This window comes from Phyllostomus discolor, chromosome 2 (genome assembly GCF_004126475.2).
Source record: "Phyllostomus discolor isolate MPI-MPIP mPhyDis1 chromosome 2, mPhyDis1.pri.v3, whole genome shotgun sequence".
Lineage (NCBI taxonomy): Eukaryota > Metazoa > Chordata > Mammalia > Chiroptera > Phyllostomidae > Phyllostomus > Phyllostomus discolor.
Genome location: NC_040904.2, coordinates 158701150 through 158773238, shown reverse-complemented (window position 1 = coordinate 158773238; position 72089 = coordinate 158701150). Strand labels below are relative to the sequence as shown.

At 36.7% G+C, this 72089-nt stretch overlaps 3 pseudogenes; 2 read left to right on the top strand and 1 right to left on the bottom strand.

Annotated features, from left to right (window-relative positions):
* Positions 1–31282: 31282 nt before the first annotated feature.
* Positions 31283–32439, top strand: LOC114512662 (annotated as a pseudogene).
* Positions 32440–36628: 4189 nt separating this feature from the next.
* On the bottom strand, positions 36629–37591 carry LOC114512967 (annotated as a pseudogene).
* Positions 37592–56998: 19407 nt separating this feature from the next.
* On the top strand, positions 56999–64744 carry LOC114512965 (annotated as a pseudogene).
* Positions 64745–72089: the final 7345 nt, after the last annotated feature.

Here is a 72089-nt window from a genome sequence, read left to right as displayed (position 1 = left end):
TCCCTCTCTTAGCTTGCTTTTCATTCTTCATTTTTATTATTTCTTCTCTTTCTACCCTCTCAAAATCACCTTTCTTTCCTTTAGACACCTCATGAGCTTTTTTCCTTTATTTATTCCTTCTTATTTCCATTCCATCTGTATTAATCTTTGCTAATTTGTCATTGATACTGCTGTGGTGGATCTTTTTCTCCAATTTGATTCCTATTTTTTCACTGTTTACAAAATTTTTTTAAACCCCATACTATTCTCTTTTCTGACTCCATTTTGCCTTTTCCCCTACCTTTTCTATTTATAATATAAATTCTATTTTACTTCTTTCTTCACCTTGTTACTTTTCCATACTCTTATTATTTTTCTTCCCTCTACCTTCTCAAGATCATTTTTCTTTCAGTTAGTCATCTCATATTCATTGTTCCTTTCTTATAATAGTCTTAAGCTCCTTACCCATTTTTTAATATTTGCTCATTTGTTCTTGATAATGTGGTTATGGGAGGCAGTTATTTTTGTGGGTGTGGTTTTTTCCTGTTTTGTTTTGTTTTGTTTTTAGCAGAACCTGTACAATAGCATACAAGACATGGTGGGTGGTATGACTCTCAGTCAACCATTCAGAGGGAAGAACCCACCAAAGAAGAACCCTACAACAACCGAAGCCAATTATAGCTAGAGACCTCACATAAATGGCATAAAGGGCATCTCAAGAGAATCCAGCTCAGGAGATCAAGGAGATTGCACCACTGAGTCCCACAGGTCTCCTACCACAGAAGGATATCTCATGAAGACAGGAAGTCAAAGAAGATCAATCTAACATGCCAAAAAAAAAAAAAAAGCAAAAAGAGTCACCTAAAATAAGGAGACAAAGAAACAACCTTTAATCAAAAAGAAAGGAGGCATCACCAGAAAGATTGCTGAATGAAATTGAGGCAAGCAATCTATCAGACACAGAGTTCAAACTAATGCTTATAAGGATGCTCAAAGAGCTCAGTGAGAACTATAAGGAACTCTATAGAAGCTTCAAGGAACATACTGGGAACTACATCAGCAGGAAAAGGACATGGAAACTATCAATAAGAAGCAGGAGAAAATGAAGAATACAATATTTGAAATGAAGAATACACTAGAAGGAATTAAAAGCAGGCTAGATAGGGCAGAAAAACAAATCAGTGAGTTGGAGGACAAATTAGAAAAATACTCCTAGACAGAGTGACAAAATAAAAAAAGACTCAGAAAGAACAAAGATAGCTTAAGGTAATTGTAGGACATGAAATGTAATAATATTCATATCATAAGGATATCAGAAAGAGAAGCAAAGAAGCAAGGGATGGAAAACCTATTTGAAAAAGTAATGACAGAAAACTTCTGTAACTTAGTGAGGGAAAAAGTCATACAAGTCCAGCAAGCACAGAGGGTACTAATCAAGATGAATCCAAAGAAGCTTGCTCCAAGACACATCATAATTAAAATGGCAAAATATAAGGACAAAGAGAGAATCTTAAAGGCAGCAAGAGAGAAACAGTAACATGCAAGGAAGCACTGATAAGCCTATCAGCTGATTTCTTAACAGAAATACTAAAAGCCAGAAGGGAATGGCAAGAAATAATGCAAGTAATGAAAAGCAAAAGCCTGCACCAAGACTACTTTACCCAGCAAGGCTCTCATTTGAAATGGAAGGCTAGAAGGTGAAATTGGGAGTTTCCCAGACCAAAGAAAAAAAAAAGGCTAAAAGAATATATCTCTACCAGACCAGCATTGTAAGAATGCTAAATGGACTGCTTCAAGAAGATGAAGAAAAAGAGTGAGAGAGGAACACATATATACAGGGGAAAAATGGAATGGATTATTATCAATGATAACTCTAAATGTAAATGGATTAAATGCTCCAATTGAAAGACATAGGGTAGCTGAATGGATAAGAAAACATGACCCATGTATATGCTGTTTACAAGAGAACTATTTCAGAACAAAAGATCTACATAGAGTGAAAAGAAGAAAAAATATCCCAAGCAAATGGACACGAAAAAAAGTTGGGTAGCAATACTTATATCAGACAAACTACACTTCAAAACAAAGGCCATAAATGGAGACAGAGAATGACACTTCATAATACTAAAGGGTAAAATCTATTAAGAAGACATAAACATTGTAAACATATATGCACCCAGCGTAGGAGCACCCAAATCTATAAGGAAAATCTTGGAAGACTTCAAGAAAAATATAGACAGCAACACACTTATAGTAGGGTATTTTAACACCCCACTGGAACTTAAATGTTTGGAATTTAACCACCAAACATTTAAAGAAGAACTCACTCCTATCCTTCTCCAACTATTTCAAAAAATTCAGGAAGAAGGACCTCTTTTTACGAGGCCATTATTACCCTAATTCCAAAACCAGGTAGAAACACAACAAAGGAAATGGAAGGCCAATATCTTTGATGAACATAGATGCTAAAATCCTCAACAAAATATTGACAGTCCAGATCCAGCAATACATTAAAAAGATATACACCATGATCAAGTGGGATTCATCCCAGCGATGCAAGAATGGTACAATATTCACAAATAAATAAATATAATATACCACATAAACAAAATGAAAGACAAAAATCACATGACCATATTGATAGATGCTGAAGAAGCATTTGATAAAATTCAGCACCCATTTATGATAAAAATCCTCATCAGTGTGGGAATAGAGGGAGCATTTCTCAACATAATAAAGGTCATATACAAGAAACCTCTAGCCAACATCATGCTCAACAGCCCAAAACTGAAAGCTTTCTCCTTAAGATAAGGAAGAAGAAAAGTATGTCCACTTTAACCACTTCTATTCGACATAGTACTGAAAGTTCTGGCCACAGCAATCAGACAAGAAAAATAAATAAAAGGCATCCAAATTGGAAAGGAGGAAGTGAAACTGTCATTAAGTTTTAAGTACCTAGGAATAAATTTAGCCAAGGAGGTAAGAGACCTGTACTCAGAAAACTACAGAACATTGAAAAAATTTAGGAAGACACAAATAAATGGAAAAATATACTATGTTCATGGATTGGAGGAATTAACATTATTAAAATGTCCATACTACCCAAACCACTCTATAGATTCCATACAATACTTATTAAAATACCAATGGCGTATTTGACAGATCTAGAACAAATATAAACAAAAACTTATATGGAACCAAAAAAAAAGTCTGAAGAGCCTCAGGAATCTTGAGAAAGAGAACAAAATAGGAGAGATCACAATACCTGATATCAAACTATATTACAAGGCCACTGTAATCAAAATAGTCTGGTACTTGCATGATAATAGACACATAGATCAATGAAACAGAATAGACAACCCAGAAATAAAACCAAGTCTCCTGGTTAATTAATATTTGACAAAGAGGGCATTGAGCATACAATGGAGTAAAGATACCTTCTTTAATAAATAGTGTTGGTAGAACTGGATGGATACACACAAAAAATGAAACAAAACCACCAAATTATACCATACAGCAAAATAAAATAAAAATGGGTAAAAGACTTAATTATAAGTATGGCACTATAAAAATCCTAGAGGAAAACTTAGGCAGTAAAATTTCAGGTATTCTACCTAGCAATATTTTTGCTGATACTTCTCCTAGGGAAAGGGTAATGAAAGAAAAAATAAACAAATGGGGCTACATCAAATTAAAAATCTTCTACACAACTACATAAACCATCATCAAAATGAAAAAAGAACTGGCCATATGGGAAAGCATATTTGCCAATGATATTTCAGACAAAGATTTGGTGTTCAAAATATATAAAGAACTCATATGACTCAACACCAGGAAGTCAAACAATCCAATTAAAAAATGGGCAGAGGTGGCCCACAGACATAGGAAAGGATGTTCAACATCACTGGCCATTAGAGAGATGCAAATCAAAACCACAATGAGATATCACCTCACATCTGTCAGAATGCCCACCATTAATAAATCAACAAACAAGTGCTGATGAGAATGTGGAGAAAAGTGAACGCTAGTGAACTGTTGGTGGGAATGCAGACTGGTGCAGCCACTGTGGAAACAATATGGGATTTCCTTAAAAACCTAAAAATGGAATTGCCTTTTGACCCAGAGAGTCCACTGCGGAGAATATACTCTAAGAATTCTGAAACACCAATTCAAAAGAACTCATGCACACCTATGTTCATAGCAGTGCTATTTATAATAGTCAAGTGCTAGAAATAGCCTAAGTGCTCATTAGCAAATGAATGGGCCAAAAACCTGTGGTGTGACAGCATGGATGTAACTGGAGAGTATTATGCTAAGTTTAAAAATCCAGTCAGTGAAAGACAGATAACATATGATCTCACCTATAAAAGGAACCTAATGAACAAAATAAAGTAATGCACAAAATAGAACCTGAGTCATGGATACAAGGAACAGACTGACAGTGGCCAGAGAGAACAGGGGAAGGAGGGTAAGGGCAGAAAGAAGGGGAAGGTACTAGTCAAAGAACATGTACAAATGATTCGTAGACATGGACAGCATGGTAGAGATTGACTGTGTAAGCCGAGGGTGGGCTGGGTGGAGGAGGGCAAAGAGGGAAAAATTGGGACAACTGTAATAGAACAGTAAAATATTTATTAAAAAAACCTATGGAGCCCTGGCTGGCGTAGCTCAGTGGATTGAGCACGGTCTGCGAACCAAAGTGTCTCAGGTTCGATTCCCAGTCAGGGCACATGCCTGGGTTGCAGGCCACGGCCCCCAGCAACCGCACATTGATGTTTCTCTCTTTCTCTTTCTCCCTCCCTTCCCTCTCTAAAAATAAAAAAAAATAAAAAAAATAAAAAAATAAAATCTTTAAAAAAAAATAACCTATGGAACCTGACTAAAATATGGACTTTAGTCAACAATAATGTGTTAATATTGGTTCATTAATTGTGAAAAATGTCATATTAATGTGAAAAGTTAATATTAGGGGAACTAGGGGTGGGATATATGGAAATTATCTATACTACTTTGCATTTTTTCTATAAAAACCTCAAACTTTTCTAAAATTAAAAAATTGTTAAAACAAAATTTATTGGAAAATAAAGTATTGCTCATTTAAACATCTGTTGATTATGGAAACTTGCAGCCATGTATTTCTTTAATTTCTTTTCCAAATGTGATTACTTCATTAAACAGTGTGAAGAAAAATACTTGCTTATTCATTCACTCTTTTAAAAAGGCATATATTGAAAATATTATTAATAATACACTTTTGTTAAAAATTTATTATCTCTCAATGTGCTCAAAAGTTGGCTTATATCATCTAATTCAGTTTGTACATCAACATTTTGAAATAGCTGTTATTATTGTCATTTTACAGATGAGGAAACTGAGGCTTAGAGGAGCTAAATATCTCATCAGAGTTTATTTGGCTAAGTTGTAGAGCCAGGATGTGACTATAAGTGGCCTGTCATGCTCTTTGTGCTATATTAGACACTTTGTCAGGTAGGGGTACATTCAGATGTGGGTAACAAAAACCCAAGTATAATTGGTAGGATTTCTTTTTCTGATGTAAAAAATACTGAGGCTTGTGTGGCTAATCCAGGAAATAATCAAGGACTCCAACTCCTGTATTTCTCCTCCTTTATCTTGTGTACAAGTCTTGTTCTCGTATAATTCAGTCTCATGTATGTTTCCTAGGATGAAAGAAGTTAATCATAGAGCAGAAAGGGTGTCATGAATATCAGGAAAACCGAACTACCCCCAAATTTCCAGCAGTCTTTTGCTAATATGTTATTGTGAGAATGACACCATGTAGCTGTCAAAGGGACTGGGAATTTACTTTGTATGATTGTAGGCCATATAGTTGGTGAATGAATTAAAGAATGGATATTGGGTGGCAACTGGAATGTCTGCCATAGTCTTAAACTCTGCCAGTCTGCTGGGGTACAAATCCACTCAGGGCACAGTTTCTACTCTTAGATCACTTATAGTTAACCAGAAGAGATGATCTTATAGGTCCTGCAGAATTACAGAGATAGTCACAGAGAGGAAGTAATGGCACTAAAACAGCCTGAGGAGTAGTAGAGAGGTCTTCCTGGAGGAAAGGGCCTCTGAACTTCGAATAAAAACATAAATAAAAAGTATGCAAAAATGAGGGAAAAATTATTTCAGGCATTGAGTTGAAACACATGGTGCATGTCAGGGACCATAAGCAACTTGGTATTGAGGAAGTTCTGTGTTGTTTTCCCGATGCACATCTCCAGACCACACTGGTCATTTTCATCCTCTTTCCTCTTCCCTTGTTGCTCCTCCTCATCGGTGAGGTGTTGGCATAAATGCCTTCTCAGGGAGACTTCCACCATGGGCCCACTTAAAACACTCCCCTGCACAATTGTTAATCTCTAATTTAGCTGTTGTTTTATCTCTTTCTTCTTACTACTATATACCAAATATTTGGAAAGCAATCACCAAATACCCATAAATGGCAGGAATGATAGTTAGTTAATATGTTTAATATTAGGGGTGTGAACCTCAAATTATTTTCTTTTGGGTATAATTCCAGACATGTCCCACACATTTAATCCTTGATTATCCTTAACATTAATCTTATCATTCTTTTTCTTTTTTCACTCTTGGGAATTTCTTTTATGGTTTGATTGGTTAAGGACTAAGAGTATTGAAGTGGGGATCATGTCTGATACAATATATCCCTAAATTCTTCAAGGGATTTAATAAAATATTTACCCACAGATGAATAATATTACTATTGAATGTGCATGTAATATAAAACTAGGGACTTGTGAAAATGTATTCAATATAACCCTTTACATTGTGAAAGTTCATTTCTACCATCATTTAAAACTGTTCTAATCTGACTTATTAGTAGGTCAGTTGATGTTTTTGTAAGTTCAAACAAAATACAGCTATTGTTGATTGCTATGACACAGTAGAACAGAATGTATGACAAACCATTTTATGATTCAGATTTCTGCATGACTGCAGAGAAATGTTTATGTATACAGTTCTGCCTGCTGAGGGCCCATCAACTGCCAGAAATACAATAATAAGAAAAACAAATTCATTTCTTAGAAATTCTGAGACAATTGTATGTGATCTGTGGAAAATTTTCTCATTGCATACTCTTCATTTATACTGGCATAGCAAGTTTCCCTGTAGTTTTATTCTTTATTTATGATGCATTTTCTGCCTTTACCTCACGCTGTGTCACAGCAAGTAATCTTGTTTTGAAATGCAGTATGACAAGAAAGCAAGAGACCAGATCTCTGAAGCAGTCCTTTCTGCAGAGGAGTCCAGGACTCCCATGGGGGACCCAGAACCTCATGTAACTTTGTCAAAGCTGAAAATGTTGTCTGGGGAAAAAGGGTTAAAAAGAGACTGGGGAGATAATCCAGGAGGAACTAAGAGTGGTGCAGAGGGCAGAACAAGGCTATAAATTATTTGCTGGGGGAAAAAAACATGCAAAGACCCAGAGGAAGGCCTAGATGTAAATAAGACTAACCACGACAAATGTGCAGTGTTACTTAATGGAATCTTAGTATGAAATTAGACAGGTACAGAAGTAACCTCTCCAGATTAAAGTAGTTAGGCATTTCTATGGGTCTATGGTTGGGAGAGAGGAGAAGAGGTTGCAGACTGAGATTCTGTCAGTAGAAATACATCCAGGTCAGAAATAAATCCAGGCTAATAACCTGATGCTGTCTCGAGAGGTTCTCCCTGATTGTCTCCAGTGTCTGGCGACTAAGGGTCCTCTAGCAAGAACTGGACGTGGTACCTCTGCCCAGGGCTATTACAAAGAACTGTTAAAAGTAATGAGACCTGTCATATCTTCTGCTTCAAGCATTGCCCTTTCCTCACATGTGTTCTCACTGTCTCCATTTTCTCTGTGGTACTCAGTTGTAGGTTTGAAAAGGAATGTTGAGTTACCGTATTTGAATAAAGAGGGCACACAGATAGCTTTGAATGTGAAGGATATCCCAGGGATCCAAAGCCTTTTATGCAGCACATATTGTGGACATCTTTTCCCCACAACAACTCAGAAAGAATCATTTGTCTTTTCCCTAATTTCTAATGCATAATGCTTCCTATAGAATTGCCTCACAAGCTTCAATATTCTTGAACTGTAGGCTCCAAAAATAGGAGATAAACTGCCATTCATGGTTGGAAGTCAGGTTACTTAGACTTCTGTGGAGATATTTTACCTAGTGTATGGCAGAAGTTGACACAATGGTTGAAGCATGCTAGCTTTTACAGATGTTAACTACCACTAGAAGTTAATCTTGCTCATAGGATAAGGACAAGTTTAAGATTAAATTCAGGAGCATTTAAGGTACAAGATAGTTTTAGGAATACTCAGAATATAGGCATTGCAGATGTTTCATCTGGGGAAGCAGGATCTGAAGCATAGATACTTAAACTGAAATCTGAAGAACAAAAAGGAGTTAACCAGATTGAAGGTATAGTGGGAAATTTGAGATGACTAAAGAAGAACCTTCCAGACTGAGGTGAGGGGTCTGTGGCATATTTGGCAGAGCTGCAAATTATTGGTAGGGCTGGGTTAGAGCACACAATTAAGGGAAGACATGCAGAGGTGAGGATAGAGACATGAGCAATGTGGTATCGCGGAAATAACCTGTGAAAAAAGTTGGAGAGCCCTGTAAAGAGATTTAGAGTTCACTTTGAAAGCAGTGGGGATCCCCTCATGGCTGTTAACCTAAAAAAGTATCATAATCAGAGAGATGTTTGGAAAGATTTCCTCTGCCATTTAGAAAATAGTGTGGAAACCTACAAGGACAAAGGCAGGTAGGGCGGTTAGGAAAACCTTAGAAAAACCTATGCAAAAAGAATGGTGACCTGAATTGAATCCGTGTCTTGGTTATCTATGGTTGCATAACACTGCCCACACAAATAACATAAAATAACTTAGTGGATAAAACCTCAGCCATTCTAACCTAGTTTTGGTGAGTAAGGAGTTTGCACAGGTGATGCAGACGCCCGCTCATGGGGTCCACCACATCGTAGATGAGATGTGAGAAATTCACATGGACAACTGAGTCCTGTGGAGAAAAAAGGGACAGCATGGCTTTTCTCTCAAGAGGAAACAGGTCTTAATTTCTTTTCTGGGCACATTACATGATGGTCCTTATTTACTATGCACAGGTTCACTTTAGGTAGTTACCTTTTAGAGAAAACGAATCCTTTGTTTTAGTGGAGAGGATGCCACTAATCACATCACAGAAGAAGGATATTTGCAAATGCAAAGGGAAAAGTGGTTGAACTGGTCTCACTCCATACTTGGGAGGTTTAGCACAGACTTTAGGAAGTTACAGTTAGCACTTGCTGCCTCAATTCAGAATGAGGGAGTTTTAGCAAAAGCAAGTCTCCAAGCGGCCTAGGTACAATGCAGGCCTGATTCCCCACAGGAGAACCTATCCATGGATGTGGGTCCTGTGCATCTCTGAGTGGGAGCTGGGCCCACGCCATGCAGTATGGTTTCCTAGACACAGGGCCCAGGGGGATGAACTTGTCTCTGCTGTTTGATGACAAGTTTCAGAGATGCTTACATGGCTTGACTGGGCCCTTTGTGTGGGGCGCTGCTTTTTCTGCTGGGGCAGGGATGTCCAAAATGTCTCCTTATTTGCCTTCCTTACACTTCTGTGAACAATATAGAATAAATAGATATCTTTAATCCATGTCCCCCAAATATTTATACATCCTTTTATTATAGAACTCATTTTATTGATTGCATATGTAAATCAAATATTACCATGAAATTTCTCTCTCATTTTCAATCACAAACCTAAAAGTTATTCAATATATAGTTTGCTTCAATTGAATCTGATAATTATAAAATAGATACAATATCTTTATGTAAATATTTCAATACCCAACAATTAAATTGTCATCAGTTAAAGTGGCATTAGTTTAATTAGGATATTAGTCTAGTAAATTACAGAGGTAAAATGTCTCAATCATTTCTCATACAAAAGTTAATGTTCTTTTGATAACTAGTGATAAGAAGATTGTCAAACATCAATGTGCAATTCTAGGACAGTCAAATTTTACAATTAATTATCAAAGCAACTAAATTAGCCCCAATTAATATTCATTGCTTCTTTGTTTGATACCATGATTCTACTTTTTAATTAATTTTAATGAGCTATACGGTCAATATATCATAACTCAGTCACTTTTGGAAAGAGGTGGGATATAAGAAGTAAATACATGAGTACACTCAGATGAATATTTTTATAATCAGGTAGAAGAATATTTATCATGCCTTTTAACATCAAAAGTGTAATTTTTAGTTGATTAATTAATGCAACACAATTTGTAGTTCCCTCCCATACATTATCTGCATTTAATGAGCTAGAATACAAGGTCTGTCCAGCAAGTATCCAGCCATGTAATAGAAAAATAGAGACATTTACTGAAGAAAATACAAGATACTAAAACATGATGCCTAAGAAACTAAGAAACTAAGACAATGATGCCTCAGTCCCCTTCAAAGTAGGCACCTTGGGACCTCACACAGTTCTTCCAGTGTTCCTTCCACTGTTCAAAACTCTCTGAAAAATCCTTTGTTGGAATCATCATCAGCTTCCCTGTGGTATTTTCCTGAATTTCATCGATGGTCTGAAATCTCTTCCCTTTCAAAGGTGATTTTAGTTTTGGGAAAAACCAGTAGTCACGGGGTGTCAAATCTGGGCTGCAAGGGTGCTGAGTCACCTGAGTGATTTGATGTTTCACCAAAACCTCTGCACAAGAAGTGCTGCGTGAGTGGCTGCATTGTCGAGGTAAAGCTGCCAATCACCAGTTGCCCATAACTGCAGCCATTTTTGTTGTATTGCATCTCTCAACTAATGAAGAGCATTGAGGCAGCACTCCTTACTAATTTTTTGGCTTGGAGGGGTGTACTCATGATGGACAACACCTTCCCAATCAAGAAATACAGTTAACATGGTCTTAATCTTGCTTCGACTTTGCCTTGCCTTCTTTGGGTTTGGAGAACCAGGTGACTTCCATTAGAGCAACTTGGCCTTTGTTTCCAGATCGTAGCCACAGAGCCATGTTTCATCTCTGGTTATGACCTTCTTGAGGAAATCTTGTTCATTGGTAGCAGTTTAAATCAAGTCATTAGCAACTGCAGCACAATGTTCCTTCTGCTCTGGTAGCAGAAGCTGAGTAACGAATTTTGCCATGACATATTTCACACCAAGATCCTGCATCAAAATCTTGGACACAGCAGTTTTTGGAATCCCCAGATCAGCCTCTACTTCTCACACTGTCAGTCACCACTCTTTGTTGATTACAACTCATGCATGTTCAACACTCTCAAGTGTTTTGCCTGTTGCAGGCCTTCCAGAACATGGATCACTTTCAGCAGATTCTCAACCATCTTTGTGCCACACTTTTATTTATGCTGCACTCATTGCATTGTCTCTGAAAGCCTTCTGAATCATCCGAATAGTTTCCATGGAGTGATGTTCAAGCTTAATGCAAAGTTTGATGCAGATTTGTTGCTATACTAACTCAGTCATTTTGAATGTGATGGCCACACAGTACACATACTCAACAGTATCTACGGCTCCCACTGACTAGTACAGTGAGGTCATAATTGTTCATGCATGTGCATTCCAGTCCACTCTCCTTAGCTGCTAGATTACATTGATGTTGTGCAAACCATCCTTGTTATATTAACAATGGTTGGACTTTTTCCAGACAGACCTTGTAGGTAGTAATACAGCACTGAAAATTTTAATGACATTAAATGTGGTGGCTTGACAAGCAACCATAGGATAAAGAAACTACATGAATGAGCATACAGAATTTAGGAATCTGAGCAAAAAAGAAAACTAGATTCAATCAGTAATTAAATTAAGATTAAGACATCTGGAGAGAGGTATTAGATGCAGACATTCAGGAGGCAGGTAAAATCATAAAGGTTGTGAGAAAGTAATGCTGAGGTAATAGCACACCAGCTATTTCATTGTGCAGTGGCAGCATAATGACTAAATCACTTTTTGTCTCCAATTTTGAGTCCCTCTATAGAAAACTGATAGATTATGTTTCTCTTGAAAGAACTTTAGTATTCCAGAAGCTTCAGTAGAAGTGTCATATAATTATCAGAATGAGGGAACTGTCCAGTATTGTATTACAAGATATCCACCTTGCCTCTCCCATCTATTTCACACTAAAAAAGAAAGCATACCATGGACCCTATCAAGGGAGCCACTAATGTGATGAATAATAAAAGCATTCATATACAGAATGGCCCAGAACCTCAACATCTTTCATTAACTTTGGAATTCTAATGCCCTATGTATTACAAATGGCTTTATGCAAATAACCACATTGCAAAGAAAGTACTGGCACCCAGGGTATGTCCCACACTTGACTCTAAAAGGGAGGACTGACAGTCTCATATTCATTTTATTGAATTTATTATTGAGGAAAATACATATATATATGTATGTTTTATGTATATATATATATATATATATATATAGAGAGAGAGAGAGAGAGAGAGAGAGAGACACACACACACACACACACTCCCAGGTACCTATTATGCTGCTTATCAACTCATGTCCAAACCATCTGTATATACTCATACCCATTCAGTCCCCTCATATTCTGGGTAAAGTGAAGCACACCTCCTACATCTAGATAATATGTATGTCTAAAAAATAAAGATATAAACATATAGTTATATTTTATATTCATATATATTTGATACTACACATTACACTACCTAATAGCATTATAGCTATATCATTACCATTCCTAAAATATTATCAAAACTTTCTTAATAACATTATATTCATTTTTATATATTCAGTGCCCAGCCTGGTCCTCACATAATAGTGTTCAGTAAATGTCAATATGAATGAATGAGTAAAACTTCTGACCATTTCTTCAACTTACTAATTTGAGAACAAAATATCACTACTTCCAGGTTATTGCTGCTCCTCTTTATCTCTCAAAAGCAAACCCAAGAGTCTTTTATGTGTGAAAACTTCTACAATATTCCTAAGTAAAGACTATTACTTCTAACTTTATTCCACTGCTGTAAATTCTGAATGTTTTGGTCACTGACAATGTGCCGGGAACTGTGCTAAACACTCAACAAAGATACATACACACATATATTTTAGACTCAGTTTGATTCTAGAGTCTATGCCTTTCATCATTTTCATTTATCTGTGCACTAAACTTATTAATGAAGTACCTAACGTATAGCAGAAACTCAGAAAAGTCTTGAAGGGGGAAGAATAAAAGAAGGGAGTAATGGAGAGAGAGAAAGATGGAGGAACAAGGAAGAGGGAAGGAGGGAGGCAGGGAGGAAGAAAAAGGGAAAGAAGACAAATGAAAGAGAGTAGGGAAGGAAGGAGGGAAGGGATGGAGGATGAGAGGAAGGGAGGGTGGGAGGGGGAAGGAAGGAATGTGTATGTTACTGAGAGTATAAGAGAGGGAAAAATAAGACAAACAATTATACAGTACTATATAGTTTCAAAGTGTATTTTCATTCATCTTGCTTTTCTTAATAACCTATAATATAAATATCATACTTATCTTTAATATCTAGAGATGTTGAAACTTGTAGAAATGGCTTTGGATCCTCAGTCTTCTGAATCCACACCCTATTCTTTTCAGAAACTGAAAAGTCAGAATATCTCTCTATTGATGTCACCAGGATCCTAATAGAAAGAGCTATGTGGCTCTTGTCAAGAATACTATAATTTAGATCAGGGGCCTGCAATGCCTTTTTGAAGAGAAGCAAATGGTTGAGCAATTGAAGCCTCAGAATGACTAAGACTGATGATTTGTTGGGGTGGTGGGAGGGTGTCTACAGGCAGGGGAGACCTATGTGTAAAGTGTAGGAGAGTGAGGATGGGGTTGCCACTGGGCAGCATCCAGCTGCATCTCTCTCCTCTGTATTTTGTAAGCTGCCTAAAACTAGGGCCTTGGAATCAGTCATTCCTGATAAAAACACCATCAGCAAAAAGTGACCTCTTACATGGTGGTCTCAATTGCAAGGTGATTCCATGTGGTAATTTATTATGGCTAAGCTACGGCCAATCTAAAGTAGCACCTCAGCCTCACCCTGTAAATCTCTCCAAGAACACTCTTTGATTCTTTATAGCTCTTGTCACACTTTGTACTTTAATATTTAAATACTTTCCATTAATTTTCACCACAATTAGATGATAAACTCCACATGACAGAAACCACATCTGTTTTGTTTATCACCATACATATCACTTACAATAGCTCTTGAAACATAATAATTAGTTATTCAATAAATGCATAATAGATAAATGGATGGATGAAGGTATGAAAGAATAAAGCATATGCCTTTTTTGTAACTTAGAGAGCATTAATACCATTTTCAAAAAGTGTGAAAATGTGACTATACAAACATGGTGCACTTACAATGGTCTGTTTTTAGTTAAAGGACTACTGCATATTGAATTGGTGTACTATTGCATATTTTATGTTTGTAATTTAGGTATAAATTAATACTGAGTATTGATTTAAGGAGGAAGAATGGGAATATAAAGGTAGCCCAAGAAGCCATTGCACATGAGCAATGTAGATATGTTTTCAGTTGTAAAACTTCTGAAGAAATCTTAGAATCTATGTAATCCAATTCTTTTTTCTCCATCATTTTAGAGATTAGGCTAAAAGTTTTACACAAGATCACAGTTAATTAATAGTGAAACTGGGACCAGATCAAAGGCTCTTCCCTTTTAACCTAGTAATTTTCCTTTAATTCATCCTACCTCATGTGGTCACAATCAATTCAGCTTTAAAATTTCTTGGTTTATGGTGGATGAAATCTGAAAATTTAACAATGTATTTCCAAGTGTAAAATTTAACCTACCCTTCCTTTTCCAAACAAGCATTCAATGCAAGTTCCAAATGGGGGAAAGAGGTAAAATGTGAGCATTTCTTCTAAGCGCCACTTAAACCCACCATTTGAAGTCACGCACAATAAACCATTTATTCATGGGCACAATCCTCCTGGTGTCCAATTTCTCACATATGTGATTCCATTTCAAAAACACAACTTGACCTATTTTCATGGTAATGTAACATTACAATATTGCAAAGGTTTCACCGACAAAGGAAAAGTGCCATGTTGGCCCATTTGAGGATTCACACATAAATCTAAGTTGCAGATCTAATTTCTGAAATATTTCTTTATTGTGACAGAAATTGCAAATTAGCAAACATTTTTCTTTGGGAGGAAATCAAGGCCAAACCAATTAGCACTAATTTGAAGTGAACTCAGTATAGATTGACAATTAAATAATTCAAATGTTATGTAAAAGCCAAGTCTATTTAAACACCAATTTTTACCAATAACTCGCTATAATTTTCACTTTATAAAACACCCTAGGAATGATTTAATGGGACTTTGCTCCTATGCTTAATACTCAGGAAGCAAATATTGTGCACAAGCAAGGCATAAAAAAGGACTATGTCATTTAATCTGAGGACTTTAAGTTAATGATCAAAATAAATGTCTTAGATTTTTCTTTGCAGATCCATTCTTTGTTACTGATTTATGTCCCTTAGGAAAACATATATAAACCCTTTACATTTACTAGTGAATTAGTACCCCAAGTCATGGGTACAGTCAGCTTTCACTTACCTAACCATCCCTATGAAGGTTTGAGTTTTTATTGCAACAAGGTTCATCGAAGGACATGAAGATGAGCTCATGGAAACATTCTGTGTCAGTAGCCCTAGATCTTGGCTGGATCTCTTGGAACTCTGGTAGGAGAAGAGCAAAACAAAAAAAAAGATGAATAAAGAGTTTTATGTGATGTAGGTTTCCTATATTCCCCAATTGGAGGTGAGCTTAGAGATCTATTCTTCCTGAATCTCCTTGACAAAATTGGGCAGTGTTTGTCTCTACTTAAATTCCTTTTGTGAAAGCAATTTACCTCCTCACAACTTCTTCTGCCAGTGTCTGTTAGCTTTCATTGTTAGGGTATTTTTTTCCTGTGCTTCTCAAATATCAGTCATCATTCTGTCCTTTGGGTCTTCATAGAAGAAGCCCATCCCCCTTTTTTTATGACAGCTTGTCATATACATGAGGATTGTTATCACAACTCTGCACATGTTTTTACATGTGACTTCACAAGTGATTCTTTAAAGCCACTGCCGTTGTAGGTAGGGGAGGAGAGGTGAAGGGATTTTCTCTGGGTTTGGTGGTGTTTGGGGACCTGACTGCTGTCGGCGCAGAGGCGGTGAGACAGAAGAGAACTGGCGCTGTCAGGCGCCGGGCCGAGGTAGGTTGTCGCATCCCTCTGGGATCTTTCCTGTTACAGTCACAGGCAGAGTGGGTGCATCCAAACCCTTGAGAACAAAGCAGCAAATGCTCTTAGAGCCTCAGAAACGGGTGATAAAGGGCTGGCAAAAAGGAGGAAGGAGAACAATGAGAGAAGTAAATGGAATTTAGGGAGGGCACCCATCCTATAACAGAATTGAATGAGCATAGATACCCTCTCGTTAAATAACTGGAATCTGGATTAATATAAGTGCACCAGAAACTGGTATCTTTGGAGATCTGATAGTTTTCAATACATGAATATTTCTACAAAGCAAACTTATTAACTTTGCTGTAAACTACAGTTTTGAACATGTTATTATGTCAAGTCATTTATTTGAGAAACATTTGTATGTTTTTCAAATTTGTATGACACTCAGAAGAAACATTTTTGCATTGTAGGTGAAGGTGAGCAGACATTTTAAAAACATGAATTACCTTCACCTTTACTCTGGGGGAGTTCATGCTCTACTTTAAGCGGTCAAAGGAAATAGGTAAATTGTAATATCATGGTGTAATAATACTACAGAGATATGAACAAAGCCCTGTGGGAGCAGAGGGACCAGTGTGAAGTGTCTTCCCAACAGTGACAAAGAATTTTGCTGAGGACCTAGCATCATAATACTGACCTGAGTATTGAGCAATGGACTGTAATTTACTAAATAAGAAAAATGGGGTGGGAGGGCGTGTTTTAGAAATGGGGGAAATTTTTGCACAGGCAACACTATGAAAGGATCAGTGTGTCCAAAGCCCAAGAAAAATTCAGTAAGGCAGAGAGGGAGGAGGTGGAGATGATTTGAAAGGTGTGAGTAGAGTGGGCTGGATTGTAAAGAGCTTTATTTACCAAATCAGGATGTTGGGATCTTCATTCAATAACCAATGAGAAATAAGAGGGTTAGGTTTTTAAATTTGGAAGTGAGATGATTAGCTTTGTCTTCTAAATTAAAAAGAATGTTTTAATGAAACTATCTCTGGAATCCATGTGGGAAATTTAAGTGGAAAAAATAAGGAGACTATTGCAACAGTTTTTGTGTGATGTAGATTTGAATTGAAAAGCAGTGGCAGCAAATATGGAATAGCAGTATATTTTTAGGAGTTATTTCTGAGACATAACTTTGATTGGTATCCATCTGGAGATGATGGTGATGAGGAAGAAAGGTGAATAGGCCTGTTTAAGCTTTTCAGTAGGAGACTGCGTGGAGGGTTTTAGTCTTATCATGGTTATAATTATTGAAAAAATTACATTTGAGGCATTTGTGTACATCCAGATGTGTGGGAGGGTGTGCTTCCCTCTGGGCCCATGGGAGGGCTCCACCCCTGGGCAGACCCTTGAGTTGGCAAGACTGACCCCAGACTGAAGCTAAGCTGAGCCACAGGGCTTCTTCAGAATCTGCAGCTGGGCAGAGATTGGTAGGCTTTCCTTCAGAGGCACAGATGGGTTTGTCCCCCACCAGATTTCTGGGCAGAAGGGACTGCTCCTGGTCTGGAGCTGAGAAGGGCTGGAATGTCACAGAGTCCCTTTGGGATCTGCAGTTGCACCAGTGTTGGTGGGCCTGCCTCTGGAGCACTGCGATAAACATATCTCCTTCAGGTGTCTAGGAGGGCAGGGCTGCTCTGGACCATGGCTTGGAGGGGTGGAGTCAGGTTATGGGGTTGCTTCAAGATCTGCAGCTGGACCTGTGTTGGTAAACTTGCCTCAGGGGCATGGATGGGCATGTCTCCCTCCAGGTGCCTATGGTGTGAGGACTGGCATTTATAAGGGGCTGCAGCCAGGTTACATGCATGTCAGGGTCCACAGCCTGTACTGAGATCAGTGGGTACAGGTGGTTGTGACTCCTCCCAGGTCCCTTGGTGAATGGTGCTGGTGGCAGGAACTAGGTGAGTCAGGGCTAGGGCTGTAGTTGAGGCCAGAGTGGGACAGGGTTGTTGCTGGGTTATAGCCAGGACCTACCTGGGCACAGACCTGTCTTTTTAAAATGGTCCTCCTTGGGTTCCACCAGGGGTTCACAGTCTCCTACCTGGATCCCATAACTTCCACAAAGGCACTTTTGTCTGTGGCTGGCTCCCAAATTACTGTCGCTGAGTAGGGATGTGAGCGAGGGAGCTCCTATACTACTGAGTTTTCTGATGACACCCCCTTCACACTTCTCTTTGATGGGCACTTCAAAGTTATTTATGTATTACTATGGTTTCCATGAAGACAAGAATTTTTTGACCATTTACTAAATTATGGATGGTTTACTGGTATAGGTCACACTGGCTTTTGTAATTGATCATGTTTTTACTGCAATTTTATATTTGTTCTCTTGTGGTCTGTGTGTCTTAAGTAATAGACACAAAGATGGTAGCGACTATGTTGGGCTTGCTTTCTTGTGGCTTGATTAGAGGCTGTTTGCAAATGCTGTTTGATAAAAAGTTGAGTATAAAACATGCATATTTAAAAATTAGTCTATGATTAATCTATTCTGAATATCTGTATTAGAGAAAAATATATCTCTGAAAATAAAACCATCCCAAATTTTCTTCTAACACATCTATACTCCTCCTTAAACTCATAATTCTTGAACTAGGCATTAAAAATAATAGAAGCTCTACTATTTACATGTGATTCCTTACTATTTGGTTTGGGTGTAGAAAGACAACTATTGGTCAATAACATCTGAGACAATATGGTGTAAAGAGTTAATGTCTCAAAATACAGGTCCCACAGAAGTAACACCTGCATGAGTATGGTTGGTAGGGTAATAATATGGGTGTAATAATTTATAGTTTTAATTCAAACATTTAACCTACAATGTCCTATGGTGTGCTCGAGCATGATGTTTTTATGTTACAGAACTACATGCTTATGATTTTGTAATAAAAAGGGAGATTATTCATGCGGGACCATTTTTTAATACTGATTAATAATGGAACAATTATTGCTCAATTTTGAATCTGGACAGTGGGATACTGCAGGAATTTTATTCTTGAGAGGTAAACTATAATCATCTGAAAATATATACAAAATATATGCTCCATATACATAGTAGTGTTTTGATTGAGAACAGACCACATGTACAATGCACAATGGTGGTCCTATAACATTAAAATGAAGCTGAAAATTCCTATTGCTTAGTGTCATTGTAGTAACTCACATTACTCCCATGTCTGTGGTGATGCTGGTGGAAACAAACCTACTGCACTGCCAGTCATATGAATATATAGCCCACATAATTATGTAGAGTATGTAATAGTCAATAATGATTATAAAAAATAGTTGCTGGTTTATGTATTTACTGTACCATACTTTTATTGTTATTTTAGAGTATGCTCTTTCTACTTATTTAAAAATGTTTGCTGTAAACAATACTCCATGTTATGCTGGCAGCAGCCTTATATATCTGTTAATGGTATCTCTTGATTACATCATTTTCTCTTGTGCTTGACTTAATAGTGTGTTGCTTTATAAGTCTGGTGTGGCTAAGAGTGCAGTGCTTATAGAGTCTACAGTGGTGCACAGCAATGTCCCAGGCCTTCACATTCACTCACCACTCTCTCACTCACTCACCCAGAGCAACTTCCAGTCCTCCAAGCTCCATTCATGGTTAAGTGTCCTATACAGGTGTACCACTTTTTATATCTTTTATACTGTATTTTTACTGTACCTTTTTAAGTTGAGACATACAAATACTTACCATTGTGTTATAATTGCCTACAGTATTTAGTACAGTAATGTGATCTACAGGTTTGTAGCCTATAGCAACAGGCTATACTATCTAGCCCAGGTGTGTAGTAGGCTGTACCATGCACATTTGTGTCTGCACAATGATGAACTCATATAACGACACATTCATGGAACATATTCCTGTCATTTAGCAGTACAAGACTATATATATGTATATACACATACATATATTATCCCGTGTCGTAGTGTACCTGTTATATAGCTCCTAAAATACTGATGTTGATTGACGTTGGCTTCAAGAATGTTCATAACAACTTCAATTCTAACCCCTCCCAAATATTTTGCTTTAGGTAACTCATGTAATAGTATGAGTTGCTACACTCAGCCAGAAAGCTCTGGGGACCTAAGGGGATAGCAAATGTAAGAAGAAAACCATCAAAGACATTTTTATTTTTAACCTAGAAGCAAAATAGTTACTAAAGCTAAGATTTTGTGAAATCTTACATGGGCATTCATTTTCCACCAGTATAATTTTATAAAACTTAAACAAAATCAATTAACTCTATAATATTGCTAGAACTGAATGTAATATCATGTAATAAAATTTAATGTACAGATCAAATAAACATATTTCTTTATAATTGACTTTCAATCCTATTTGCATATCAGAATCATCTGTGAAGCTTATATACTTTATATGGTTTTGTAAATTACAACTCAATAAAGCTGAAAAAATGAATTACCTGTGAAAATTGTTAAAGCTTAGATGTTTCAATTCTATGCATCTCTGTCACTTAGCTTTGGGCAAGTCACCAAATCTCTCTGTGCCTCAGTTACCTCATCTGTTAAATGGGAAAAATAACTGTCTTTCTCAGAAGCATGCTGTAAGGATTAAATGAGTTAGTATATATAAAGCCATGAGAACAGTGCTTACCACATAGAAAACATGTCCTCATATAGTCCTTGGTACTGTTATTCTGCATTTAGGTAACTGAAATCTTTGTTTCTAGGGATTCTGGTCTGACTCCCAATCTGGGTTTATTCCAAGAAGGAGCTCAATCTCCCAAATCTGGCATTGTGACTGTGAGGCTCAGTGGAGAGAAAAAGTTGTGTGTGTTGCTGTGACTGTTAGCACATTGTAACAGTCACGTGTGGGGGGCAGCTGAGGAAGAGGGAGAAAGGGAAGGCTCCCTAAGGCCATGCGTGGGGACTAGAAGCAGGTAATCCAGCTCTGTAATGATTCCAGAATGAGATTTAGCCTTGCCATTTTCCCAAAGTACCACAGTCTACTGAGAAGTGTTTATTTTTTAAAATGAAAATAGATGTTTATGCAAAGGAATCCCAGTCTGTAAATTTTGTTTACATTTATAGAAAGCATAGATCCAAAATTTCAAAATATGATAGCAAAATGTGAAACCAATCTTGGCCATAGTAGAGAAGGTTTGGCAGTAGTAGTACAAAATAAGTACCACCAGAGCTGAATGGATCTTCAGATAGATACACAAGACATTTTTCATGGGAACCTATATTTCTATGGCAACTAGAGGATTGGATGGTTTCCCTCTTTCTTAAATCTTAGCATTTGGACACAAGCTTGGAGAGGGTGGGTATACCAAATAAATGGGGCTTGAGTTTCTTGCTAACCCAGCAGTGGGAGAAGGAGGGAGTTAAAGTAAACATTTACAAATGTAGTAAGTCCAATTGATATGGCTTGAGATGCATACCTGTTCCATAGTAGGATTTGTCTGTTATTATTAGGAATTCTTACGCAATGTGATGATTATCAGTTTACAACCTCTGCTCCCAATCTACCTTTTTATCACTGGCCTTGCAGCAAGCATGATGCTCAACTTGTCAGTAGAGGGCACTGGAGGGACATTGCAGGAGGAAGTAGTTGGCCTTTCTGGTTCCTTTTTGCAGCCAGTTTTTTGTCTTCTGCATCTTCTGCATTGCTGCTGGAGGTGTTCTGTTCCATCAATGCACTGTGCCTGTGCAGTCTTCTGTCAAACTTATAACCTCAATGTCAGCCTGGTGACCATCTCACTGACTGACATTCCTAATGCTCTGACAGTAAGTGAGCTCCCCACTCAATACTTGAGAGGCTTCTTCTATTTGCCCTTAGAATGTCAACCAGCTCTGGGCAAGACAATGCAATGAACTTTACCATCCAGAGGGCCCTAAGTATACCACCTGCAATAGGTCTGGACCCCAACTTTAGGAAGCTGGCTGATTTTCCAAGTTGTTCTTTCCTTGGGTCCTCTCCCTCAGCCCTGTTAAAGAACAAAACTCAGCCAAGTAAACTGAAGATCTATTGGCTGTATTTAGCAATTTACAAGTGGGGCAGCATCCCATCTAGCAGCTAGAAGGACACTCAGAGGGATGTACTAATGGCGAGATTTTTATAGGAAGCCATTAGCAAAAGAAAAGGAATGGTTATTTTTAGACCATATATCTTTTTTGGTGAAAGAAAATAGCAAGGATTTTTAACATGCCGATTGCCTGTTCTTTCTGCGGGAGATAGAGTGGGCCCATTTGATGGATTGCCTTCTTGGTGCTTTACCAGAAAATTCCAGATTATCGATTAAGATTGTGTTTCTGGGAGTGGTTTAAACAACAATTAGATTGGGTATTAAATCTAGGTTTGATATTGTTCCAGTAGGTAGTTTGTTAGATATTAACAAAGGAAGGGAGAAAATGGAATCGGACATTAAACTGGATTAACTAGAAAGGTGCGGCATCAGTCACTTCAGACATTCGAATGGACGGGAAAGATGGGCTTTCCAATCTCCCTGCAGAGCAACCCGTCCATTTGCCTGGTCTATGGCGAGTAGGGAGAACCAACAAGAAGAAAACTCCTCTGCACATGCATTAGAAACCAGATGAGGAAGCAAAACTATGAGGCATGCAAAGCAGGAGCTAAAATGGCAACCATAAAGGGGAGGAGTCTAGCCTGGGAAAATCTGGGAAAAGAATTGGATGGGATAAGGGCAGGAAGCCCCAGAAGATCCAGCAATGGGACTGGATAGAAAGAGGAACTAGCATGGCCCCAGAAAGATCCAGGAAAGAGACTGGAGAGTTTGAAAGAAAGCCTGCTTTCTCTAAAGCCCAAGGAAACATAATTGAAATTCAATATGGGCCTCGGGATTCACACATTCCCTCTGTGCAGCAGCAGCGGTGCAGGCCTGGATGGGGTGGCCATGTAGGCCAAAGGAGGAAAATGGGCCAGAGGTAAACAGAGACTAAGCTAGATCACCAGAGCTTCATATGCTGCTGCATGGCATCCCTGGGCCCTGGCCCTCCTCCAGGACTTGGTGAGGACAAGCGTGGGCTTGTGGCCCCAGAGGCTGGACTTCTTCCACAGTGAAACAGAGCTAAGCCACCTGGTCATGGATGAGGCAGTGTGGCAACCTTTTCTGTGTGTCCTTTCACTTCCAAAAAAAGTCTTGCTACTATACCTCACATCCTTCTATGTGTGAGTCCTGGGAATTCTTGTGATTTTGCAAGGACTCATTTCCAGACCAGGCAGGCAGACATGTCTTGGTCCTGGCCCACATCTGACAACAGTAGCATGGGCTTTAGCACAGGTGATGTCATTTTGCACCTGTGGTTTTCTCTTTAATAGCCCAAGTGATTCTTTAGAACAGGGCTCAGTAATTTCAAACTGCTGTTGGCTTTTGTACATAAAGATTTATCAGAACACAGCCATGTTCATTTGTTTATATTTGTCTATGGCTGCTTTGATACTGCAATGGCATAACTGAATGATAGCAAAAGAGACCTAATGGTCCACAAAGCCTAAAAGATTTACTATCTGGCCTTTTAGCAGAAAAAAGCTTGTCAATTTCTGCCTTAGAGATCTCTTTTCTTTTTCCCAATTACTCCATTGTTACATTTAATGACTGTTTATATGAAAATATCCTTGTTCAAATTACTATGTGATTTCTGTCTCCTAATTGGACCTTTCTGATACATCCAGTACCTCTCTGTACCTCTCTAGGGGTTACAATCCATAGAATTGGTACTGTTTTAATTTGGGAAAGAGGCAGCTACTACTTTACCAACAACCAACAAAATCTGCAAGGCAAGGAAATACTACAGGTCTGGCAACTCCATACAAAGTGGGAAAGAAAAAAAAATAGAACAAACATAAATTAATGTCAGTAAATTACCTTACTTCATCCATACCTTTATTCATTTGTTACACTTGAAAGCAATCCAGATGCCTAGCTCATAGTAACCATTTACTAAATGATTTTGTAAAAATGAAGTGAGTATAAGAATGGTGCAAGAAAAACTGAAAACACACTATGGGCAGCATTTTTGTTCCAATGCAGAGAAATTCAGAGAAGATAATGTCGATAAGCTGTGGGTTCTTTTTTCCTTCAAATATTTGCTCTGTGAAAATTAGGGAAAATATATAAAGAAAAGAGATGTGTCTGTGAATACATTATTTCAAGCTGTACATGCAAATGAAGAGGAAAACACAAGAAAAATAATTTTCTCCTGAAACATTCTGATAATTGAGACAAGCATTGCGGTTTTGGTTTGAATTAGCTGAGCTGAACCAGTTATGCATTTGACTTTGCCTGTGAGGCCACCACCGTGAGAGGTTCATTCCGGGTTCATTTCAACAAACAGCTGTGGACCGAGGTCAATTCTTATTTTATTTAGCATTACCCATTCATTCAGATTCCATATTCAGCTAATTACTTGCAGGAACAGTACTTATTAAGAAGAATAACTCATTTACATGGGAGAAGCCTGTAGTTTGCCCTTTTGCTTTTATCTCCCTTCTTTCCCTTCACATTTATTCTTCTTTCATTCGGAGTAACATTAAGCACACGAACCAAATCCAGGCACTGTACGTTCTGATTTCTTGTTTCCTAAACATTCAAACTTTTAGTGAGCAGAAATTAGCCTTTGCCAGGGAACTCGAACACAAACGTACATTTTATTTTACCGTCTCCAAGAGAGCACGTTGCCGTGCTTATCACAGCTTCCTGTCTGCGTCGAGACAACTCTGTCGTGGTTAGCTCTGCCTTCCCTTTCCCTGCCGGCAGGGCGTTCAGGGGGAACTTCAGATGCTGGTGATATTTTCTCTACTGTTTACAAAAGCAGAAAAGAATTTCACACTTTTTTGAGCACCGCAGGTGTTTCAGCACCTTCAAATGCCACTTATAAGCCATTCTAAACAAACCAACCTGGAGACCAGGAAACCAAAATACCTGTTAGCACTTTTTTTCTCTTCCCTGAAGGATGAAGAGGTTTCTTTAATGCACCAAATGAATTCAAGGAATGCATTTTCTTTGTGGGCCTTACTCAAAGACAGAAATGTAGGTAGTCCAACATTTAAAAGATACAAGTAGTTTCTATTGTTACCAGCAGTAGGGACTTGAGAGAGGGGGAGAGCGGTGATTAGTCCCTAATAGCAACCTTGTAGAAAAATATATCATGTTAATTATCCTGTCATTTTGTTTATTTCTTTTTTAAAAGATTTTACTTATATATTTTTAGAGATAGGGGAGGGAGGGAGTAAGAGAGGGAGAGAAATATCGATGTGAGGGAGAAACATGGACTAGTTTCCTCTCATTTGTGCCCCGACTGGGAACCAAACATGCAATCCAGGCATGTGCCCAATCAGGCATGGAACTGGCAACCTTGTCCTTTAGTTTAAACTAGCAACAAGGTTAGTGGTTCTCAAACTTGTCTGCACACTGTAATTGCTTGGGAAGCTTAGAAAATAATAATTAATAATGCTGCTGCTGCTGATGATGGTGCTTGTATTCACGCCTAGAGACTGGGGCTTAATTGGTCTGGGTATAGCCTCTGCTTCAGAAGGTTGAAAAAGTTCCTCCAGTGATCATCCTGTGCAGGCAAGTTTAGGAACCATTACCTAGGTTGACCTTGGAGTCCAAGAAGCAGTGTAGCCTGGTCCAGTGGAACTTCCTGAGATGAGGTGACAGTAACTGCAGAGTGCGCTGCCACCTTGACAGCAAGAGGCACAATGGTGGGAGTCTGGTGTTTTCACAACCAGGAAGCTTATGGGAAGATCCTATGGACCTGAGATCCAAAACTCTGAAAAGAGCAATTGGCCGGCTGGTGCTGGTACCACTGAGAGGAATGCATCATTCTGGGAGCATGGGAGGAAAACGGAACCAATGGCTGCTGCCAGGGAGAGGGGGCCAGGCTGGGAAGACTGAGGAACAAGTAGGAAGGAGAAAGTCTTTCTTTTCCCTTCTGCTTTGCAGTCTCCCTGCAGGGACTCCTGGTCACAGGATCTAATGGGAAACTGCTGGCCAAAGGGAGAGGGTCTGCAGAGTCCGAGTCCTGGTCCCAGTCAGCGTCTCCAAGCTGGTACTGGGGGTGGATATGGGGCCAAAAAACAATATTTAATACCCCAAATATTTGTAACCAAACAAATGCCAAAAATAAACATCTTTACATATCCAATTGACACCACTTTTTAAAAATAGTATTAGCACTCTTAGACACCATTGGTGGATATGTGAATTAATATCCTGGAAAGCAAGTTGGCAAGTCCCAAAGTGTCCATAACCCTTGCCTCAACAGTTTTGCTTTCAGAAATTTATCCCAGAGACATTATGAAAACTATGATAAAAAATTTATATATAATAAATCCTACCATTGTCCCTCCTACTACAAACCTCGATGGCCCAAATAGGAAATGGTTAAGTGCTTTGAAGAATATATATTTATAATTTTATGAAGTGATTAAAATAGGATCTACATTACAATTGATGGAGACAACATGATTATGGTATAATGGTTGAGAAATATTTTATTTAATAATTTACCATAAGCATTGTTGTTGACTTTTTATTTTCTCTCTAGATTGCAGCATTTTATGTTTCCTATAACATACCAATATTACATTAATAATTAATAAAACAAATAACAAAGAAATAGATCCATTATTTTAATAGCATTACAATTAAGATGTTTGTATGTAAATAAAACATGTAAACAAAAATACATTGGGGAAAAACCTGGAGCAAGTGTGATACTTTTTTCTTTCATATATAATGAGTTCATGTAGATTCGTAAGAAAATCACCAAAATTGCCAAAAGATAAATGAATGAAGGGTCAGAATTATTTATAAAGAAAATACATGTGATTAATGAACTCATAGGAAAATATTTATTATCATGTCAACAAAGAACACAGAACTTGATGGGAATAGCGTTGTCTGTGTAGCGTAACATCATGGAACAATTTTGGCAAAGAAACTGGACTATTAATTAATAGTTAAAATACATATATCCTTTAATATTATGAAAACAATTCCTAGAATGTATCCTAGGATTATAATTTGAAATATAAGAAACTTTATTCCCAAAGTCATTCATAACTTCATTATTTTTTAAAAGATTTTATTTATTTTTGTTTTTAGAGAAGGAAGGGAGGGAGAAAGAGAGAAAGAGAGAGAAACATCAATGTGCGGTTGCTGGGGGTCATGGCCTACAACCCAGGCATATACCCTGACTGGGAATCGAACCTGCGACACTTTGATTCGCAGCCCGTGCTCAATCCATTGAGCTACGCCAGCCAGGGCTTATAACTTTATTATTAAAAAAAATAAAAACTATCAAATGTCTAAACATGTAAAAATACTTTAATAGCCCTACTGTTATGGAGTGAAATTTAATGTATCTGTTAAAATTGTGTTTATAGAGGTTTTTTTTAAAGATCTTTAAAAAGATTTTATTTATTTATTTTTAGAGAGGGAAGGGAGGAAAAAAGAGAGAGAAACATCAATGTGCAGTTGCTGGGGGCTGTGGCTTGCAACCCAGGCATGTGCCCTGAGTACGAATAGAACCTGCGATGCTTTGGTTCACAGCCCGCGCTCAATCCACTGAGCTATGCCAGCCAGGCTTGTGTTTATAGAGGTTTTTAAAAAATTTAATAATGTTTAAGTTTTAATATGATGTGTGATATCCAGGTTACATAATTTAATATCCAGTATTATCCCAGTGAGGCAACATTATGTGTTTAACAAAGTCAGAAAGAATACTGTGGTAAATGTAGTTGCCTGTACTTATTAGAATTAAACATGAAATTTCATTTCTTTACAGATGTCAATTTTCAAAAAATTCTAAAATTAACATATATTTTTTCATAATTTCAAAAATAAGCATTACTAAAATTTAAATATCATAATTATAATAATAAAATTTGTCCTGGTTAAGTTTATTTGACCTATCTCATCCCTAATTCCCCCAGTACTAGGATGAGAGGCTCTGCTTTTCATATGGCCATGAGTTAGAAAACTCTGTCTGAATTCTGACAATATGATGTGAAATGACTACAGACAACAGGAAGCTCTCTTCCCACTAAATTTGGTACATTCTGCTCCACAGATATTCGTGTTCTAGTTCAGGGGTTGACAAACACTTTCTGTGCATGTCTGGATAGTAAATATTTTAGGATTTGTAGGTCTCTGTCACATGTTTATCTTCATTTTTTATGACACCCTAAAATGTCCAAACCATCCTTTGCTCATGGACCATGCAAAAACAGGTCACAGACTGGACCGAACTTGAGGACCACAGTTTGTTGGTCTGTTGCAGATTGCATACATAGTGAACAGCTAGAGATTATGTATGACGTTTTTCTTATGGGTTCATATACTAGGACAGCCGACTAAAATCTCTGCCCTTTGTACTTTCTGGTCCTTGATAACCATCCTTGATAAAAAAGGAGGAATAGAAATTGATTAGCAAATGTGTCTGTCAGTTGCTGTCCCTCCAAAAAAAATCTGCAAAATAAACTGCTCAAAACTTAGGCTTATAACAATGATTACTTATTTCTACAAACCTGAGTTGGCCAATTGCTGGTCTAGGCCATGCTGAGCTTAGTGGTTCTGCTGACGCACACATCTGAGGGCTGTCTGGGACCAACAGAACCAGGATGGCCTCAGCTAGGGTAGTCTGGCTCTGCTCTCACCCTCCTCCAGGACCAGCTTGCCTGGGCTCCTTTATTCAATGGCAATAGTAGAAATTCAAGAGAGTAAGCCCAAACATGCAAGTGCTTTTCAAACCTTTAATCAAGGAGTTGTTCAACCATAGCAGAAGCACAAGTAGAACAACTGACTGAAGCAGATAAAGTTAAAGGAAGATGCCGTGCAAGGGGTTTTCAATACAATCAACACCTTGAAACATTCAGATCCACTGCTACCCTCTTTTTGTCCCTGGTGTCCATTCTACAAAGTTGAGTCCATACTTTATCTCCTAACAAGATGTCTTTACTCCTTTCTTACTTGAAGATGGGACCAGTCATAATTTCCTTGAGACTTAAGAAGATTAGTGGTGAAATAAACTAGAATTTATACTGCTGCAGCTGGCTTTATCTAGGTAGTGTCCTTGAATCAATTACCATGACTAGAGGTCTGGGTACTATAATTAACAGCTCTCCTATTTGAAATAGGTTTAGGAGACTGCTGTTTATAGAAGATAGTGGTGTTGTATAGCAATAGGAAAATATGCCCATTAAAAAGAAATAACTACAGATATTGATTATGTATATACAAGAAGCTGTACAGTAACCTATATGAACCTGATAGCATTTCACATTACAATCATCCAGTAAAGTAGTTGTTACCAATTCTTGCTTAACATATGAGGAAACTAAAGTATAAGAGATGATTTGCAGGCCCAAGTATATGGCAGAATTGTAACGCGAACTTGGAGCTCTCCAATATCAAAAACTAAGCTCTTAACCACAATGGCTATACTGCCTTCTTCCTTGAAGTCATATTTGTTTTCTTGAATTTTTTTCCCAGCATTTCCTTAGAAATTATCTATTTTATCTTCAGTTTGCTTATACTTACTTTTTAATAGCTACCCCTTTACCTATTCACCCCCAGTGTCTGGAAATCCACTAATGTTTTAGCTTTTTGTGATAGTATGATTTATTGCTTAGCAAATATTTACTCTCCCTTGATGTTGGGTTTGACTGTCTGATGTGCTTTGGCTGATTGAATGTTAGTGGACGTGTTAGTGGACACAAAGAGATGCCTTCAATGTGCCTGCCAGACTTAGCTAGCCCCTGGTGTTATGAACTTCATTTTAACCCGAGCCTCAGAGTGAGATGCAGGAAACAAGTCTGCAGCTTGGAGCAGAGCAGCCCCGCTGAGCTCATCCGAGACTGGGAGAACCACAGACTTGTGAGAATCAATGTTGTAAGTCACTGAGTTTCAGAGTGGCTTGTTCTGCAGCTCACATCTTTGGCTTCTTAGTTGGTTTAAGGACTTCTAACAAACTAGAGCTGCTCCATTAATAGCACAGTATTACCACAAGATCAAAAGGAGTGAAAGTTCTCTGAATGGTGGCTTGCATGGTGGTCTCAAAAAATACTTTTCTTTTTTTTTCAGCAGTAGCAAATTTGTCATTGTTGTAGGAAATTGCCACATGGTAGACAACCATCATAAATTTGTTAATAACATTGTCTTTTTAGCAATTCTGTCTCATAAAGAACTTAAATTCTTAGCTAATAATGTTTATTGTAATCATAATATATGGCTTTAACATAGCTATGTTTGCATTTTCATGCACCTCATAAATTGATTACCACCTATTGCCCTATACATACCTATAGTGTCATATAAACCTATCTATGCTATTTGTTATAAATAAAGGAATTAAGTCTAGAGAAGGAGGCATTAGAGATCAAAGTGACTTTTAAGTTGTTATAGAAGAGATGGGCCAAAGCTGGATTCAGAATTATGGGTAGGAAGGATTTGGGTGAGGAGAAGTCACCCCAATTTGGGTAAAAAACTATTGGAATGAGGATTGTGGAAGGGGAAGAATAGCAGTCAGTTGAGATTTCAGGATACCTGGAATAGAAGATTTGTTTAGGAATTGGTGATAAATATGTAAAAATGTGCAGTCAGAAATATTGTCAGATGTTGAAAGAATGACAGAGAAGTTTATACTGGGTGGGACAGACAGTGGAGAGTGTTTCTGAAATCACTTTGAAAATAATGATTTATTAAGATCTGTATTCTGATGATACTTAAAATCTTTAGATGTTGAAAAACATGTTTTGTCTGGCTCCCATATGCCTATTATGTGCCAAACAGTGCTTGGTAGTTATATTAACATCAATAGAAAACCAAGCATTACAAGGGTTAAAAAATTGAATATTGTCCCTTCCCTCAGTAAAGCAGACATATTTTTACAGCTGTAATACGTCATATGTTAATAATGGTTACGGTAAATGTAAACGAATTAAGAGAATATAGTGAGGTGAAGGAGGTGGCATGTTAGTTTTGTTCGCCATTCAGTTTGTTTCTGGGCAATGTTCCCCAGAGTTTTGGCGATCCTACCTCTTTCTCCCCTTTTCCCTCCTCCCAGAGGCATCTGCGGCTGCAATTGTGCTACTTGGTACTCCTAATAGACTGGTCAGGATGAAAAAAAATCCAAAGATATTTTGACAGTAACAGCTTGATCTACAGAAAAAAGATGGTAAGTCCAATTCAACTGATGATATTTCCAAGAAGACAGAGGGCAAAGACAGTGAAAAGGAGGATACTAAAACAGAAACTTGTAAAATATCAGTAAGGGCACAAAAGTCAAATTAAGCACAGTAAATTTACAAGCCACAAATCTGCCCAACATAAGACGACTTAAAAGTTTGGAGGCTACAACTGGCAGGCTTCAAAAAGCTACAGAAGATGCCCCAAAGAAGAGAAGTGAGCCACTGAGTCCTGAGTTGGTGGCCACTGTGTCTGCCGTTGAAGTGTCTCTCCCTTTTGACAAGCAGACAACCAGCTGTTCACATAGCTCCAGCAGTATGAGGAAAACTCAATGGCACAGAAAGATGAATAAAGACCTAAAATTAGATTCTGTAACATAACAGATATGAAAGCTGCCAAATGTGCCAGAGCTAGAGTTAGTACCTGACTGGTTCATCAGATTCAGTTTCGTGGAGGATCTGACAATTATGTTGGCAGGAGAGACTGTTGATCTTAGAAAAGGTTTTAGAAAAAATATATTCAAGGTGAAAGGACTTCACATTTTTTATGTTAAGGCAGCTACTAAAGAGACGCCTGAAACAGAAACAGCCCCTCCTCTTTGAGATGTGGAATTTGCCAAGCAGTTAGCTGCAGTAAATGAACAGCCCTTTCAGAGTGATTTTGAAGAGATGACCCAGTGAATGGAAGAGGGGAAACAGTGGGAGTTCCCAGTTAACAGTGGAGCAGGTTTTGATGATGATGGTTCAGAATTTCATGAACATATATTTCTGGTTAAATCCCTGGAGAGTTTTCCAAAACAAGGGTCAATTAGCTGCTTCATGGAGCTGGTGACATGTGGCCTTTCCAAAAACCTATATCTGAGTTTTAAAAAGTGGAACATATTGAGTGGTTTAAAAATTCTTTTAATGCAAAAAATAGACATTCTGAAAGAAGGTGACATGTGGTTCAATTGAGGACCGTGTAAATTTTTATTTCAGGTTGTTGGAGATTGATATGATATCTGAACAAAATAATTTTACTAGAAAAACAGAGAATATAGGTGATGGAGAGATTAATTACTATTGGGAGGATTGAGGTAGTTTGAGATGAGGTTGCAAATAGGCTTACTGGTAACTTACTTGTAATGGGCAATAAGAGGGCAGAATCAAAAGTGATGCCAAAGCTTCTAATGCAGGAGACTGAAATAATGGTGTTGGCGCTGGCAAAAATAGGAACCTGGAAATCATGGTAATATTAACTTTGCATCAATTTCCTAATTGATATAGGTTGTGATAAGCCAACTGTTTTGATTCATTTCTAAATTCTGTAGAATGGTTATAAAACATTTGTGTTTTAAGAGTTAACCTCATTGAACTCAAGATATTTAACTCAAACAGTGTTTAAATGAGTAAAGAATGAGGAAATATATCCCCATGTGGCTCTTCTTGGATGCAAATGTTCTGGAAAATGTGAACAAACACTTAGCTTTGCTGAAATGTATTATCTTACAAGCCATCTGCAGTACCTTACCTTTTGGAAAGTTTAGGAGGCGGTATCGAAATAAAAGTTTAACTATAACCTTGAAAAGTTTAGCTATAACCCTGAAAAGTTTGATAATAACCACAACACACATAAAAACATAGACATAGGAAAAGAGGAATCTCATTGTGCTGCAACAAAACCTCAGCAAACATGAGCACTGGTCTAAGGGAAGAAAAACCTAAGCCGACTCCATGAAGTCTTGGAAAATATGTACAAAGACACTGCCAGTAACATTACATTCCAATCAGTAACACATGCTTTTCTTGAGGTTAAAATGACTATTTTAAATAAATCGGCAAAGACAGTAAAATTTCTGCAGATGTTATTATTTTTTAAGTGTCTTATTAATGCTGGAAGTCCAACCTCCCTCCGCCACATTAGAGTCTCTGGCCTGGAGCCTCTAAAATGCTGTTTCTGCAGACTGCATAAGGCACTTTTATCTCTCATGGCCTGCTTCCCTCTCTGAGGAACGAGAGGTAAGACTTCACTTCCTCTCTCCCTCCCTTTTTCCTAACCTCTTTTTCTCCTTCCCTCCTTTCTTCCTTCCTTGAACATTAATTGACGGCCTTTGTATCCTCATTGACGCTCATACACATTACTCAGTATAATATAAACCTTAACAAGGATTATAGTAGCATTGTCATCCCCGAGATCATTAAAAAAAACAAACAAACAAAACCCTGATGGATGAATCTGACATTCCAGTGTGACTGTGTCCTTTCCTGGCCTACTACTGATAATTCTACCTGAGGGAGCTTTCCATAACTCTACCACTGACCTTTCCACAGCTTCATCTCCGGCTGCTTTCCCCTGTCCTCTCATCCCCGTTAGGGCAGCATTCCCTGAATGCAGTGAGAGCCCTCTCTGGTTTTGTGCACAAGAAAGCTCCTACTCTTTCTTCAACCTGTTATCAAATGCCCTTTCCTCTGAACTGCCTTCAGAAAGAGTTAGTCCTTTTTATTCCCTCTAGTCCCCATGTTTGGTATTTGCCTCTATGGAGTATACTTACTCCGTAGTATTACACTTAACATTTTTTATTATGTCTGTTTCTTTCAGCCTTGCACATTGTGAGTGGTCAATAAGTATGTGCTGAGTTGTCAGCATGTCAGTGATTTTTATTTGGAACTGAACTACATAAATGGCCTCAATTTTCAACAGCTTTTTGACAAATCTAGAAATCACTGAAACATTATAAGAGCAGGAAAATGTGATTTCAGTATTTCTTAATAAAAAAGTTTATATCTGAGATGTGATTCTTTATCAATTCATGTATTGATAACGAAATAAAGCAGTAAATTTTGTGATCATTTTAAGATATAGAGAAATGTCTGGGCTTCCTTTAGGTGTTAAGAAGGCTTTGGACAATTGTTCATACTATGGATTCCTGAGCTATTTCTGCCCCCAAAATCAACACATCTGTTTCCTGCCCTGGAGAAAAATTCTTTGCTCACCTGTAGTTTGACTTAATGTTATGTCTTCTGACATGTACTTGGAAAGCCTGTGTGACACATTTTCCTTTAAATTTGGCTACAGTTTGCATTGCACCAACTTGACCACTTTGCCTTATAAAAACACTATAAATTCCAGGATCTAATTGGCACAGGATTACTTTTCCACAGATGAAGCCAGATGCAGAGCAGAGCCCCGGTTGTGTTCTCTTAGCTAGCATGTTCCTGGTTTTCTCCCCCTCCCCCCAACAGCATCTCTTTAAACAATGTTAGGAAATGGAGCAAAAAAAAAATACTTTTGAGGGTTAGTTGAGGAAAATTTGAAGAAACGCAGAGAAAATGTTATCTTTGTTCTTAAAAAGTTGTTCAAAGAATCATCTTTTAGAAAAAATAACATCACATTTAACTTTATTAAAACTAAAAATATTACAATTTTAAATGTGCAGATTGAGGATAGAAATTTGAAGTTGACCCAGTTAGTGAAAAACAAGCAAGGCCATTAATTTCACATGTAACTGAGAGTGAACAGGCCTTTTAGCCTGGTGGGAAATTACTTATTAGTGACTTTCGCCTGAACAGTTTTAATAAAGTGATACAAATTTAAACCATTTTATCATAGATGAAATAGGTAATGGATGGCAAGAAAAATAAGTCCACTGTGGTTAAAATTTATTTTGACAAAATTAGAAGAGATAAAAGATATTAAACCAAAGGGGTAAGGGAGGCATCATGGTCAAATAAAATAATTTTTCTGTATAATCAATTATTTATTAGAAAATACTGAAGAGTAATCAAAAGCAGGCAAAATCTGGTGGGAATTCCACCCATGAAAACAGGTTAAATTCATGTTCCTATTTGCATTAAGGGTCAGTCTATGACACAGGATGGGTAGAACTCAAGTAGAAAACCACAGTCTTATTAGCTTGTGGTATCAAAAGAGAGGGTTTCAGGCTTAGAGTGGCTGGGGATTAAGGAGAAGGTTCTGAAAAGGATGAGTCCACAGGTGAGGAACTCCTGTATCATCATATAAAATACCCCTGAATTGGAAAGGCACTGAGGAGACTCCAATGAGCTGATGGAACTCAAAAACTAGAGCTGAACATATGTGGCTGCTGCTAAAGTAGATTGCCTAAATACCAAGTGTTTTGGAAAAACTGCAACTTTTATACAGTTCTGATGAAAATGCAAAGTGCTATAAACCACATTCAAAAAGCATGACAGTTTTGTTTATAACATGAAATATCCACCAGGCATATGACTCAACCATTTCATTCACAGGTATTTGCCAAAACAAAATGAAACATATGTTCTCATGAAGACTTAGACATGAATGGTCATAGAAATTTTACTTGTTTTTTGACTTAATTAGGCACGTAACCTATTTTTATTGAAGAAATATACTTACAAGCATAAAGATCATTTCACTTAACCCCACCCTTCATAGTTAACCAGTTCACACCTAGTATGTGTTTTTCCAGATTTATTTCTGTGCACATATATATGTATAGTATTTTTCAAAAATACATGATCATACTATGAATACCATATATAATGATAACTTGTTGTCAGTTTAGATCTGTATCTTATTTGGTATGCACATAACTCTGTATCATTGTGACTGCATAGCGTTTCACTTGACAGAAACACCGAAATTTATGCCATTCCATGTCACTGGACATTTTTGTTTCACTAAGATTTCCACGTTGTAAACAATGCTTAAAACATCTTTGTACCTCTCTCGTTGGTATAATTATTTTCTAACAATAAATCCTAAAAATGGAATTGCAAGGTATAAGAGATTATGAGCATTTTTAAAGCTTTACGACAGGGGTGTCGAATCTGCGGTGCACTGGCCACAGGTGGCCTGGGACGCAGTCCGGGAGCGCTAGAAATGTGGCCCAACACAAAATTGTAAATTTACTTAAAACATTACTTAGTTTTATCACTTAGGTATGTACATTTTCTATATTAGTAATCACAAACTTGGGACCTGTTTGACAATTTAAAAATATTATCAAAAGGGCCGCCGCATAATTAGGGCTATTATGTGAGGACTTTTATGCCTATCGGTGGTGGTAGATGTCATGAAAATTATCACAGACCTTTTTTTTGCTCATCAGTTTTCATTAGTGTTTGTCTATTTAATGTGTGGCCCAAGACAACTCTTCTTCTTCCAGTGTGGCCCAGAGACGCCAGAAGGTTGGACCCCCTGAATCAGGATGTTGTCATGAATGCGTTATCTGTTACATCTTGCTTCCACACAAATTCCTCTGCGTAGCCAGCGTCCAGACTGCAGCCTTCAGCACAGGTGAAGACGGCCAGGACGCCCCAGTCAACCCTCCTGCCCAGCCTGTCGCCTTCAGGCAGTTGAAGAGTTGAGGCATGATATTCTGGAATTCAGATATTCTCTCCGCACCGCAGGGGCGATCTGGAATACCCTTTACTTGAGGGATATTTTTGTCAGAAATCCCCATGAGGGCAATTCCTCCACCATATCTGAGAATCTGTTCTGGTTCCGGGGCTATTTTAGTTTTTAACTTCTGGAAAATTCCATCTTCCCTAGATTCATGTTTTGCCGTGGAATTCAATTCTTCCTCAGCTGCTTCAGCCATGTCCTGTATAATCTGACTCACCTAACATCTGACTCACCTTTTTCTGAAATTTCAGGTGTAATCTCATCTTCTGTTGCTATTATGATTTTAAATTCATACTGGAAAGTTGTGGTCTGAAGCTGTACTGTCTAAATTATCCGAGTGTGTGCAAGCCTGTCTATGTCCCCGTCTCCAGTCCCGTGTCTTGGTGCTCCTCACTGAAGTAATGCACCTTGTGCTATATCTACAATGTGTTTCGGAGCCTAAACAGTCGCAAACCCTGCAGAGAGGAGCCTCAGCCTTGAGCACGTGGATTCTCCCCATCTCTAGGGGAGGATCCTCAGAAAGTGACTCGCAGGCGTAAAAGTCATTTGTCCTGGGCAACTAATGTATAAACACCTGTTGGAGAACTGCTCACTGCCCAGCTGCCCGCCGGGCCTGTCCCCGCCGCCTCCGCAAAGCCCAGCTCCCCTCCCCACGGACCCTGCAGTGCTGCCAAGACGACGCACCACACCATTGGAAGGCAAAAGTGGGCCATCTGACATCTTTATTTTTATCAGCCAAGGATTAAACAAATTGTAGTGTACCCATTACAATGGGACCCCACTCAGCCATAAAAATAAACAATTATTAATACACCCAATAACATGAATAAGTCTCAATGAGTGAAAGATGCAAGCAATGGAACAGTCTATACTATATTATTGCATTTATATAAAAGTATATAAATTGCAAATTAATCTATGATAATGGAGAGTAAGTCAGCAGTTGCCTGATGAGGGACACGACCTTATGGTGTGAGGAAGGGGCTGCAAAGGGCAAGAAGAAACTTGGCGGTGACAGAATCGTGTTATATTGGTGTGTCTATAGTATCACGGATGAATCCATATGCCCAATCTTATCACGCTGAACCCTAGTTATGTGAGTATATAATTATGGGAGTTTCTTCTTTAATTATACCTTAACAACCTTTGCTTTAATATATATATATATATATATATATATATATATATATTTTAAAACACATGCAGCCCTGGCTGGTGTAGCTCAGTGGATTGAGCATGGGCTGGGAACCAAAGTGTCCCAGGTTCGATTCCCAGCCAGGGTACATTCCTGGGTTGCAGGCCATAACCACCAGCAACCGCACATTGATGTTTCTCTCTCTCTCTCTCTCTCTCTTTCTCTCTCTCCCTCCCTTCCCTCCCTAAAAATAAATAAATAAAATCTTTAAAAAAAAACACAAAAAAACACATGCTACCGGCTTTACTTAATCTTTTCTCACTACAAAGTTTAATTTTCCATGGGGGCTCAAAAGTCAATATTGGATATTGGTCATCATGAACTGTATCAGACCCTACCTTGAACTATTGAGGCATGGGAGGTTGTTTCCCTGTTTCGATCGATCTGAAGACAGATATACTGATCTTTACTGACATACTGACATTGTCCAGAAGCTCAAAGTGTGAAATGGTGCTGCATGAAGTGAATCAAAGAGGTAATTTAATTGGCATTATTATCTTCCTGTTAACCTCCATATATTCGCTACCAACATCGAGATGCATCTTTAAATTAAATTAAAGAGAAACCATCAGTCCAGTCTAACCCCACTTTTCAGGTTACTAACCTGGGAGCCTCGCTATGAACATGGATTGAAAAATATGGGCCTGAGGTTTTTAAAGGGTATTGGGGACTTTTTCTTAGTCAAGCTCCTTTGATGAATACTCTGCCTTGGGTACCTTGAAAGAGATTTTGTGCCATTTATTGTCAATCAAAGGATTATTGAAAACTTAAATTCTGGCCACATTTTATGTTGAAGTTTATGATATCTTAAAGTTTATGGCTCTCCAAGTGTGAGGACTGATAAAGACAACCAAATATAAAGCAACAAAATAGAAGAGCTTTGACAAGTTATAGAAAAGAACTGATAACGAAAATCAGAAAGCATACAGGGACCATTTGCAATGTAAATATTTTAAAATAAATTATTTTCTCAAAAATAGATATTAATTCCATATGAGCAGCCCTGATTTTGACTGTCAGGGCTCACAGGGTACAGACTCTAGGATATAGTTATACAAACAATAATTTGGTCAAACCTGGCTGGTGTGACTCAGTGGATTGAGCGCTGGCCTCAATCCACTTGCAGTTGAGGGTTGCTGGTTCAATTCTCAGTCAGGGCACGTGCCTGGGTTAGAGGCCAGGTCCCCAGTAGGGGGCGCATGAGAGGCAATGGATCAATGTTTCACACATCAATGTTTCTTTTTCTCTCTCCCTTCCCCACTCTTGAAAAATAAGTAGGTAAGTAAATAAAAAGGTTAATATTTTAAAAACAAAATAGTTTGGTCAGAGGAGTTTTCACAAATTCATCAAAAGGAATTCTTGCTCCAGCCTTACAGATAATGGACAGGCCACCTAACCTGCACAAAACCGTAACAGTCCAAGCCTTCAGGAAACTCACTCCTTGGGTGCAGTCAATAAAGAGTTCAAACTACCTCATGCATTTTAAAAGTGTGTTTCTAGCACTAAAAGTCTTTTTTTCAACAATGAATTCATTCCCATCTATTTCCTTTTTGTCAACACTAAGTGTGTGGATAATGTACTTCTTTTGCAAACAATCTATGCTTTTGTCTAGAATAAGCCAGCTTTCACTATGAGCTAGTAAATACTGTATATCAGTACTAACTTTAAATATTACTTTTCACAACACTAATTATGAGAGAGGTACAGCTATACTCATTTTTTAGATGAAAAATTATTTTAAAAATATGCTTTCCTTAAAGAGGCAATATTAGAGTCCATTTAAAAACTCAAGAATCCTTAAATGATCAGATCATTAATATCACTGTCTTGGGAAAAAAAGAAATGGTTTCACAGATAGAAACAGGGGCTAGTGCATCAATTTAATGGAGCAAAAATTTTACCGACTTCACAAAAATTATGCATGAGAATTTGGTCAGCATTCTCAGTTCAGATAGTTCTTGATGGTATTTGCTTAGTTTGCTTGAAGTGTTTTTATATAATTTATACAACTTAATCCTAACAAATACTTTATAAAGGTAGAGTGAGAAACATTATGAGTAATCTTTTATACCTAAAAAAATAAAGCTTAAAAGTGGTGATGTTTACGACATATTTATTTAACAGCAAAGCTTTGGGTATGTATATAACTTCGAAACCATAAGCTGTCAATTTTCCAAACATTTTTTGTCTTACTTTGAAGAAAAGCATTGATGTATATTGTTAATATGTAAGGAGCAAGCACTTGGAAGCCATTATTATTGTAACTTCTATGCATATATTACTTATCTCTTAAGATCTTGGAACTATTGACAAATTTACTCTTCTTGCAGTCTCACAAAATAGATTAAATGAAGGGACAAACCCATTTTAAAGTGTGGGAATTTGAAGTCTAGGGATGTGATTTGCCGTTGTTCCAATCTGAGATTTGGCCGGGGAATATCCAGAGGGTCCTAAGGTTTGCATTAGCAACCTTCGCAGCTGTACCTGTGTGCACAGCTCTGTGCACCTGTGTGCATGGGACTGGGAGCACAGCGGAGGGGCCGGCAGGCAGCCAACTCTGCTGATAGGAGTCTTCTCTTAACAACATGAGGCAGTCTACACAATGCCTTTAAGAGTCAGCTGAGCTTGGCTTTCACATTTAGTGAAATCCAAACAAGTACTTTTTAATATGTCTATTCTTAAAATTAGCACTTTCTCTTTTAGCTGGAATCCAAATATAAAAACTTGCTTAAAATTTCTTTTACCTTAGCAAAACTGTGTAGAGATTTTGCTAATATCTAAAGAAGAATTCTATATAGAATTTTTAAAAATGTCCAACAATACAAAATGATATAAAAATGAAGACGGTATTATATTAATCTGTTGTGAGGGGTGTATTACATAGAGTTAGATGTTAGAAAAGAAGTTAATATGCCATTGTTTCAAATTATTTTGATATTTTTTCCTTTGAAGTAGGTTCTATATTTTTAAGGTTTGAGCAAGTATAGACGAGAAAATTGCTTATATGTAATTTTTCTATTACATTAAAAAACTGTATTACTAATTTTATGCCTCTCACATTTGGTGGGAAAGTTGCCAGGTCGTTGCGGAGGGCAGCTGGCATGCACTGGCCTCATCTGATATTGCAGACAAACTTTGTGAGCTTAGATTTACTGAAATTAAGAAAGTTTAAATGGAAGAACAGGTATGGGAAAATCAGTGCACTTTTAATTTTTATTACAACTAGATTTTAATGTAAACTAAAATGATATTTCAGGTTATATTTGGAGAAAGTCCTGCCATTTACATGTTTAAAACACCAACTTATTACTAATTAGATAATTTGAATTATTTCTTAAAGAAAGAGTCGAGGAGAGAAAGAAGCATTGATATTGATATTTTGCACTAAGCAGTTGCTGATGATCAAAGATGCCTGTCCATTGATGTTGCACAGAAAATACCAAAGTTTATGCTGAGTGTATATGTATTTCTGAATGTTTTTGCTCTGGTACTGTCACTTTCACTTGTAAGGATAAATTTCCTAACTTAGCATTTAAATTGACTAGATTAAAGTGTTGTCTCCCAAAAGCGTGCACACGTGTGTGTGTGTGTGTGTGTGTGTGTGTGTCCCTCGGGATCATTCTAAGCCTGAACTGCTATGTAGAAATGCGATTTTTCTTCCTACTCTCACATTTTAAAACAGCTCACACGAATTAGGCAGGGTCTGCCAACTTTTTGGCTTATAATTCTCTCTTTGTGCTGTTAGAGGGGCAAGAGGGAAACAATGTGCCCTTTCTTATCTCCTCTATCATTCTGCATAAACTAGAAGAAAGGTAAATAGAAGGAGCAATGGGAGAAAGAAGAGAGAGGAAGAGAGGCAGGTAGAGAGAGAGGGGGGAGACAGAGAAAGATCTTTTCATTTAACAGTTAGCACCTGAGAAAACACCCACTGGATTGAATTTTTTTTTTTATCCCTCTGGCAAACCCGCATATGGCCTTTGTTTGAGTTAGCCTGGGTAGGACTTTGTTTATGTGTGCTAACTGGCCACCTCAGCTGCGACGATTTAAATTTAGGTCACTGTTTATAATTCAAGGTATGTGTGAAAAACAAACAGAGGGCGTTGTTCTAAAGGTAAAGACATTTAGTAAAGAAAAGACAGAGATGGATTTCTTGAATAAAATGACATTTTTAGTTATTTTTTTATGTCTTGATCTATTTCCCCAAGGGTATCCTTTGGGGTCACCAGTGAAGAGGAACTGAAAGAATCCTAAACATCCCCATGGGTCTCTATTGATTCTCCAGATGTATCTTTTCAAGTAGTTTTCCTTTTGTAGAAAGGGCAACCATACCTTAATTATTATTTAACTCCTTACGTTTTATCCAAACTATGTGTCAAATAACTATTTTTTCCTTGTTTTACTCATATGTAGCCTTTATTTACTCATATAAATCCTACCAAAAGTTGGTTGTCCAACTTCAGGTTTAATTTAAAAATGTAAATGGCTGGCTCCTACTTTACCCTGTTTTATTGTCTATTATTCCTTACTCCACAGAACAACGATTATCCTTAAATACTACACATTCATCCCCTTTGTTTGTGTCTGTGGAGCCCCGCACTCTCAGAGCTTGGCATACACACCTGTCATGAAATACAAACTCCAGACATACCAATATGATAGACTTTCCCTAAAAGTCAGGTTTGTCCATTCAGCCTACCAAGGATTTTATAGCACAAATAGATCCCTTGTTTCTCCTGTTTTAAAATAAGAAATTAGAGTCTCTTGAGTTCTAGTTTCTGTAAGAACAGCAGAAGAAACAAACACTCAGCTAATGTTTAGTATCCATATGCTTCAATAAAGTGACCAGATGTCCTGCATTTGTCAAGAGGGACAGAGAACCATTTTTTTCTCTCTTACTTCTGATTATTTCCTTCAAAAAGTTTATCATGGATGCATTTTGTGCTATTACTGGCTCTCCTTGCAATTCTTATTCATGCCTTGCTCTAACAGTATCATAACTGATAACTTCATGCTTTGTAGTTGGGACTTGAGGAAAATAAAAGTGTATTGCCCTTTTTGGGTTCTGTAGTTCATTTTATAAAAACTTGTAGCAGAATTCTCATCCTGTCTATGTAGTCATGTAAAGTAAATTAATAATGTAAAGCAGGTGTGGCCCTGTTTTTTAAAATACTGAGCTTTGACACCTTTTAAAAAATCTTTTAAGTATTGAATTTACATAAGAAAATGTGATCTCATTATATAGTAAATACTGTCAGGAAAAAGTGTCCAAGAATTGGAAATGGGAGAAAGAGATTACAAGAAGTCCTTCAAATGGAATGCTGGGTGTTGTCTGTCAGACTCTTCAATTCTTATCAGATTCTTAAGGGGTGAGCACCTTTGAGTAACTTTTAATTTATTTGATCATTTGTAAACATTTAGTCTCAGAATATCATGACATTCTTAACAGGAAATTATTAACAAAATAAAGCGACAACCCACAGAAGGGGAGAATATATTTAATGACATCTCTGATAAGGAGTTGATATCCAAAATTTGTAAAGAACTTACAAAACTCAACACCAAAAAAAACCAAGCAAGCCAATTAAACAATGGGCAAAGGACCTGAATAGACACTTTTCCAAAGAGGACATACAGATGGCCAATAGACATATGAAAAGATGCTCAACGTCACTAACCATCAGAGAGATGCAAATTAAAACCACAGTGAGATATTATCTCACACGTGTCAGAATGGCTGTCTTCAGTAAATCAACAAAGAACAAATGCTGGTGAGGATGCAGAGAAAGGGAAACACTTGCACTGTTGGTAGGAATGAAGATGAGTACAGCCACTGTGGAAAGCAGTATGGAGATACCTCAAAAATGAAAAATGGATCTGACTTTAGACCCAGCAATCCCACTTCTGGGAATATATTCAAAGAAACCCAAAACACTAATTTGAAAGAACACAAGCACCCTTATGTTCATTGTAGTATTATTTACAATCACCAAGATATGGAAGTAGCCCATGTGGCCATCAGTAGATGAATGGGTTAAATAACCATGGGACATTTACACAATAAAATACTACTTGGTAGTAAAGAAAGAAGAAAATTTTGCCCTTTGCAACAGTATGGATGGACCTGGAGAACATTATGCTAAGTGAAATAAGTGACTCAGAGAAAGACAATGAGCATATGATTTCACTTTTACGTGGACTCTAATGAACACACTGAACTAAAAAGGAAAGTGGGGATAGACTCATAGATGGAGAGCGGGATGACAGCTATAGTAGAGGGGAGGTTAGAGGGTGAAGGGATTGAGCAAAAAGGAAAAAGGACTCAAGGACATGGGCAAAATTGTGGTGATTGCTGGGGGTAGGGGGATATAAGGGGACTAGATGGTAATGGAAAAAGATACAATAATGATTAAATAAAAAAGTAATTGAGGACCTCATAAACAGTTTTGTTTATATTGGTTTTGTCTATAGGTATTTAACATAAACATCAAAACTAAGAAATCAAAATATATATATTTGTTAATTTATTTTAAATAACAATAATAAATCCATCACCTGTTAATATAGGCACCTGCTTTTCTTTTAATTCTCCCCTGAGGAAATGTTTTTATTGATTTTAGAGAGAGAAAGAAGGAGAAGGAGGGAGGGAGAGAGAGAGACAGACAAACATTGATTGGTTGCCTCCCATATGTCTCCTGATTAGGGATTGAACCCACAACCTAGGTATGCGTCCTGAACAGAAATTGAGCCTGCAAACTTCTGGTGTACAGGACAACACTCTAACCAACTGAGCCACCTGGCCAGGGCAGCACCTCCTTATTTTTATGAAAATGATTATATTTTCCAAAATAAAATGTTTAGGGGAAGAGCAACATTATTTCACAGTTTCACAAATTTCTTTAATGTCCGGCTTGATGGAAGACAGCTGGATTCTCATGTCTGCTTCTGCTTTCAATTCATTGCAGCCTGTTTTTTTTTGGTTGGAATACATTAAAAAATATCTAACCCCACATAGATACGTAGTTAGAAATAGGAGGAGTATTTTAAGAGCTCTTCCATACAATTTTGCATGTTCTTCTTTGATATGAAACCTTGGTGGACGAGTGGTAGCTTCTTGAAGGTTAGTGGCAATGTGGAATCTGAAGCCATACCAATGCATTTCTCAAACTGTTCATTTTAAATTTATGTATCTTGTACTTTAAATGGATCTCTTATGTATGTTGGGTAATATAACATTGTTGTTTTGAAATATAAACATGAAGATATCCATCACACAATTTTTGTGATAGAGAAGGATTAGAAATAACCTAACTTAGATTTTCCTTATAGAAAACTTGTTCAACTGTGAGAATACCAAAAAACCCCACATAGATTATTTTACACCCATTAAAATACTATGTGCATATGTGTGTATCTAATGTCAGAAATAGATATAGATGGGCTACTGCAGAATGGAAAATTTCATTACAGAGTTGCATTATAGCATAGTTATGTTCATAGAATGTTGTATATGCATGCCAGCATAGATAGGTAGATGAAGTTTTGAAGGAAGTTTTCCAAAATGTTAATCACAAATATCTCTGGGTTGAGAGATTTGGGGGCTTGTTGATAGAAGTGTACATAAATTTTTATTGTTAGAGAAAACAATAAAGCTATTTTCTTTTTGGAAAATTAAAGTCAGTTTTGTTTTTAAAAATTGAAAGTAATGCCTTTTATCTTGATAGTCAATGTTGGCAAGAGTTCAAAGCAAGACATTGCTTGCGTGCCATTAGTAAAAGTATTAATGCAGTCTTCCTGATCAGAAATTTGGTTGAAAACTCTTAAGTTTTATACTTGCTAATTTAATCAGTTTACTCCTACTAATTACTCCTGTAATTTTACAGAAATACTCACAGATATACTCAAAGACTTATGTATTGGGTTGGCCAAAAAGTTCATTTAGATTTTTTGGACAATGGCTCTGATAGTGCTTACTGCAGTTTGTCTTCAGCTTCATTTGAAATGATTTTGTTAGACTCTATTGTGACAGCTGTCATATCAGTGTGCATTTAAAAAAATCAAAATTGGTAAATTTTTGTGCAGCCACTTTAATATTGAAGATGGAAAGAAATATGCAACATTTTTAGCATATTATGCTTTATTATTTCAAGAAAGGTAAAAATGCAAGTAAAACACAAAAAAGATTTGTGCAGTGTGTGGAGAGGGTTCTGTGACTGATTGAATGTGTCAAAACTGTTTTGTGGAGTTTTCTGGTACTATTTTGCCTAAATAATTCCCTGCTGTGGGGCTGTCGTATGCATTAGAAGTTGTTTAGCAGCACCCCTGGCCTCTACCCACTAGAAGCTAATAGCAGGGGATAGCTGACGTACTCAAAGTATCAATAAAGTTATTGGTGAAAACGGAAAATGTGTCTTTTACTTTATGGAAAAAACTAAATGGACTTTTTGGCCAACACAATAAAACATTAATGCCAAACAATAGGAAATGATCTGAGTATATTATGGTGTATCCACTTGATATGATGTCATGCAGAGGATGCTGTGAATCACTCGTGTATTTTGTCTGTTTGAATGCCTGTAACTACAGGCTGCTGGGACTCAGGAAAGGAAGCTATGAGAAGTTGAGAAATAGGGGCCATGCCCATCTTTTCCTCTTTTGGTTGGTTTTGTGGGATTTGTTGCCTCACCATTTCTTTTTTGATTCTTCTTGGACTTCTAGTCTCCACTATTCTTTGCCTTTAGTTGCCTGCACTCTGGTTTATTAGTGACCCATGATTCCAAGTGTTACTTAGAGTTACAGGTGCACATTCTTCTACCTTTCTCATAATATTTTATTTCTGAGATTCCAAAATACTATTTCAAAAACCATCGATAGCAAGAAAGAATAGTTTTTGTTTTGTTTTTGTTTTTAAATTTATTTTTAAGCTACATTTGAGATACAATATTACATTAGTTTCAAATGTAGAACATAGTGATTAGACATTTATATAGCATATGCCGTGATTACCCTGATATGTCTAGCACCCATCTGACACTATAAGTAGTTATTAGAATATTATTGACTACCTGCTTATGTTGCACTTCACATCGCTGTGAATATTTTTATAACTGGCAATTTATATTTCTTAATCCCTTTCATCATTTTCACCTATCCCCCAGCCTCCTCCTGTCCAGCACCATCGATTTGTTCTCTGTATCTATGAATTTGTTTCAGTTTTGTTTATTCATTTTGGTTTTTTTAGATTGCAGATTTCAGTGAGATCATATGATATTTGTATTTCTCTGACTTATTTCATGGAGCATAATTCCTTCTAAATCTTGTTGTTACAAATAGCAAGGTTTTGCTCTGTTTTATAGCTGAGAAATATTCCATTGTACACATGTACCACCTGTTCTTTATCCCATTGTGTATTGGTAAACACTTAGATGGCTTCCATATCTTGGCTATTGTAAATAATGCTGCCATGAACATAGTGAGAGGGGATAGAAAAAAGTTAGGGAAAGCTCCCAACAAGTGGAATGAGAAAGTAGGTGCGGACATCATAGGCCAATGGGCCACTAGGTCTTCTCACCTCTGTGAGTGATCAAAGGGAAACAGTTTATGGCAGGAAACTCCTCCATCACAGCAGAAGTCAACAACAACACGAACTGGCTAAAACCAGGTCAATCCAAGATAGAGGAAAAATTGACCAGGATCAACCCCAAAGCTCATTTTATCAACATTATGAGGAAAACTGACACTACAAGTACAAGAGGGATCGAGGGAGTTGAAAGCCATGATGCTCTGGAAGGGACCACAGTAGGAGCAAGAACCCCTGTCAGCCATAAAATGGAGTCAGAATTTGAAGTCACAAAGTTCAGAAACAACCCACCCTTGGGAACATGTAACATCCTAAGAACTGACTGACTGGGGTGCACAACTCACTCCCTGGTTGGCCCATGTCCACTCAGACTCTCCCTTATTTCATGGGGAGGTGGCTGTGAGACTTGCAATCAGGGGGGCAGCAGATGGCAGCAGCCAGTACTGGGATTTACCCCTGATCCTGTCTCCGAGAACTCGTGGCCTATCCTCTTTTCTTTACCTAAATAAAATTTGCTTTAGCTCCCAATTGGACTTGCCCTTGAATTCTTTCCTGAGTGAGTCAAAATCCTGGAGGTCCCAGACAGTGCCAGGGCAGGGCTGCCTAGGCGTGGAATGGTCCAGTGATGACAGGAGTGTATATATCTTCTCAAATTACTGTTTTTGGCAATACTGAGACAGGAGGAGAAAAAACAAAAGAAAAAACATTTAGAAAGCCAACTAGAAAATGATTTTTATCTTAATCGTAAGTTTTCATCTTAATGCCACATAATTTTTCATCTTAATTATAAAACTATTTTACTGTCCAACAAAATTTCTACACCTCCATTGTAAAAAGACAGTTTCACTTTCTCCAGACAATGTCTGATTTCATTTCATTCATTACATTTTGTTACTATGAAAAATCTAAATCTAAATCTCAAGAACATTTAAATATATCTCTCACTAAAAGCAAAGAGGAAAAGAAGCAGCAAAAAAAAAAAAACAAACCCCAAAATAAAATAGCTGTCTCTCACTGAAATAACTAGTAAAATATTGTTTTAATTTCTTGGCCTCTGCAATAATTTCTATTGTTGTTGTTTAAGTCATATGCACATAAGAAGGATTTAAAGTGATGTAAATTTTGGAAGAAAGTTCATAGGATTTGGGTATTGGTTCATGTAGATTCACCCACTCTAGTTTTATTTAGGTTAGATTTCAAGTGACTCTAAAATTTCTAAACAAGGCCTGCTATTGTTGCCAATAGTTGCATGGCTTGGAGTGTAAACTATTATTATCCCTAATGATAACAAAAGCAAGCACTATGCATTTCGAAGTATTCACTGCACAAAAACGCCTAATGACATTTTTCAACTTTGAATTGCTTTTATGGTATATGAATTTGAACATACTGAGCTAAATGGCTGGTTTTATGAAATTTTAGAATTAGTAATATGGAAACAAATAATTTTAGTACTATTGAAAAAATATGACCACTTATTATTATGGAAAAATAAAAAATTATACATTTTTATCATGTGTTAAATCACACATGTTTTTATGTGCCCTAAAAGAATCTGAATACTATTGAGGAAATGATTTTTCAAAAAAGTGCTTTGTTTTGTATTCATGCATGTACATTGGAGTGTTTTTTTCTCTCCATTTGCCTTTATATTTTAACAGCAAACTATGTTGCTTTCCAGTTATATCTCTTATAGTGTCGTGCTAAAGAAAAGTCCCTGCAACCTATATGCAGAGTATTTGGGATGAAATGAGAGGCAGATTCATGACGAATTCATTGTATTTACACAGCACTTTATATTTATAAGGTTATTTACATGCAATGTTTCATTGCTCATCAAAACAATTCAATTGTGCAAACAGCATCTACAGTGGTCAGATGGTCACACCGTGGCCCAGATTGACTAACAGTTGCTAGTTAAATGGGGGATTTGAGAAAAGCATCCCGCTCTCCTGACCTCCTATCAGATGCTCTATTCATGACCACACTGAGGGAGATCATTAGCTCAAATACTGGAGGCTATCATGACATGAATCCTTGCTCATAACTGACCTAAATTATTCTGATCTACAACTGTTTAAATTAAAATTCAACAAATAGTTGCTCAATTTCATTTTATGATGACTATAGAGACCTGGCCTGGGAGAGCCTAAAAAGGGAATTTATTACTCAGAAAATAAAGAAAAGCTTTTATTGAATTGAATTAAAGTGATTCATTTATTTTTTCTTCTTTAAAGAACTTTTCATTGATTGTTATTTTAGAAAATCCCTTAGGAAATTCTTTATAAATGAATGAGGTTGATTTTGTGATAAAACTAAGTTCTGCTACTTACTTTTTTCCTCCCTTGCAGTGCTTGGAACTTTATTCCTCTTCATGTGTACTTTTACTTCATCTGTACACCCCCAAGTAGACTTCCTCATTTTTTCCATCCTTTAGTCTCTTTTCTGCTCACCTAAGATAGGCTTACTGCAAAGATACATTTCAACCCTGTGGTAGGGTATTTACAAGTAAAAATTTTTTAAAAAGAGTAATGTATTTAATATTATTCCAGTATTGATTCTGCCTTGATAAAAATATATTGCACTGAAAAAAACTTTTATTTTAGTCAATTTTTGATCAGTTCCTCATGCTCCTGAAGAAAATCTTTTGAGATTTTACCAAGTGTAGGGTTTTATCCTACATACTAGCAATTAAAAGATGAGGAGACCCAGTCCATGATGGGGAGAAGCCTTGAGTTGAGTACAATCTTCTAATTTAGTATATTGGCATGTTTATTTTTGGCTTATTTCCAGATTTTTACCAGAATTTTTAATAGGCCTTTGATTTAGCCATGGCTCTATGACTGACACTCCACACAATAGAATTTCATTGGCTGCATTCATTGGAAGGGAAAGGATGAGTTAGATAGCCAGATCAATAGGCCTTCATGGGTAATAAAAGCCACTTTAATAAAGAATGGATTGCTTACACAGATTCAGTACTGTCAAAGGTGGAAGAGTTCGAGTCTGAAGAACCATGATTAGTTATGTATTGAAGGAAAATTACGACTCATTTTCTGATGTTTTGTCTGACTGGTTTAATTCCTATTTTTTTCTTTTTTAAAAACTGGTTTGAATTTCCTAGCTTCTATCACTACACAACCTCTTTCTTAGTTAAAAAGAATACTATTTTGAAGAGCTTTATATGAAGCATTTCTGACACATATCGATGCTAAGGTTTTTTCATAATCATTATTTTAGATTAGTTGATGAAATATTAAAATTTTGTCTAGATGTGAAGTAGCATTTTCTCCCAAGATTTCCAAATGGTTATGGAAAACAATGAAACCCTATATTTTATTGGCCAGGCGCTATAAGGGTTTGAACCTTTAATCAAGAATTGCTAAATGTTTCCGTTTATAAATTGTTTATAAGTTTCCTAGGGATCCCCGCCCAAATCTGTTCCACTTGAATGTAAGGGCTGGTTCTCTGCTTACAGTTCCCTAGACAGTACCGGCTTCTATGGTTCACATGTGACTGAAGCCAAAATGAGATGAGAGCGATCTGATCATGTGCAGACATGTTTAAACATTGCTGGTATGGGTCCGCTCACAGTTACTGAGCTTTCACTTGAGATGGAACCTGGGAATGTGTTTCAAATGACATTCTATCTCCTCTTCTGCTTGTCTCTGAAAACACTTGCCCGTCTCTTTTAGCTGATACAACACATAAAGTCTTCCAGGAGGGCGGGTGGGCAGGCAGACACAGGGCTTGGTTCGCAGCCAGCTTTGTTCCAACACAGCTGTAAGAGTGCCACATTCATGAAACTAATGCTCTTTTTCTGGGCCTTCTACAGGATTCCAAGTTTTCTTTCCAGATGGCTGTGTGGCTTCAGCTCCACCGGCAGGCTGCTGCCTTTATCTGCCCAATGAAAGACACATCTGCTTGACAGTGGAATGTTAGCATAGCATTTCTAATAACAATACCAAGAAGCATGCAACTAGAGATATATATGTAAAAGACAATCTTGTGAGGTTAATAGTTGGTGTGGAAATTTTTTCTTGGCTATCCATCCTAAAAAATGAAATACCCTATCTTTAATGTCAGGAGAATATGTTCTTTCATGTAAGCATTCAGTTAGTTATTGAAAAATCATTTGCTGAGAACCATTCACTGTGTTTGTCTCTGTGCTAGTTGCTGGAGATACAGAAACAAATAAGATGTCTCATTTTGATAGGCCATAGACTTGTAAACATGTTGGAGACAGATGAGGAGAGTAACAAAAGAGGCGAGAGTAACCAGCATCGTTCTGAGGAGAGAAAACTGTAGAAGCAGGTAAGGAAGGTCCACAGAGGAAAGGATTTTCGGCTGAGCATGTGCTGTTTTTGACTTGTTTATTTGTTCTTGTTTCTCATTGTCTCCTAAAGTGAAGGAAATTTACCAGACTCAATTTAACATTCATAGTTTTAACTATGCATAAATGATCTCTTTTAACCCCTCCAACAAATGTCTGGCAGATACGTGTTATTCTTTTTACATATGAGAAAGTTGACCCTCAGAGATTCAGTGACTTACTCAAGGTCACGTAACTAGTATAGTACCTAACTAGAAATTGGAGAAACTGTAGCTAAAATACTTGCTTGGCACCAATTCTTCTGCCTTTTTCACCAACATGCTGTCTCTACTTAATGGTATTTTGGCTTCATAGCCATAATATTTCGTGACTTAAAGTCAGCTCACAACTGATTATCCAATTTGATTTTAGTTGATCCAAATGCTAAAGAATGTGCTCTTGTTTTTTATTGCAAGTATTAAAAGAACAAAGAAAATTATACAAGTAATGTTTGTTGTGTAATTATTAAACACCAGACTCAGTATTTGTACCGCACTTGAGTGGTTTAGCTCACCATAATTTTATAATGTGGCTGCTTCATTTCCATTTTACAGATAAGCAAACTGAATGAGTCTTGGAGTAATGAAGTTGTTTGCCCAATGGTGCACTCTGGGCATGTAGAAGCACTTGGGTTTAGTCCTAGCAGTCTGATTCCAGAGCTCAGGAACTTTACCACCATGTTCTAATATCTGGTAAGACACAGCTTTAGTCCTTCTATGATGGTCCAGGAATCAATGAAATAGATGATCCAAGCTTTTTGGAGACCTTTTCTGGACTTTTAAGAAATATGATTATTCTACTGTATAAACCTGAATGAAAAGTAGAAAAGATGTGGTATTGGGAAACCTATACTATGCTTTCTATCCAAGCACCACTTTATATACCCACTCCTGTCTGTTTGAAAACACAAGAGGTTGCAATGGCTTCAGATTTATGCATAACACATTGCATATTAGTGATGGCTATTTAGATAGCAAAGCAAGTGTATTGAGGGTGAGTTGGACACTTTCACATCCATCCCTTCTGTTCACATTGTCTGATAAGTGCTTTCCCCAAAATAGAGCAGTAATACTTTGGTCCTATCACTTGGTTCACCTTCTAGATTTGGTCAAGAAGTAGGAGGATCTATCTCTTCAACATTTCAAACTTGTTTGTATTTTTCTATCTTCAAAGGGCTTCTGGATTTTTCTCTGCAGAGCATGTAGGAAAAAGAGGATGAAAGTTGGGAGGAAAAAGAGAAGAAAGAGAGAATATAAATTCCAGGAGACTGAGAATCAGGGTGCTTTTTTTGATGCATGACTTTGAATTGGGTTTCATGGAGTGCTAAATCAGAGTGTGGTCATCTGGTAGAGTTAGAGATGTCTGAATTCTCAGAGGAACATAACGGCTCATGTGGCATTTTACACAGTAAGAAATGTTAGTGATGAAAGGATTTTGTGGAGGGGTCGGCCATTTAGTGCAGCAAATGCTCTGGTTCTTGTTCATTAAATCAAACAAACAAACAACAACAACAACCACAAAGCCCAAAATATAAACACTCACTATGACACTTAGAATAGACTTCTAGAATATCTGTTTTTAAATTATTTTTACAATAATAGAGCGTAAAACTTTTTATTTGATGAGTTATCTTTTCTTAGCATCATACTGATATGAAATATCCAAGGGGCAATTAGAGAAGCTGGTAGAAGGGCGAGGGATCTAGATGCTCTATGAAGATTCTTCATCCAATTACTGGATTGTTTCTCTCTATTCATGTGATGAAGTTCAGGGATCTAACTAGAGCTGAAAAACTAAAGGGGTACCCTTCATCCCAATTGGAAGGCCAGATTTTGTAGCAGACATAGTATATGGATTAAATAGAAATGGAAAGTCAGAGGACGTACCCAGAAGTCCATTCACCTGACAGATGAGTGTGTCAGGCTAAGGGTGTGAGAGGTATTCCATGAGTTAGGATCAAAGAATCTTAAACCTAAGAAGAAAGAAGATCATTGTTGGCTCAGGGTGGCACTGGATTTAATCAGACACCTTATATTGAGGGTATATATTTATGTTGAAAATAAATTGAATATTGAAGTTCTTTCTGAATATTAAAGTTATTTCCTGCAGGCTTCATTTTCCTAATAGACAAATTAATAACAGTTAGTTTCCTTACCAGGTAATTCAGGGGAGTCATGTTAGCATAAAATGAACATGTCTCACAGGTTTTCTTGATAGTGGTAAATGTCCACATTCTCAAGCTCTTATTATGAAATTAGTTCTAAAATTTTCAGTTGTATTTTCTGTTGTTGCAGGATATGACATGAATCATATTTAACGTGGGAGTGCTATTTACCCCAATTAATTCAAAATTTTTCTGTATCTTCTGGACTGGTTAAGAACTTCATTTTCTGGGACTGGAATAATGCTTTCAGAAAGGTGCATGGAATATAACATTGTAGCTTGCTCCCCCAAAACAAATACGTGTATGTAGTAAAATGAACTTGAACAGCTGGCAAATACTTGCTTAGAAGTTGTTCTCATTTTAAAATAAAACATGAGACTAACTGAATTACTATTGATTTCAGTTTATTTCTTTTGCAACTGCAGAATTATATTTTTTGCTGCCATTATATGAAAGTAATTTTTAAAGTGTTATCTTGAAATAGAAATATATATCTTAAGTGCTAGTGCAAAATTAAAAGAGCACTTTTTAACACCATCAGAGAGAAAGGCCGAGAGAGAAAGGTTATGCGGGGAAGGGGCACAGGATGACAATTAGATAAATGTGATAAGTAAAGGGAAAGCATGTATATAGATCTGATTTCTGAATGATTCTGCTTTGTTCTTCCACAGAAACAGAAAGTGCTGTGTCACATGAAGTCACTAAAATCATAAATTCTCATATCTTCTTGGGAAAAAATTATGTAGAATCTGATTAAAAAATAATGTGCTGATCAAAACAGGAGATTAGCAGAGAGTATCATTGCCTTTGGTCATTCTTCAATATCATCTCTGATTCTAAGGTTATTAGTCACTCATTTGTAATGAGGTATCTCATCTCCTATGCCAATCACCATGATAAAATCCCACAAGAATCTGTATTGCCTCCCAGAGCACCGACAAAACACAAAGATTGACATGCCCTTGTGATCAAGTTGTGTACAAAATATATAATACATTCACCTAAAATGAAGTAATTTTATATCTCTGTCACTAGACTTAATTGGGTAGTTATGTGACTTACAAGAAAGTTGTCTTTGATGTATTTAAGGTAAAGTTAAACTTATTGAAAATCCTCCTACTTGGAGTGAAATTGTGAAAAGATAAGCTTTACACAGAAAGCAATGTCCTAATCATTTCCAGAATCTGTTTCTCTTTCTCAGCTATTGCTTTTGGGTGAAGTGTACTTTCTCTTGCCTTATCTTGAAGTAGAATTTCAGTTGTGCTGGTGACATAGTGATTCATAGGAGAGACATCCTCCCGGCATCCCCGGAACCCAAGCAGAACCCGTAAGGTCAGGCCTGTGGTAATTAGCGGTTCCATACCCAAAATACAACAAGGACAACAGAGTCAGCATGATTATGCACAGATTCAATAGCAGCCACGAAATATCAAAAGTAGTAATGACAAATACTCAGTTAAAAAATGAAAATTTTGCAGAAAAGAGAAAAAATACCAAGGTATCCACTGAACTCTTGAAAACTTTTTGTTACCTTGGTTTTTTGAGTTCAATTTTTTTCTGTGATCTTTTTTATTTTTTCAGTGTTGGGCTTGAAAAAATATTTTCCATCTTAAAATAGCAACTTAAAAGAAAATGTAGTCACCATCTAGCCTATTTATAATAATGACAGATCATCAGAATTACCTAGAATCAGACACGCATGCATGTGTGTATACAGAGTACAGCAGAGGTGACACCTGTGTGAGAGTGGTTGGTAGGGTAAATAATATGGGTGTAATAATGTATAGCTTTAATTTGAACATTTCACCTAAAATATCCTATGGTGTGCTTGAGGGTGATATTGTTATGTTACAGAATGACATGGTTATGTAATAAAAGATTTTGTAATAAGAAAGGGGCATTATTTGTGCCAGACCATGTGTGTAAATATATATACATATACATATGTATTAAACTGTACAACTATAAAGTGTGTATATATGTATACAAGTTCTACATATACATGTATATGTATGTGTGTTGTTGAGACTCACTGTTGGAGATTCAGCTCTAATTCAGTAGGTCTGGAGACAGGCAAATCGAGGTTTCCAATGACCAGGCAGCTTTGGATATCACTTATGTCACAACTTCCATAACTTTGCATCTGAAGCAACTGAAGGCTTACATAGATCGGCCAGCCTACCAATTGTCACACAGCCAGCAGATAGCAGTTAGGGATAAAACCCAGGCTTCCTGATTCTTGACTTTTTCCATTAACCCAGACTTCTTCTTCTTGATGTTTTATGAGAAATGGCTAATCCCATCTGTCACTTTACTTACAGCTTTCTCTACATTTTGTTTCATAAAGAATTATTTATGCTGCCGATTCACTACTTAGCCTTTAAGAGTAACCTGATATTGTGTTTGTACATAAAAATAAAGCTGTTAACACTTGGTCTCTTTGATTGGAAATGATTTTCATATGTTTTCTTATTTCCCTTTGTTAAGATTTATCTTCTAACTTGTGTTTTTTTTTTCACTTCAAAGTTAAACTATTTAAATCTAGAGACAAGCAAATTGTTTATTAAACTGACTTGCTTAACAGTTTCAGAAGTCTGCCAATGAATTGTTTATTGAGAGGGTTGTGTTCTTTCTTCCTTTCTTCCTCTCTCTCCTCCCTCTTATAATCCCCAAAGGTAATGGCAGATGTGAATAGCTGAAATGTAATATACTGACTTGTTTGCCTAGTACACGTGTGACTGCCCTCTGTTGGATAAAATTAGATATGCTCTAATACGTTAGATTGTCTTGCCCTCTAGCGGTTTGGGCGGAGGATAGTAATGAGGATACTGGAAAACTGCATGATGGATCAGGTAATTATTTCTTTACTTTACATAACAATTTTCAACCAAAAGCCTGATTTAATAACTGTAATTTAAGAAGCAAGAAATAACCATAGTCATACCATAAATTTTATTTATGGATAAATCAATATAATCACTAAGTGAAATTAAATGAATGTGTTTTATATGACATGTGAATTTATGGTTACTTTTTATACACAATTCAATTTACCACTTCTTTAATTGTAAACTAACAGGTCATTTTTTTTGAAAATAGAATTTCTTGAATGAGAATGAATCTTATTCACTATGGCTTAGATTCTATAAACTGAAGAAACAACATAAAAAACATTTTAAATGAAAAAAAATCATCTCATTTTTAAAGAAAAGATATTTGTCACTTAAGATATAAAAATTAAGTTGCCTATATTGAATTTACTGCCCTTTAACCTTAAACACAAACTTCATTATCACTCACTTAATTATTTCATTCAAAATTAATTAACCATAACCCATTTTTTTCCAGTTCTCAGGTGAATAAGAAATAAATAAAACTCAATCATTAGTAACCTACCGTAATTAGATTTGAAGATTCTGGCAGGTCTTATTTCTAAAGATAATTATCTTTCCATTTGTTTTATCACCCTAAATTTGCCTCCTTCTTGACTCTTACAAAGTGAATTTTTTTCCTGTTTATCATCTCAGTAATTCACCTCTGACTCCTCAGGGTAAAGTATTGAACCTGAACCATGATGAGCCTTTACTAGATCTTTGTTTCTAGCACCTCTCCTAACCCTCACTTCTTCTCTTGCTTCTCCTGGTGTCTAAGAAACCCTTAAACACTAGCATCAAAACCTCCACTGAAAGGTAAATCAAGCATCTATTGCCTTAAATAAAGTCAATGACTTCTTTACTTTTTAAAAAATGTGTATTATATATACACACATGCGCAAAGGACAGCTATTCTGGAGGAGATAGGGCAGCTATTCCAACCCAGTTGAAGAGATTACCCTCTTTAAGTATTTGTACTCTTTCTTTTAAAAAATTTGGTCTTCTCACTTCATAAAACCATAAGCTTTGATACAGGTAAGTTACCTTATCTATTTTTCCCTGTTCTATTCATTATTTTTGCTTTTCCAAAATCACATTTGCTTATTTAAAAAACTAGTTTGGACACCAAACCTGAACTTTCCAATGAAGTCAAAGAACTTGTCCTTCACTCCTGGTACTAACAGGAGTGACACTCAGCCAGGCATGGTCACACTGGTTGTGCAGAGCCAGTGTCTACCCCAGTCCATTGCTGCATCTGTTCTGATGAGTCGGCATGTATTAAATATTCTAATGATCACCCTAGGGCAACAGAACTTTCTCTTTCCACACCCGAGCTTTTCATGTGCTGCTCCCTCATTCTAGAATCACTCGCCTTCCCGGCCATATTGGACCTACTCATGTATGTATATGTTATTTGGTGACTTCTAAAAACTATAGGATATAATTGATCATAACTTCATTTGTGTAGTTTGTGAAAACACTGTTAAGTTACTTACTATGGTCCAGCCTACTCCTGAGCACTGGAAAACTTCAGTTGTGAATATCAGTTATTAATTAAAAAATAATTGTTAAATTTGATTTGTACTTAAAATTTTTACCATTAATTCTATTTGGGGATCATTTTTAAAATCAATGTTACCAATTCTGACTAGGTCCTTTTGCATATTATCTTTTATATGTTCTATCATCCTATACTTTCTGGAAGATTTCTAAAAAATATTTCATCTTTTTCAGTTAGTTAAATAAACTCCCAATACATTTTTAAATTTTTTAAATTCATAGATTGTTATTTTTCATAACATGCCATTCTTATTTTATGGTCATTATATGTTCTTTAGTCTCTCTGAAAAAAAATTGATTTTAAACAAGTTCACATCATCATGATACACAAATTATACATTACTGCTGCTTTTTCTCTATCATGTTGCAGATACCTTCCAGGCTGTTGAGCACCGGTTTTCTGTTCTCATTGAAAAAGGGATGAATACAAAGCTCTGTGTGTGTCCAGTTCCGCAGACCTCATGTTCGAGTGAGTGGGTGGGAGCAGCCCTTAAACCAGGAAGCCTCTCAATGCCAGAATAAGGGGAGCTTCGCTCTGCATGTTTTCACTCAAAGGGTCGTGCTGGTTACCCAGAGATAGATGCTGCAATTTTTAAGGAGAAGAACCGTGTGATTTTTTCCCTATAACTAAGTGCCTGGTAGCAGGGTTATACGTGTGGTGTTAGGAGATTTCTACCCTATGCTGACCTTGAGGTCAAAGAAAGGCAAAGAAAGAGAACACAAAATACTTTTTTTGTCTTTGTGATGAGAAAATAGAGCGACAGACAATAGTACAGTAGTGTTGTTTTAATTCTCTTCATGTTCTCAAAGCCTGCCTATTGTACTAAATGCACTGTCTTTATTTGAATCCAATGGTAAAAATCTCAAAGTGTTCTCTGAAGTCATCTTGTCAAACTTTAGTTTGGAGGTTGAAATTCCTTCCTCCATTTTACTCAATCTGCTTACAGAATATCCTTAATCATCCTCACTGAGTACTTAATGAAGCACAAATCACTGAAAAATTAAGCTTTGTCAGAAAACCCTTCTAATTTAGGAATAAATCCAGCTTCTCTTTTAGTTTCACCCACTAATTTTAATTTATCCTTTAAAAACATGCATTTTAGGGAACCCTATGAACATTTGAAATTGTATATAATGTTATATGTGCATAGAACAATTTTCTGGGAAGAGAGACCATAGGTTTTATTATACATTTCTCAACTTAATCTGTAAACAAAGAAAAGGCTAAAAGTCACTGATCTCAAAACTGTGCAGAGAAAGGTGGCTTCCTTTAATTTCTGGAAGTTCTCCAAATACCTAAGGTTAACTCTAATCCATTTTTTTAAATTTATTCAATGAAAACCTCAAAGTCATTAAATAGCATGATACTGCAGCTATTTGAATAGGATTCAGATTTGAAAGAGCTCAATCTAAAGTTATAAATTTTGTTCGTGTCCATTACCCATAAATAAAAAGGGTCTTTAGTAACACAAAACAGTAAATTTAGCACACTCTGAATGGTAGGAACTAGAGGTGCATTTATTTTTGCATAAAATTATCATGGTTTTGTGAAAAGTATCACCATTATCAGGACTTTAAGAAATTTCAAGTTAATTTCAAGTTGATTTTTATAGCATGTAATTTTTCTTTGTTAAATTATTTAAAAATAAATGACAATAGAAAAATTAGATAAAACAAATGTTACATAAATATCACTACCCAATATATCAATGTTAAGATTTGGGTATATATACTTTCAGCATAAAATATATTCTTTGAGCTTTTAAATTATCAACATATTATGAATGTCCTTTCAGGAGAGTGAATATAGATCTAACTTTGTCTTTTAAATTAAAACATGGCATTCCATTGGCTAGATGTGCCACAATTAATTTAATCTGTCTAAATAGACATTTTGTTTCCATTCTTTGCTTTCATGAACAACAGTCTAATACAAACCTTATGCACATATATTGTGATTATACTACACATATTGCCAGCATTCCCTTGAGGCAAATTTATACCCCTACTCATAGTATATTAGAGTCTTCCCCCCTTGGGCACACTTGGGCTAGACCAGGGTATGCTAGTGCATATTAGTTTTTACAGATTTGTTAGGCAAACTGTGGTATCTGTCCTTGTTTATGATGCTTTCTTCCTTTTTGGCAGAGAAGCAGCTCATTGCAAAGACCACTGTTTACATCTAGAGGTAATAACAGGGTCAGTGCAAGTTCTCCTGGTTTTGAAGCTTGCGATTCCATGAATAATAAGAGCCATTGTAAGAAGTCTGTGAAGATCCTGCAGTTTTGAAATAGCCTTTGCTCGATGATTTTAAAAGATTATTTCAATCCCTCCCTACAAAGAGGAAATACATCCTAATACTCCTATAAAGTTAGAAAATGCTGTATAAACATCAATACCTATTATAGGAAATTCCCAATTTCAAGGTGTGAGGGTAAAAGTAAAGAAAACAATGCAGAGGAAGAAAGGATTACTGGATTCAGAAGTAATGCAAAAGCTTTATTTTGACCAATAGCTTATATGAATCTCTAATACCTGGTATTTCTCTTAAAAACTAAAAATAAAATTTAAAAAATGAAAATTAAATTTAAATTAAATTACATTGTTTGAAAATATATTTTTATAACACCCTACTTTGAACTACAGTTAATGAGCAAAAATGTTTTTAAAAAAAGGTACTAAGAGCAGAGACTCATTGTCAGTTTAGATTAACTGACAATGAACCATTGCCTGAAAAATCACATTATTATTATTCAATTACTTTAATTATAATGCATTTCAGAAATTATTCCATTTTATTCCAGATGTTTTCACATATAAAAATTGGAGCCAATAAAGTAACATACAATAGACTTGCTTAAACTTGTACTATATGTACAGAGGGATATTATTCTTTATTTTATTTTAAATATGACAACTAAATTTCAGTGTATTAAAAACTGAGGTTAGTCATAAATAGGCTTTATGGACTTTTTAAGTCAAAGTTTAACAAAACAGGCAATTGTATACCTGGAATGTCCCGATTAGGACATTAACCTGAAATTAACCTGATTTAGAATAATATTTCCAGAATATGATCATGTTGTCCATTTTCCCTACTTCTACGCCCTTATTTAGCTACAAGATTTGTAATATAAATTGAATAATTTGATAATCAATGTTTTAAAATATTTGCCACTCCCAAACATGGAAATGACGGAGAACGATATACCTAGAGCGTTAGTAGAGAACCGCTGTGACGCACTGTGACGACCCACTCGCTCCCGTCTGAGCTGTGTGCATCACCGCGACCCGGCCTCTGTGGCAGCCCAGAGTGGTCATTGGCAGTCTAGCCGATCACATCCTCACTATGTGCTGTGCACAATGACAGGTCAATTTCCTCTCAGGCCAGTCATAACTGGTTTCTCCCTCAGCCCGCTACACCATTGCATATCTGCACCCCTGTTGGGTACCATCTTCTTTGCTTTGAGCGTCATTCCCTCTATGTTTCTCCAGTGTTGAATGCTCCAGGCCCCTCTTTATGGACCCCAAGTTTGGTTTGCTCCTTTATTTTGCTGGAGCACATTCTCCTGTGGCTTCTCTCCCTGTGAAGCATATTTAAAAAATATATTAAAATATATTTTTGAGCTCTTGCATATTTGACAAATATGCAAATTTATTCTGCCCTCATATGTGATTGAATTGTGTCAAAGTATAAAACTTATAAGTTAGAAACAATTCTCCTCAAGATTTTGATGTCATCATACCATTGTCTTCTAATTTTCAGGGTTTGTGCTTTAAAATCCCATACCATTTTCATTCCTGAGACTGCATACAGTGTATCCTTGACTCCTGTTTTAACTCTCTGGAAGCATTTGAAATATCTTTGTCTAAATATTTTTAAAATTTCATTGTGATATACCTTGCTTTAGGCTTTTTCCCCCACATATTTTGTTGGATGATTTCTTAGACCAGCATTTTAGTTCTGGGAAAAATTATTTTATTATTTCTTTTTAATGTATTTCTTACATATTTCTTTTTCTATCATCTATCTATCATTTACCTCTCTACCTGTCTGTCTGTCTATCTATCTACCATCTAATATGCCTTTCTTCCTACCTTTCTTTCATTCTCTCCAAAAATTTCTATTAGCTAAGTGTTGGACCTTGAGTACTTGAAGTATTTTCTTTTGTATATTGTTTGCCTGTTGTTCCATTTTCTAAATGTTTTCCTAAACATTTTTTGATGTTTAACATGCATCTAAATTATTTTTAATAATCTTATTGTTATTTTAAAGCATCCTGTTCTCATTTCACAAATGCGTAATTTTTTCTTATCCAAAAGCTATATTTTTAAAAAACGTCCTTTATCTACTCCCTGCATTTTTTCCTGAGTTTCTCTAATTCTTCTGATGTTCATTTCAATGGTTTGCATTGCAAAACAAACTGCTTATTGACACTGGAAACATCATTAACTTATCTGGAGATGCTTCATTGTCCAGGCATTTCTGACAGGGAGACATGAAGAAACGAATGGTAACCTCTGTTGGCTTATGGACTCCTTCCTGTAAAGCTTCACATTAGGATTACTGGGTTGGGAACCTGACCATGAGACCCAAAATATCAAAGTCTGGGGACCTTTTTGTTGGGCAGGCAGTAAATTCAAGGAAAAACCTTAAGCCTGGGGTTATAAACCGCTTTGCAGCCTCCTAAGGTACAGCAATGAATAGCCAAGCCCTGCAGAATCCTAGAAAAGCACTGGGGCCTCTGCAGTCCCATGTAGACATTCACTTTCTTTTTTTTTTTTTAACTTACTTTCTAAGCACAGGACTTAAACTTGCCCCTCTCCTTGTTTCAGGAACCTGACACCCTCTGGTTCAATTTCTCCAGAGAAAAAACTTTCTCTTTTGTCAATGTAGGGAGGGAGGCTATTTAAACTGTGGAGGTAGGGGAGGGAAGGTGGGCTCCATTTACTCCTAAGCACCTTCTGCTGATTCCTTTGTTTTTATCTGCATTCTTAATAAGTACTGTTGACAACTGACCTAATACAATTGGCTTATGAACAACTGTTAAACACCTTTTGTTAGATAATAAGTGCCCCCTGAAGGAATTCTGATGTGAACAATATTAGCTAACTCAAATCATTACCTTTCTACCAGGCTGTAAAAAAAAAATCTCAAGCCAAGTTTTGCTGCATCTACAGACAGAAAAGGTTCATATAGAATGGTTCATATGTCTTTTTGAATTGAGGAAATCCCAGCTTTTGGGTCCTTTAAGTATTTATCACCACTTTGCCTGAGTGGTGGATGTGGGCAAACACTAACATTTCAGGGCAGGATTTTGTAACCCAAATGGACCCTCACTGACCATGCTGTCTCGGATGCTACTTTCTGCTGCTGCCACAGTGGTCCCCCTCTCTGGAGAACTGAGCCCTCCTTAGTCCAGGGGTATTGCAGGCAACCAGGGTCTTTCATACCAGGCAGCCAAGTCTTGCCCCTGTGTTACCTCTTCCTGAATATGGAAGAAAAGTTTGTCATGGGCTGATCCCAGAGGGATTCTTCCAGTTCCTTTACCCTTTTAAAACTAGTGTAACAGGACCTGATGTACTCAGAACTGAGCTTATCCTCTATTTTCTATACAAAGTAATACAAATACACTGACATATCAACAATAGGGTTGCCTGTCTATGCGATTAAAGATATAGTGCCTCTACTGGGGAGTTTGCTGATAAACTCAATGAGCAAAAAAAAAAAAAAAAATTGCTCAACTAGAAGAAGCGAAACAGGCTTCCATCAGAAACATCCAGGGTGCTATAGATCTGGACAAGTCCCAGCAGGCACTGATTCAAAAACACCATTACCTTTTTGAGGTCCAGAGGAATAGCACTGCTGTGGAATTGGAGGTAAAGAATTGCCTGCACTATAATATCTCTGTGCAGAATATGATGGATCAAAAGAAACAAGATCACATGGTGAAGTGGGCGAAGGAGCACATGGTGCAGAGCATCTCTGCACAGCAGGAAAGGAGACAGTTGCCAAGTACATTGCAGAGCTAAAGCTGCTTGCAAAGAAGGCTCAAGCATAGCCAGTTCGGCAAAAGCACCCATCCCAATTGAGACAGCTGGAAGCACTTGACTGACTGAATGAAAACTAGACTGTGACAAAACTTGTCTCTGTATCACTGAGAATAAGTAGCATAAATGGTAGGTAGAAAATAGACAGGGGGAGGTTAAGAATAGTATAGGAAATGTAGAAGCCAAAGAACTTATATGTATGACCCATGGACATGAACTAAAGGGGGAGATGTGGGTGGGAGGGAGTGTGCAGGGTGAAGGGGAATAAAGGGGGAGAAATGGGACAACTAATAGCATAATCAATAAAATATATATTTTTTAAAAGCTTTCTGTACCACCAAGTATGGTGTTAGAGCTTACTCCACCTAAAAATGGAAAGTGTGAGATTCATCTAGTGACAGAATGGCAGAATTAAAACAATCCATTGGTCAATGAAATGTTTCTTGTCCTTCTTGCTCTGCATTTTGAATTGTCATGATCACTTTTGAATAAGCAGTTTGCTTCTAATAAAATTTGGTACCTGACTAAAGATTACCTCATTATAATTTAAATTTGTAACTAATTTTACCACCTTACAATAAAATTGACAGTCAAAACAAACAAGCAAAAAAAAAAGTCCGGAGTTCATAGCTGAACATAGGAAATATTAGGATTCAGCCTACAGCATCCTTCAAGGTAGAGGGAATAGACCTAGCTAGCTTCTCGAAACCTAGTTTATACAAACCCAATTTATTTAGAAAACAGGCGAATATATGTCATCAACATTTAATATATTAACTGGCAATCTTTGGATGCTAATTAAAATATGAATAGCAAAGACAAGTATGTCAGCCACATCTGGAGTAGGGGCTTCCTTAATATACTCTCTGATCCCAATTTGACTATATATTCTTTTGTTTGCTTATTTGTCTTATAATATATAATCTGTAAGACAAACTATCTTAATTTTAATACTTAGGTTGAGTGTTGTGTTTGAAATAAATAACAATTGAAATGATTTTATCTAGGCTGAATGTTGTGTTTGAAATAAACAAGAATTGAAATGATTTTATCTAGGAACCAAAGTGAAATTCTCAAAAATAGTTTTCAAAATGCAAGCAAATAAAAGCAGTGACCTAACTTGAACACATTTCAATATCATAGGCAGTCCTTCCCTTTTGTTTTTGGTTTTTATTATAGAAAATCTGAAACACATGCAGAATTTAGGGGCACATCTTGCTGTACCCACACCTGGCCCACCTTCCATCACCGCCATTCTGCGCTGGATTATTCTGAAGCAAATCTCATGTCGCATGAACACATTCATAATGCAAAACATATGTTGGAAGAACGGCTCATCTCTAGGAATAGTTATATTTCCACAGAAACATTGGCAGAGGGTACAACTCTATTGACAAAATAATCCCTAAAAATATTTCAGAATGTCAAATCAGACAGACCAGAAGAACATGGTTAAACTATTTGTAATTCTCAAACAAGTTTGTGATTAAATTACAAATGTAACAACTGGTAAGAATACTATTAAATTATGTATATTTTACAGTTCCTTTCTTATTTCAATTTACTACTCAAATTCATCTATGTTTCATCTAAAAGAAGAATTTCAACAAAGAATATACCAATTTAACATTTCTAAATCTAAAAGATGGCACTAAATAGGGAAATCCACCAGTGAAACCCTTCCTCTCCCATCACACTGTTTGGCAGTGTTCATCTCATTGTGCTGTTCACCTGAGTTTGCTTAGCAACCCTCTTTTTTTTAAGTATTTTTATTGATTATGCTATTACAGTTTCCCCAATTTTTCCTCCTTTATCCCCCCTCCCCCTGCCCCCCAACCCTCCAGCATCCTCCCCCTTAGTTCATGTCCACAGGTTGTACATGCAAGTTCTTTGAGTCTTCTGTTTCCTATGTCATTTTTTATCTTTCCCCGTTTATTTTATGTCTACTAATTGTGCTTCTTCTTCCCTGTACCTTTCTCCCTCCATTCCTCCCTTCCCCCTCCCCACCAAATTCCCTCTGTGTGGTGTCTATTTCTCTGGCTGATATGCAAAGGCTTGTGGTGAGTTGTCAGTTATTATAGTTTCCAAAAAGTCTCTTTAAAGGATATTGAAGTCTTGTATACATGCTAAGTAGTACACATAGCATATCACACTGTCTATCCTCAACTTTTTAATAAAGTATTGGATTGGCCAAAAAAAGTCTGTTTAGTTTTTTTCTTAAATAAAAGACACATTTTTCATTTTCAACAATAAATTTATCAATTTGGATATTTTTTGTACATCAGCTATCTCCTGCTATTGGATTCTAGTGGGTAGAAGCCAGGGGTTCTGCTAAACATCTTCCAATGCATAAGACAGTCCCACAGCAAAGAATTATCTGGCCAAAATGTCAATAGTACTAAGAAATGTCGCAAACCACTTTTGACATGTTTGATCAGTCACAGCACCTTCTCCATACACTGCACAAATCTTATTTTTGTGTGTGTGTTTTAGTTGTGTTTTTACTTTTCTTGAATTAATAAAGCATAATCTGTCAAAAATGTGGTATTTTCTTTCATCCTCAGTATTAAAATGACTGTACAAAATTTCATCAATGTTGGTAAGTTTTTTTTTAATGCACACTGATATGACAACTGCCACAATACAAAATTGTTTTGAATGAAGTTGAAGACAACCAAGCACTACAAAAAAGAGCCATTGTACAAAAGAGCCATTGTACAAAAAAACTAAACAAACATTTTGGACAACACAATACATTAAGGCTGTAACATTTGTCTTCAAAGGAAATTGTGCTCCTAAGAACCAGTCCCAGCCTCTTCATTCTTTATTGGCTTCCTTATATTGGTTTAAGTTTTCTGAGCTGTCTCCACTCTGTGAAGTCATCCACTTTCTCATTGACAAAAAATTGCTGACATCTATCTTCAGCCACCACATATCCTCAGTTTCCTTGTCCTTCTGGGTGTATACACCTTTAGAAAATACTTACTTTCATATTGGTGGGGTTGTAGAAACAGCAAAGGTAAACTTAAACCAAGCCTCATCTTAATGAACACTCCATTAAATATATTTTCCTAAAAGTGAAAACATTTTCTTATCAGATTATTTAGGCATCCCTTGGGAAAAGCATACATTTCCTACCAATGTTTTCTATAAAGTCAGGGAAAAGCTGTGGAGTTAAGTGAGCTTATCATCATCTACCTTCTCATGCAGAGAGTGGGAATTCTCTACAAACGAAAGAAATAGTTCAGAAGAAACAATAAGAATGACTCATTAGTTGGCCAGCATCATTTTAGACGTTTCCTATTATTTAAATCTGTGTTCAGCAGCAACTCCAAATATTCATGTAAAATAAAACATAATAAAATTTACCAATAAATCCTTTGATGCTGCTCTAAAGAGTGAACATGGTTGCCAGTAAAACACAGAGTGGCTGTTGTTAGGATGTTGATGAGGTGGTCACTGAAGACTGTCGTTGTGCCTGGAAAAATGACCAGAGAGGTTGCTGGGGGCAGCGTATAAACCGTTAGAGTTGATTACAATAAACAGTCCCAGAAGGAAGCTTCTGTGACAGTACTGAGGACTGCCTTAATCATAAACACACCTAATTGGCTTAAGGTGTGTTTACAAAAATATAACACAATGTTGTATGTTCTTTTATAAAAACATTTTCATGCTTAAAATCATTTTAAACATTGAGTTTTAAAAACCTAATTTCTATGTGGCTATGTCATAATAGTTGAGATTGTTTCTGCTGTCTGCCTCAATTTTGGTCACACTGATTTAAAAAATTGAAGCTTATTTCCACCAATTATAATCAAAATTATAAAATATAACCAATTGCTAGTTAGAGTTCCAATGGGCTACATTTTACAATAATATTAGGATATTTTTTAAAACTTTGAGTATTAAAAATTAAAGCTATATTTTTGCAATGGGTTTTTTTACTATGACTTAACTATTCAATTTTTATTACCATTTAAAATAAACTTACTTAAAACCTCTGGCTTTGAATAACATCTCTTCCACATTTAAGCTGTAAGTATAAATATATAAAAACACTTCATTTTTTTCTAGAAATGTTTTAAGTTGAAAACATTAATATTTTTAATTTTCTTTTCCAAGGAGAGACATTATGTGGAATATACAGTCTTTTCACCAGTCTATTTTTTATATCACAGATAATCAATGCCTAACCTGTATCATTATTGGAGAACAAAATGCACAAATGGAGAACTAAATTATTTCTTAAAAATAGTTTATGGGATGAAGCAAATACACAAATGGGAGACAGGTATGCAGACAATTTCTTGCAGCTAGGTTATTTATGCCACATACTGATGGGCTTTGACAATCGCCATTGTATTACTTAAGATGATACTACTTTTCCTATTTAATGATGAAGTTATAGATCAGAACTCTATATAGACAAATCACATTATATCTAGTTTTTATTCTAACAGTTTCATTTCAATGTGTGTTACCTCATTGGTGGATATAAAAATATAGCAAGGTCCTACTGTGTAACACTTGGGGGTTGATCTTTCTGTAACAATACTAATAATAACTTACTATGATCAATTATTACTTATTGTGTCCATATCTGTATATTGTTTTATGGTAATCTTATGAGGCAAGTAGTAATATTACTTCACATTTTACATGATCATATTTTATTGAGATAAAGAGAAGGGTAGTCCATTTGAGCACAGAGTAGGTAGGGAAGAAATTGACATTTGTGAGTATAAGCTAGAAAATTTTTGAATATTGTATCTATACTTTTGTTTAATAGTTATGAAAGTTTTAATAAGATATTTTATTATTCCTATTTGACAAGGAACTAAGACTCAGAGATATTAAGTAAATTAGTCGAAGTTGCACAGCTAGAATGTGACAAGCTCCAAAAACAACTCCAAATATTCTGACTGCATGCCAGTGCGTGTAAAAAGTTATATAAGACATGAAATATAACTTCTGTAAAAGCATGATTTATATTCATGCTAACAGGTACATGAAAATGTTCAATAACTTAAAAATATACAACTTTCCATATTGACGTCACTTAAAATCATTAAACCAGTGTGTAAGCATTTTATAAATAAGTTACTCTAGTTTATAATATATAAAATTATTTATCTTTAGTACCATTCACTGAGAGATAAAATGAGGAAAAGTCCACACTATAACTATTACTTGAAAAACTTTAAAAAGTTATTTTATTATTGCCACATGAGGGGGAATATAAGTTATTCGTGAACTAAGAAGGGCAATGCTATAGATTCAACTTAAAAGCACTGAAATAATAACTGGAGTACTTAATTAAAACATTTAATTAGTTTAAAAATAAATGAGTCTTTATTACTAGCACAATTCTTTGGATCCAGTGCTTTAAACATAGTTAAGTTTGTATGCTTTTACTTTAATATGTATATCATGTTGTAAACCAACCCAGAGAATAGAAGGAGCTTGTTAATACTGGCAATGTATTACAACAAAACCACATTTGTCTTTCAAATATATCATTTTTTAACATACACAGTAAAATTGTTCAGAAATATAATTTTCATGTTCACGAGTTCATTATTGCTTAAGATGTTTATGTTAAGAAACCTATAGACTAAAAGTAGTTCACCATATGATCAAGAAATTTTACTTCAGGCTGTTTATCCAGAGAGAATGAAAGCACTAATCTGTAAAGATACATGCACCCCAGTGTGTTATTTGCATTGTTATTTACAATAACCAAGGTGAAGAAATAACCTATGTGTCCACTGATAAGTGAATGGATAAAGATGTGATACACACACACGTACACACCAAGGAATATTACACAACAATAAAAAAGAATGAAATTTTGCCATTTGAGACAACAGAAAGAGTATTATATTAAGTGAAATAACTCACACAGAAAGATACAAATACTTTAGGGTTTTGTAACAAAGTCCCTGGGTTCTATTGCTCTGGGTTCTACTGCCCACCACCAGTAAGAACCATGACTCCCAATGTCAGAGTCTTATGAAAAGGAAAGGAACTATTTATTCAAAAGTTATACAGGTTTAGAACAATGCTGGAATTCTGCCCTTAAATCTCAATCCCTTTAGAAACAAAAACACCCACAAACACACAGTCCCACCCCTCCTTGCCAAACCAGGCCAGTCAGAGGCACCGTCTCTCAAGAAAAGAAACAGAAGTCTGTAGCTCCATCTGTATCCTGGCTTCTCCCAGCTGTCCATGGTTGGCTAGCTAGACTCCTGCTTTTAAGCCAAAATTGCATCCTCATGGTGGGCTGGGGAATGCTTCCGCATCCTTTCAAACTGCATGGCCAAGACCCTGAACTGCTGCTTCTAGGTCAAGAAGTTTCTCCTTCCCCAGCTACATGGTCAAGAGAGCACACTAGAAAGCCCCTCATGGCTCTCCTACTCGCCTTCCTGCATGGTCCAGAGTTACTGTATGGCTAAGAGAGAGCATGACTGAGAGAGAGAGAGCTCCCTCTCCACCCTTAAACTGCATGGTGAAGCCCTGGCGAGGCTACCATGCCTGAGTTTAAAGCCTGGTGCGGATCTTCCTCTATAACCCCATTTCCAACTCCTCCCACACTGGGTTTATACACGCCAAGACTGTGATTTCTTCTGCCTTTCTTGGCTGCCATTCTTAGTCTGGGCAAGCATGGCCTGGTGAGGTAGAGCTAACTGCCTTCCTGCTCTCTTGCAGGTGCCTGAAGCCCCTCTGGCTATATCACATCATGGGTTACAGTCACATCCATCTCCCTGGATCCCAGCAAGCATGGCCCCTTAACATTACTAAAACACTGGCCAAGTTCTTCAGATGTGCAAAGTAACTCTCAAAGGCACTGCTCAGCTTCATTCATCTCCCAAGTGACAGCTGTGGGGGTTTTCTCCACGTTGGGGGACCTTTACTTCAGTACCCCATCACAGTTTCACTTATATGTGGAATCTAAGAAAACAAAATAAATAAAACAAAAACAGACTCATAGAAACAGAGGCCAAAGGGATGGTTGCCAGAGGGGAAAAGGATGGGCAGATGGATGAAAAATGTAAAGGAGAATATAGTCAACAATATTGTGAAGTAAATAATACTAGAATTAGTGGGATGATCACATTGAAAGATACAAAAATATTGAATCACTATACTATATATCTGAAACTAATATAACTAAGACAATATCATATATCAACTATGCTTAAATGTTATTTTTTAAAGATTTTATTTATTTTTATTTTTAGAGAGGGGAAGAGATGGAGAAAGAGAGAGAGAGAAACAGCAGTGTGTGGTTGCCTCTCTAGTGCCCCCCACTGGGGACCTGGCCTGCAACCTAGGCATGTGCCTTGACTTGAAATTGAACCCTCGACCCTTTGGTTTGCAGACCAGCACTCAATCCATGGAGTCACACTAGCCAGGGCTACACTTA